Source organism: Bufo bufo, chromosome 3 (assembly GCF_905171765.1).
Source record: "Bufo bufo chromosome 3, aBufBuf1.1, whole genome shotgun sequence".
NCBI lineage: Eukaryota > Metazoa > Chordata > Amphibia > Anura > Bufonidae > Bufo > Bufo bufo.
In genome coordinates this window covers 583,568,511-583,640,599 of record NC_053391.1, presented here as the reverse complement: position 1 = coordinate 583,640,599, position 72,089 = coordinate 583,568,511, and the positions used below count along the sequence as shown (strand labels likewise).

General features: G+C 43.5%; 1 protein-coding gene across 1 annotated transcript; it reads right to left on the bottom strand.

The window, feature by feature from the left end:
• Positions 1-45,705: 45,705 nt before the first annotated feature.
• On the bottom strand, positions 45,706-71,144 carry SP1 (Sp1 transcription factor). The gene is made up of 6 exons (XM_040425803.1): positions 70,941-71,144; positions 70,359-70,435; positions 55,358-56,732; positions 53,118-53,286; positions 51,443-51,642; positions 45,706-46,631 (listed from the first exon to the last, which is right to left on the bottom strand). The coding sequence occupies exons 1-6, from the start codon at positions 70,945-70,947 to the stop codon at positions 46,315-46,317; spliced, it is 2,145 nt and encodes a 714-aa protein (XP_040281737.1). The 5' UTR covers positions 70,948-71,144; the 3' UTR covers positions 45,706-46,314.
• Positions 71,145-72,089: the final 945 nt, after the last annotated feature.

The following is a 72,089-nucleotide window of genomic DNA, read 5'->3' as shown; positions in this document are numbered from 1 at the left end:
AAAAACAAAGGACAGTTTGTAGTACACGGACTCTAAAGCATTTAAAGTAAAAGTCATTTATTGCCTGCATTTATCGCTGTTGTATTTAGAGTGAAAGTCATTTATTTCTGCATTTGTCAGTATTGCATTTAAAGTGAAAGGGCTCTTAATATTCGTATTGATTGTTATAGCATTTAAAGTAAAATGTCTGAACCTAGTATTACCATGCCACTGTTAGAGTATAAAAAGATAGAGGGGGAAGAGCAAGGGAACCTGTCTGAGGTAGAAGTCTGATGCAGCATTAGTCTTGCTTCAAACAAATATAGCCCAAACAGATGAACTAAGACGTTCATCATGTGCCAGAAAACTGACCCCAAAGATGCTGTAAAACTTGGAGCAAGCAGCAGCATTAAAAGGATAAAAGTTCACCAGAATGTATGAGAAGTGGAAATTGTACATTAAAGGCATTTGTGGAAAGTTAAAACAAGAAAGTATAAAAAAGGGAACTTGAGTGATATGGTAGAGACGGTAGAAGAATCTGAATCAGAGTTTATAGCAGCATATGTCAACCTGCGGTCGCTTACGACACCTTCCCAGGACATTGTAAGGAACATGGACACATGAACTCCGGTCACTAATGATTTAGTAAAGCTCATGAGTGAACTATCATCTGCAGAAAACTATGATGAAGTTAAAGCAGGAAGTAGAATGAATGAGCTTTTTATGAGAGACTATGCTAGGTCCTTAGGGGGAACGACAATCTCAAGTGTGACTTCCTTCGCTAGCAGAAGTGCCACCCATATATCAGCGTCCTCAAATACTTCAGCCAAAAGAAAGGAATTAGCTAAACAACTTGCTGTCAAAAAAGCAGAAATTGAGATGGAAGCTGCCATCGAGGCACAGCACCAATGGATAGCTGAAATGGATGCACAACGCCATCAAATGGAGGCACAGTGCCATCAAATGGAAGCTGAAATCGAGGCACAGCGCCAACAGATGAAAAGTCTGGAAAGGCAGAAAGAAGTTAAGATCATAGAAGCCAGACTCAGAGTACACGAAGAGGATATGAATCAGAGTAGTCTTAGGTTCAAATCTATACTAAGTGAAGAAACAGACTCCTACTTTCCTCCATACGCCCAGGAGAATGGAAGGAAATCTCCAGCATGTAGTGAAGAAATAAGTTATTATCCTTCCATCCCTGCTCATAAAAACAAAGAGAGGCCTAGTCCAGTGTTAGGAAAAAGGTGTGTGAATTTACCCTCCATCTCTACCGGAAAAGATGAAGAAAGGGACTCGCCTAATTCAGAACTAAGTGAGAAAATAGAACCGGGTGATTCTATTCCTAGATGTCACGGCAATGCTCAGGAGAGTGTTACAACCATTGTCCCAGCAAGACCACAGAACGGTCCTAGCTAGACTTCCCATTCCGGAACCCACTGTATTTTCAGGAGACGTACTGAAGTTCATAGAGTGGAAGGCAAGCTTTGAAATGATCATTGAGCATCATTGCTTCAGTCCAGTTGACAAGTTATTCTACCTTCAGAGATATGTTGGTGGGGAAGCCAAGGAAGTTTTTGAAAGTGACTTCTATAGAAAAGACGAAGACGCCTAGAAGCAAGCTTGGGGAAAATTGAATGCAAGATATGGTCATCCTTTCTTAGTACAAAGAGCCTTTGGAGAGAAACTGAATAACTGGCCTAAAATAGGTCCTAAAGAACACTTAAAACTCCAAAAATATGCTGACTTCCTGCAAGCATGCAGCAATGCCATCCCACATGTACGAGGACTAGAAGTACTGAACGATCTAGAAAACCACAGGAAGCTAACTAAGCTACCTGAAGAAGTGGCTTCTAGATGGTATCGCTATGTGACTGAACATTTTGATCTAGATAAGGACTTCCCAAGTTGTAAAGAGTTCTCTGAGTTCATCAATAAGGAAGCACGGATAGCATGTAATCCAGTAACATCATCTTACGTCTTAAAATCCTTAGAAGAAAGGCCTGTGAGAGATATAAGATGCGCAAGAGCAACTAGCTTTGCAACCAACACAGTAGCTAAAGGTCCAGATACCTACGAGAGCAAGTCCAAAGTCACTACTGGGATCATTAAGTAGAGAGACAGAACTGACAAATCTTCAGACTACCTTTAATACACAAGTGCCAACAATTGAAGAAGTCCCCAAATGAAAAGAAAAGGTTTGTACTGGAAAACCAACTGTGTTTTGGATGTCTAAGAAAAGGCCATGTTACTAAGGAGTTTAAGAAAAAGGCCACATGCAGCGTTTTCAAAGGACGCCATCCTACACCACTACATGAAGAACGTTCAAAGAAGGATACATCCTCAATACATAAAGATACTGAGAAAGGAAATAAAGTATCGGTATTCTCTTGCAGAGTGAGGGAAGGAGAAAGCAACGGCACATCAATGGTTATACCAGTTTGCATTTCAAATCCTAAAAGGAGGAACAAGAAGGTATACGCCTATGCGCTACTGGATGCCCAGAGTGATGTCACCTTCATTGATCAAGAAATCTGCAAGAAATGACAAGTGGCTACAGAACCAGTGACGCTCAAACTCACCACAATGACAGAGAGAGACACATTAGTGAACAGTAAAAGGGTCAAAGGACTGAGAGTTAGAAGACTTCATTCAAACTTCACATTAGTTCTACCTCCGGCTTATACAAAAGATGATATACCTCTAGATCGAGAACGTATCCTACCCGTGAAACAGCCAATAAATGTGAGCACCTATCTGTCATATCTCATGAAATGTCCCCGCTGAAGGAGTTTGGTGTTGGACCAAAAAGGTAATCACAGGAGGAAAAGGTAATCACAGGAGGAAAGGGTGAACCCTACGCTGTTCAAACTGATCTAGGATGGGGTGTTGTTGGAGGAAAACAGCAGATCGCAAACTTAAGACTGGTGACAGGATTGTTTCATTGAATATTTGTCCAAGAGTTACCAACTGCAAATCCATCAAAAGTAATCAAGATGCTTGAATCCGACTTTGCAGACATAAGTTCTAAAGAAAATAGTGTATCCCAAGAAGACACAAAGTTCGTACACACTCTAGAAGAAAGTATTCAGCAGAATCAACAAGGTCATCTTGAAATGCCCTTACCTTTTAGAGAACGACCTCGTCGGCCAAATCTTGTCCTAGCAAGATTGAAATGTTTGAAGAAAAGGATGGGAAGAGATCCCAAACTCAAGAATGATTATTTGAAATTCATGGAGGCATCCTCAAAGAAGGAAATGCAGAGAAAGTTAATAATCAACCTAAAGAAGGAGAAGTGTGCTACATCCCACATCAAGGTGTTTGCCACTCAAAGAAACCAGATAAGATTAGTATAGTGATGAGCGGTAGGGGTCATATTCGAATTATCGATATTTCACGAATATTTTGTAGCATATTCGTTGAATATTCGCAAATTCGAATATTCGTTATATTATACATATTTTTTTATTTGAAAAATCGGCATGGTAATAATTGCGTAATATGCGAATATTAAGCGATCATTACAGGTGTGGGTCAAAAACAAATATATAGCACTATAGAATTTAGTGCTATATATTTGTTTTTTAGAATATTTGTAATTTTTTTCCATCTGAAGTCATGATTCCTCCCTGCTTAAATTACTTAACCCCTTAAGGACCGGGCTCATTTTCACTTTAAGGACCAGTCCATTTTTTGCTGATACCGCTTTTCTTTGTGAAAAATTAAAAAATTTCATGAAAATTTTGAAGATTTAGCATTTTTCTAACTTTGAAACTCTCTGCTTGTAAGAAAAATGCCAAATAAATTATATATTGATTCGCATATTCAATATGTCTACTTTAAAAAATGTGGGGGGGCGGGCAAGCTGCAGCATCCCTGGGGCGTCGGGGGTCGCACAGCTAAGGGTGCTGTGGACCCCAGACACCCTCAGATCCGGGTGTTGCACACACAAAAAACTTTTTTTTTTTCCACTCTCCCTGCCTAACTAAAGCTCCCCCACTGAGATCGTGAAAACTCAGATCCGATGGTATATTCAAACCCCCAGGCGTTCCCATGGTGACGGGGACGCTTATCGGGGAGGAGTATGCCAAAGAGGAACAACTGTACAGATTGAAAAAAAAAAGACGAATATTCTAAAAAACTAATATATTTGATATAGTGCTATATATTCGTTTTTTAGAATATATACGTCATTTTTCCCATCTAAAGTCATGATTCCTCCCTGCTTAAGTTGCTTGTGGGCCAATGACTCATTGGCCTACAAGCAAGAAGCAGGGAGGAATCATGTTTTCAGAAGTTTAAAAATTTACGAATATTCGATATAGCGAATATATAGCACTATATTCGAAATATTCGCGAATTCTCGAAGTTGCGATATTCGAGATAAATATTTGTAATTCGAATATTCGCGCTCAACACTAGATTAGAGTAGTATTTGATTGCTCAGCAAAATATGATGGTGTTGCATTGAACGATCATTTACTAAAAGGACCAGACATCTCGTCTGCCGAATGCAGGGGCCGCGAAAAATACGCAAATGATTCACAGCGATCCAGCATCTTCTTTCATTCATAGATGCGCACGGTGCCGGGTGGCTGCGCATGGGTTGATCTTTATTCCTTTGTGCCGCGTCCAAAACAGAGCCGCAGCAAAATATGATGGTGTTGCATTGAACGATCATTTACTAAAAGGACCAGACATCTCGTCTGCCGAATGCAGGGGCCGCGAAAAATACGCAAATGATTCACAGCGATCCAGCATCTTCTTTCATTCATAGATGCGCACGGCGCCGGGCGGCCGCGCATGCATGGGTCTTTATTCCTTTGTGCCGTGTCAGGCTACTTCTCAGAGCCTCCTCAGTGCCTTCATCTGCAGGAGCAGAGTGCTAGGAGCAGAGGACAGGAGGCAGGATGGGGTCAAGCTCTGGACAGCAGAATGCCTGATCCGGGGGGGCTCCAGCAATGGAGCTGTGGGGGATTTTTGGCTGCTCCCTTCTGGTTGTGTTCATAGTGGCTGCTGCATTATTGAATGGAGGGACACAGAGGGGATGACATTGAATGGAGGGACACAGAGGGGATGGACTTCAGACTCCAAAAGTATGGTACTTCAAGGACTGGAAGTACTGAACGATTATCTAAAAAACCACAGGATGCTAACTAAGCGACCTGAAGAAGTGGCTTCTAGATAGTGTGCGACTAAACAGTTAGATCTAGGCAAGAACTTCCCAAGTTTTAAGAGTTCTCTGAGTTCGTCAATGAGGAAGCATAGATAGCATGTAATCCAGTAACATCTTATGTCTTAAAATCCTTAGAAGAAAGGCCTGCAAGAGAGCTAAGACGTGCAAGAGCAACTAGCTTTGCAACCAACACAGCAGCTAAAGGTCCAGATACCTACGAGGGCAAGTTCAAAGTCACTACTGGGATCAGTAGAGACAGAACCGACAAATCTTCAGACTACCTTCAAGTGTATGTTCTGTGGAGAGAACCACTCCATACATACAGTACTGCCCATAATTATTCATACCCCAGGCAAATTTTGACTTAGTTACTTTTATTCAACCATCAAGTAATTTTTTGACGGTAAATGACACAGATGTGTCCCAAAAGATAATAAGACTATTATTGAGAAGGGTATGAATAATTTTGGACTGGACACTTTTTGCTCAAATGTAAATAAAAGCTGAGAAATGTTTTGTCCCCCACAATAATGCCTCTTGTACATCGTCTTATTATCTTTTGGGAGACACATATGTCATTTCCCGTCAAAAAATTACTTGCTGATTGAATAAAAGTAACTTTAAGTCACAATTTGCCAGGGGTATGAATAATTATGGGCAGCACTGTAAGTGCCAACAATGAAGGCGAAGTACCCAGAAGAAAAGAAAAAATTTGTGCTGGATAACCAACTGTGTTTCGGATGCCTAAGAAAAGGCCATGTTACTAAGGAGTGTAAGAAAAAGGCCACATGCAGCGTTGGCAAAGGATGCCATCCTACACCACTACATGAAGAACGTCCAAAGAAAGATAAATCCTCTATACCTAAAGATACTGAGGAAGGAAAGAAAGTATCAGTATTCTTTTGCAGAGTGAAGGAAGGAGAAAGCAATGGCACATCAATGGTTGTACCAGTTTGCATATTAAATCCTAAAAGGAGGAACAAGAAGGTATACGCCTATGCGCTACTGGATGCCCAGAGTGATGTCACCTTCATTGATCAAGAAATCTGCAAGAAATTACAAGTGGCTACAGAACAAGTGAAGCTCAAACTCACCACAACGACGGGGAGAGACACATTAGTGAACAGTCAAAGGGTCAAAGGACTGAGAGTTAGAGGACTTCATTTAAACTGCACATTAGATCTACCTCTGGCTTATACATAAGACGCTATACCTCTAGATCGAGATCGCATACCTACCTGTGAAACAGCCAATGAATGGGAGCACCTGTCATATCTCATGAAATGTCCCCGCTGAAGGAGTTTGGTGTTGGACTGTTGATACGATTGTCCCGAAGTCTTGGTACCATGAAAGGTAATCACAGGAGGAAAGGGTGAACCCTATGCTGTTCAAACTGATCTAGGATGGGGTGTTGTTGGAGGAAAACAGCAGATCGCAAACTCAAGACTGGTGACAGGATTGTGTCATTGAATATCTGTCCAAGAGTTACCAACTGTAAGTCCAGCAAAAGTAATCAAGATCCTTGAATCCGACTTTGCAGACATAAGTTCTAAAGAAAAGAATGTATCCCATGAAGACAAAGTTCGTACACACTCTAGAAGAAAGCATTCAGCAGAATCAACAAGGTCATCTTGAAATGCCCTTACCTTTTAGAGAGCGACCTCATCTGCCAAATAACAGAAATCTTGCCCTAGCAAGATTGAAATGTTTGAAGAAAAAGATGGGAAGAGATCCCAAATTCAAGCAGGATTATTTGAAATTCATGGAAGGCATCCTCGAAGAAGGACATGCAGAGAAAGTTAATAACCAACCTAAAGAAGGAGAAGTGTGGTACATCCCACATCAAGGTGTTTACCACTCAAAGAAACCAGATAAGATTAGTGTAGTATTTGATAGCTCAGCAAAGTACAGGGTGGGCCATTTATATGGATACACCTAATAAAATGGGAATGGTTGGTGATATTAACTTCCTGTTTGTGGCACATTAGTATATGTGAGGGGGGAAACTTTTCAAGATGGGTGGTGACCATGGCGGCCATTTTGAAGTTGGCCATTTTGAATCCAACTTTTGTTTTTTCAATAGGAAGAGGGTCATGTGATTGGTTTTAACGTAACTTTATTCTTTCATGAGTTATTTACAAGTTTCTCTTTGTTTACAGCCATTGACATGTCACCGAGGTTAACACGTGAGGAGCGGATAGAAATTGTGTTGATGTCTGGTGAACGCAGTAACCGGGTCATTGCACCAGATTTCAATGCAAGACACACTACGAGACCACCCATCTCCCATGCTACAGTTAGCAAACTGCTTGCTAAGTTTTGTGAAACTGGTTCAGTGTTGGATTTGCCAAAATGTGGACGCATGAAATCTGTCTCTAATGAAGAAACATCAGTGGCGGTCCTAGCTTCATTCAGCAAGAGCCCACAGCGTAGCACTCGCCGCATGTCACTGGAGAGTGGCATTAGTCGAACATCCCTTCGGCGGATATTAGCTACTCACAAATGGCACCCTTACAAACTCCAGCTACTGCAGCATCTCAACGAGAATGACCCAGATCGGCGCACTGAATTTGCAGAATGGACAAAACAAAAATTGGAACAGGACCCTCAGTTTACGCAGAAGATTTTGTTCAGTGATGAGGCAAACTTTTATGTGAATGGTGAAGTTAACAAACAAAACCACCGCTATTGGTCTGACACTAACCCACATTGGATAGATCCCTCCAAGACTGTTGGAACAAAAAAATTGATGGTATGGTGTGGTATATGGGGTACAAAGATAGTGGGGCCATTCTTCATCAATGGAAACCTCAAGGCCACTGGATATGTGAAATTGCTACATGATGATGTGTTTCCCTCTTTATGCACTGAAGCTGGCACGTTCCCGGAGTTTTTCCAGCAAGATGGTGCACCACCACATTATGGGGGTCAGGTCCGAGCATTCCTAGATGAACAGTTTCCTGGAAAGTGGATTGGTCGTCGTGGGCCAGTTGAATGGCCCCCAAGGTCTCCCGATCTGACCCCCTTAGACTTTTATCTTTGGGGTCATCTGAAGGCAATTGTCTATGCTGTGAAGATAAGAGATGTACAGCACCTGAAACTACGGATACTGGAAGCCTGTGCTAGCATTTCTCCTGCGGTGTTGCTATCAGTGTGTGAAGAGTGGGAGAAGAGGGTTGCATTGACAATCCAACACAATGGGCAGCACATTGAACACATTTTATAAGTGGTCAGAAACTTGTAAATAACTCATGAAAGAATAAAGTTACGTTAAAACCAAGCACACCATTGTTTTTCTTGTGAAATTCCCAATAAGTTTCATGTCACATGACCCTCTTCCTATTGAAAAAACTAAAGTTGGATCCAAAATGGCCGACTTCAAAATTGCCGCCATGGTCACCACCCATCTCGAAAAGTTTCCCCCCTCACATATACTAATGTGCCACAAACAGGGAGTTAATATCACCAACCATTCCCATTTTATTAAGGTGTATCCATATAAATGGCCCACCCTGTACAATGGTGTTGCATTAAATAATCATCTACTAAAAGGACCAAATCTTCCAAACACTGTCTGGAGTACTCTGTAGATTCAGAAAGTATCTCTTAGTGGTCATGTGTGACGTTGAAAAGATGTTCCACCAGTTTCATGTGAAAAATTAAAATAGAGACTTCCTGATGTTTCTATGGTGGGAGGACGGAGATACAGATTCAGAGCCAGCAGAATACAGAATGAAAGTACCCTTGTTTGGAGAAGCATCATCTCCAGGTTGCACCAATTATGGTATGAAGTACCTAGCTAATCAGAATGAAAAGGATTGCCCATCAGCAGCATATTTTCTAAAGAAAAACTTTTAAGTAGATGATGGTCTTATAAGTCTAGAGTCCACAGAATCTGCAATCAAACTAGTGAAAGAAAGCCAAGAGTTATGCGCAAGAGGAAACCTGCGCCTTCATAAATTCATCTCAAACAGAGAGGTACTGGAATCCATCAGTGACTCTGAACGTGCAGCAACAATGAAGAATATAGATCTCAATTATGATCATCTTCCAGTTCAGAACGTACTTGGATTGGGATGGAATGTAGAGAACGACAAGTTCTTCTAAGTATCTATTGAAGAGAAAGTTGCAACTAGACGAACCATTCTTTCCACAGTGGCTTCTATATTTGATCCATTGGGATTCTTGGCCCCAATAATCCTCAGAGCAAAAGAAATACTGCAAGAATTGTGCAGACAGAAGTTGGGATGGGATGAGCCCATACCTGAAAATTTGAGGCCAAGGTCAGAGAGTAGGATAAGAGACTTGCAAAACTAGAGAGAAGTTCGGATACCCAGATGTTTTGTACCTCATGATTTCGGAAAGTACAAGAAAATAGAACTTCATCACTTTTCAGATGCCAGTAGTTATGGTTATGGTCAGTGCTCCTACATCAGAGTGATAGGAGAAGAAAAGATACACTGTGCCCTGGTTATGGGGAAGGCCAGAGTTGCACCTACCAGTATTCAGACAATACCAAGACTTGAACTAACAGCAGCCGAAGTTTCAGCATCAGTAAGCAAGTTTCTGAAAGAAGAATTGGAATTGAAAATAGATGAAGAATATTTTTGGACAGACTCACAAGTTGTCCTAGGATACATAAACAACGAAGCTCGAAGATTCCATATTTTTGTCGCCAACAGAGTTGAGAAAATTCGGGAAATAACAAATCCAGAACATTGGCATCACATTGACACAAAGCATAACCCAGCAGATCATGCTTCAAGAGGCCTGAATGTAACTGAATTGAATAATTCAAATTGGTTCACAGGTCCAGAGTTCCTTTGGGAAAAGGAAATCACACCCAGTAAAGGTTACACAAAATTGTCTAAGACTGAAAGCTGAAGAAACAGTCATAAGACTCATTCAACAGAGATTCTACAGTGAAGAGTTGGAGACAGTCAAGTACCTAAAAGGCTTCCAAACAACCACCCATTGTACAAGCTTAATCTTGTTCTGCAGGATGGTATACTGAAGGTGGGAGGGAGACTGGAAAATGCATCATTACCTAGCAGAGTGAAGCATCTAGCAATTCTACCCAAAAACTCTACCTTCACAAGATTGATTATTGATCACTACCACAACATATTCTTGCATCAGGGAAGAAGCTTTACCCAAAGCGTTTTTTTTTTTTAAAGGCTTTATTTTTCCATTTTCACAGAAAAGTAAACAATACATTAAATAGGGGAACAACCCCCTCAACACAATGTAACCTCGAACATCACATTCAATTGACAGGCAAAATGATAGGATTACATATAGATGATGTATCTTCATGTATAGAGGACGTTAACACAATTCACATCCATCATAAAACAGAGTTCTCATTAAAACCTGTCCCCATTCACACCACATTCATACTTGCAGTGAGCTAGACCTCTCAACTCCTCCAGCCCAATTACACTGTAACCGAGTTTGCACTCAACCAAATATCCCAGATCTTCTCAAATTTTTTCCGGTATACCCCTAGCTTCATAAGTTAGCTTATATACTGAAAGTGTAGTGTTAATAAGCTGGATCCAATGAGACAGTGATGGTTTTTTAGGGGGCTTCCAATTCAGCAGAATTGACTTTCTCGCATAAAACATTAGTAATCTATAAAGGATTTTAGCATGCTTAGATGGAACAATATCGTTGACAAGACCCAACAGGCTAACCTCAGGTGCCACAACTGCTGGGATCCCCAGATGAGCATTAAGATACCCATGCAACTCCCCCCAGAATTCAGCAATGACCGGACACTCCCATACCATGTGCAAAAAAGTCCCCTTGTCATTATTACATCTTGTACATATATCTGAAGTAAGTTTATGCATGCGTACCAATCTCACTGGGGTATAGTAGACTCTGTGCAACCATTTAGTCTGAATCAGCTGATCCCGTGCACAAATCACCGTCCCCTTCCAGGAGGCCGACAGCTCTTTCTCATGATAATCTTCCAATGCAGGAATATCAGCCTTCCACTTAAGAAAAGCCCTTGCCATCGGCGAGGGTCCGGAGGATAGAAGGAAACTGTAGAAAGATGACACCATTTTGGTATGGACTGCCCGTCTGGCAATTTGCTCTACTGCACTGTATTCTATCCTCAAAGGACCTGACCCAAACTGGGATTCGCAAGCATGTCTCAGTTGAAAAAATCTAAAAAGAGAGACGCTCGTGGTAAGTTGTATTCCGCCTGTAAGGCTGAGAACGTTTTAAAAACCCCCCCTCATAGACTTGAGTGAGATACTTAATGCCTCTTCGCGGCCAGAACTCAAATTCAAGCAGAGAATTTAGTTTCGCCAGTTTGGGATTACCCCACAAAGGCATCACTGGGGATAATATATTGCTTTCCCCTCCATCCTCCTTCACCTCCGCAAAGGCATTCCATGCATTGATAACCCCCACCATTAGTGTAGTGAGATGCTTCACCGGGTATTTCCCTGCTCTATACACTAAGTTTGTCATAGCCTCATAAGATCCCATGAGGGCCGCCTCCAATACCACCGCCGGGTTATAAGGGTCTGCCTTAATCCACCAGGCCGCATAGTTTAGTTGTGTCGCAACGTAATCTAAATATATATCCGGAAGTGCCAGGCCACCTCTCTCATTCGTAGCTTTCAAAGTATCCCTAGCTATGCGGGGAATGGATTTATTCCATAAAAAGGGCGCTAGTAAGCGATCTAGGGTCTGAAAATGAGATGCCAGCAGAGTCAAGGGGGTCGCCCTATATATGTATAGTAACTTAGGAAGAAGGATCATTTTAAATATATTGATGCGTCCTATCAGAGATATCGGTAACGCCTCCCAAGCTTTCAGTTTTTGCGAGATGTATTTAATTACCGGATCTATATTCAGAGCAACAAATTGAGTTACATCTTTATGTATAACTATCCCCAGGTACGTGAAGTTATTCACCACCTGAAGTGATGACCTGGGTGAAACGCTCTGAGGGGGAAACTCATCAACCAAATATAGTACCGATTTGGCCCAATTGACCCGTAGTCCCGAAAACATGCCATACAGGTCCACTATCTCTAACAAAGCATCCAGGGAATGGCCTACATCTCCTAAGTATATCAGCATGTCGTCAGCATAAAGCGAGATCTTTTCAGTTATACCTGCCACATCCCACCCTTGTATTCTATTATTACCTGCTATATACACCGATAGTGGTTCCATCACTAAAGCAAACAGAAGGGGTGACAGAGGACACCTCTGTCTGGTGCCTCTTTTCAGCGCGAACGACTTGGACAGATACCCACTAACTCTTACCCTAGCCGTCGGTTGTAAATATAACAGATATAACCACTGGATGAAGTTTTTAGGAATCCCAATTTTTTTTAGGACTTCGGACATAAACCCCCACTCCACCAAATCAAATGCCTTCTAGTTGTCCAACGAGGCGATTGCTCTGTTGCCTGCATTGTCATACGTGATTTGTAAGTTTGTAAAAAGACGTCTCAGATTTATGTCCGTCGTTTTCCCGGGCATGAAGCCGGATTGATCCATGCCCACTACAGATGAAATGACGGATGACAATCTGCTAGCTAGCACTTTAGCCAATAACTTAGCATCTGAATTTATCAACGATATGGGCCTATATGAACTACACTGATCCGGAGGCTTCCCCGCTTTGTGCACGACCACTATAGTAGCTTCATAAAAAGATGCAGGCAAGGCCCCACCTTCCAGAGCATACATAAATAGTTTGCTGAGCCTCTAACTCACTTCCTCAATCTGAAAGTTGTACCACTCCACAGGGAAGCCATCCGGACCAGGAGTCTTTCCTTTTGCCATGGACACTATTGCATGCTGAATCTCTTGTGGGACTATGGGGCCATCTAATAATTGCTTCTCCGAATTTGCTAGCTTAGTCACAGGGATAGTATCCAGAAAAAGCGCTATTTCCTCTGCAGACTTGGTAGCTTTAGAAGAATATAAGGAGGAGTAGTAACTAGCAAACTGATCACATCTCTCTTCTGGTACAGTGTAAAGTACACCCTGCTCGTCCCTAATGGCTGGTACTACTGTTTGTGGAGCTTCTGTTTTAGCCAGATACGCCAAAGTTCTCCCACTCCTATCCCCATCAGCAAAGATGTTCTGCTTCTGAACCATGAAACGTTTCTGCATGAATTCTGTCAAATATAGTGTACTGCCTTTGAGCTGCAAGCCAAAAGTAATTGATGCTCCAGCGTGGGATCATCTATATATACTCTTTCCGCAAGATCTAACTTTTCCTCTAATTTCACCCGTGAGGAGAGCAGTTCCGTTCTACAGGGAGTGCATTATTATTAGGCAAGTTGTATTTTTGAGGATTCATTTTATTATTGAACAACAACCATGTTCTCAATGAACCCAAAAAACTCATTAATATCAAAGCTGTATATTTTTGGAAGTAGTTTTTAGTTTGTTTTTAGTTTTAGCTATTTTAGGGGGATATCTGTGTGTGCAGGTGACTATTACTGTGCATAATTATTAGGCAACTTAACAAAAAACAAATATATACCCATTTCAATTATTTATTTTTACCAGTGAAACCAATATAACATCTCAACATTCACAAATATACATTTCTGACATTCAAAAACAAAACAAAAACAAATCAGTGACCAATATAGCCACCTTTCTTTGCAAGGACACTCAAAAGCCTGCCACCCATGGATTCTGTCAGTGTTTTGATCTGTTCACCATCAACATTGCGTGCAGCAGCAACCACAGCCTCCCAGACACTGTTCAGAGAGGTGTACTGTTTTCCCTCCTTGTAAATCTCACATTTGATGATGGACCACAGGTTCTCAATGGGGTTCAGATCAGGTGAACAAGGAGGCCATGTCATTAGATTTTCTTCTTTTATACCCTTTCTTGCCAGCCACGCTGTGGAGTACTTGGACGCGTGTGATGGAGCATTGTCCTGCATGAAAATCATGTTTTTCTTGAAGGATGCAGACTTCTTCCTGTACCACTGCTTGAAGAAGGTGTCTTCCAGAAACTGGCAGTAGGACTGGGAGTTGAGCTTGACTCCATCCTCAACCCAAAAAGGCCCCACAAGCTCATCTTTGATGATACCAGCCCAAACCAGTACTCCACCTCCACCTTGCTGGCGTCTGAGTCGGACTGGAGCTCTCTGCCCTTTACCAATCCAGCCACGGGCCCATCCATCTGGCCCATCAAGACTCACTCTCATTTCATCAGTCCATAAAACCTTAGAAAAATCAGTCTTGAGATATTTCTTGGCCCAGTCTTGACGTTTCAGCTTGTGTGTCTTGTTCAGTGGTGGTCGTCTTTCAGCCTTTCTTACCTTGGCCATGTCTCTGAGTATTGCACACCTTGTGCTTTTGGGCACTCCAGTGATGTTGCAGCTCTGAAATATGGCCAAACTGGTGGCAAGTGGCATCTTGGCAGCTGCACGCTTGACTTTTCTCAGTTCATGGGCAGTTATTTCGCGCATTGGTTTTTCCACACGCTTCTTGCGACCCTGTTGACTATTTTGAATGAAACGCTTGATTGCTCGATGATCATGCTTCAGAAGCTTTGCAATTTTAAGAGTGCTGCATCCCTCTGCAAGATATCTCACTATTTTTGACTTTTCTGAGCCTGTCAAGTCCTTCTTTTGACCCATTTTGCCAAAGGAAAGGAAGTTGCCTAATAATTATGCACACCTAATATAGGGTGTTGATGTCATTAGACCACACCCCTTCTCATTACAGAGATGCACATCACCTAATATGCTTAATTGGTAGTAGGCTTTCGAGCCTATACAGCTTGGAGTAAGACAACATGCATAAAGAGGATGATGTGGTCAAAATACTCATTTGCCTAATAATTCTGCACTCCCTGTATGTGTTGCTATTGCCACTATTAGTACACCTCTTAAGACTGCCTTACTTGCGTCCCATACCACCAGTGGATTGGAGGAGCCCTCATTAACTTCCCAATATGCTGAGGTAGCTTCCTTACACGCCACTCCCACAGGAAGAACATCTAACCATTTTGTGTTCAACCGCCAAGTGGAACGCGGCCTATCACTTGGTAACGTAAGGATTATCTGTAGGGGGGCATGATCTGAGATACCTCTCGGCAGATACTCAGCAGCTTTCACCCACATAAGCCCCGCCTGATTTGTAAAGGCCAAATCAATACGGGACAATGAGTTGACAGAGGCCGAGTGACATGAATATTGCTTTGTATTAGGGTTCAGATCTCTCCATATCTCCGTCAACAGATGTGCATGTGTCCAATTTAATAGTGCGGGATTATGCCTGGGAGAAGGCCTAAGTCTATCAAGAGTACTATCCAGCGTGGCATTAAAATCTCCCAGTATAAACAGGGGAACCACAGGAAGAACAACTACTCTAGCCATGATTTGGTCAACTACCTCCCTCTCAAATGGTGGGGGTACATAAATACCTACTATTAGGACCTCGCAGCCTCTAATATTGGCCTGCAGGAGTACATACTTCCCCGCCGGATCAATGTGCACGGAAATCAGCTGAAAACGGAAGAGTCTTACTGACCAGTATAGATACTCCTCTAGAGTAGTTAGAGTAGGTCACATGATACACATATCCCACCCACGGTCTTCTAACCGCCAGCACCTTTAGGCCCCTAAGATGAGTTTCCTGAAAAATAAGAACATCCGGGTTAAATTTCTTAATGTAATTAAACACCAACGCTCTTTTGACTTTGTCATTCAGCTCCCGGACATTCCAGGAAATTAACTTGCATACAGCCATTGTTGGTCAAGAGATATAACCCTTTCTCCTCCGGCTCCTTCAGCATCACTGCCCCATTCACACACACACACATTCCAACCTGTAATTAGAGTAGAACTTCCCACCCTACACCCACCCTGCCCAGACATCCCCAACTCGTCTAAGCTTCTATATCCCTAACCAACTAATGCTTTTAGTGTAAACTAAGGAAGCTCAGTCTGCCCAATTATACTAGGACATAATACAAGATCTAAGTCCCTCAAAACTCTGAACTGAGATTAACCCCTGTCAGAAATAATACTTTATAGCTTAACTAGCTTATCCTGGTATAGGTATGCAGAGTCATATCTGTCCGGCGGCAACTGCAGTATTCTGCAAGACCAGATAGATATAATCAGAGCCCCACTAGGAGAGTAGGACACTTGCAGCAGTCTTCTGCAATTTCATAGTCCTTCTCTTCATCTCGGATGCTGTCGATCAATCCAGTCAGCCGCTTCCTCCGGAGTTTGGAAAAATCAGGCTCTGTCACCCTCTTGGATTCTCAGCTTGGCCGGGTATATCATTGCGTACTTGATTCCCAGCTCCCGTAGACGGGTCCGGGCATTTGAGAACCGACGCCGTTGTTTCTGGACCTCAGCTGTGAAATCAGGGTAGAAGGATAACTTCGCATTTTCAATTTGAATGTCCTTCTTTTGTCTGGCAGCCGCCAGAATAGCATCCCGATCTCTGTAGTTTAATATCTTCATTATGAAAGGCCTGGGAGCAGCTCCCGATGGTAGTGGTCTCGTAGGAATCCTGTGGGCCCTCTCCACCACAAAACTAGATGACAGTTCAACTGGACATAATATGGTGCGAATCAATTGCTCAGCATATGCCTCTGGAGCGGAACCTTCCACCCTTTCGGGTAATCCCAGGATTCTGACATTATTTCTCCTATTACGGTTTTCCGCATCCTCTACTCTGTCGAGCAAGATCTTCACCTGTTGTTGCAGGTTTCTGGTTGTCTCGGACGTGGTATTTGCAGAGTCCTCTACATCTCCCAGACGGCGTTCCACCTCTTTAGTGCGATCTCTCATTTTATCCATATCATGGCATAAACAATTAATGTCGCTCTGTAAGTGATCAATCTTAGTTGTCAGAGCCGCCTGACATGCAGCAATGGCAGTCATTATCTTGTCAGTTTGAAGCTCAGCACTCGCAGCACCACCCTCGTTCTGATCCATCTCAGTCTGGCTCATGTTATCTACCACTTCTTTTGCTGGTGTAGAGCATGCAGATGCCACGGTTTTGCGGCCCATAAGTGAGGATGATAAGCGACTTCTGAGGTTCGCAATTGCAGGAGAGGGGGTATAGACTAACTCTTAAAGCTTCAGATGGAGTATTGCAGCGTTCACTAGTGATAATCCCACCACAGAAGGGGGTATGGGCAACAATGCAACTCTTTAGCCTTATTTGTGGAGCAGTATCAGGTGGCAGTTTCCCTTAAAAGAGAGTGTCCTCACAGATGGACGACCGCTGCGGCTTCTCAGCCTGTGTCACAGTGCCCAATATGCTGACTGGGCTCTAGGCCCTTTACTGCACCAGCCTCCACCGGAAATTATGTAGAGCCCCCTCGCACATCTTCAGGGGTTAATTTCTGTCCCCTTCCTTGTATGATACCACATGTTGCGCCGCGGTCCAGGGAGAGAGATGTCTTCCCCCACAGGCGATTCTCCTGATCCTCAGCAGAAGCGTCCACCTCTTGCCACCGCCGAGTATCTCCGGCTCCTGTGACTGATCCCACCGCTGATAAGACGTCGGCTCTCCGAGTCAGCGCCGATGGCTGCGCTTCTCAGGCTGCCCTCTCCCTTCCCAAGATGGCCGCCCTCTGCACAAGGTAAGAGGCAGTCCTCCTCCACTCAGGTCACTATACTTCAGGAACACCACCACACGCCCGGATTACCGCACAGGATAGTTCCTCAGTGCCCCACATTACTAATACACCCTTTTGCCGGTGGTCCGAAACTAGTTAAACTGCAGGATTCAATCAGGATGGCAGGGGAGCTCAAGCAGCGTGCGTCTTCACTCCATGCCCGGCAGACCACGCCCCCTCTACCCAAAGCTGTTTGAGAGAAGGTGGTTACCGGATTGTGAAAGGAAGCAAAGTTATAGAAAAGTATATAAGTAAATGTGTAGTCTGCAGAAAGGCACGTAGACCTACAGAAGAACAAAGAATGGCACATTTACCGGCAGATTGTGTAAACCCATCACCACCATTTCTTTATAGCGGAATGGATTGTTTTCGGCCCATTCATCACCAAACAGAACCGCAAGGAGTACAAGAGATATGGACTAATAGTTGCATGTCTGAGCTCCAGAGCAATTCACCTGGAAATGTTAGAGGATATGTCAACTGACACATTCATCAACGCCTTAAGAGGTTTCATAGCCATTAGAGGTACTGTCAGAGAGCTTAGATCTGACCAAGGATCTAATTTGTCGGAGCAAAGAATGAATTGAAGAAAGCTCTAAACGAGATCCATAAAGAAAAAGTAACTGAGTATTTGTTAGAGAAACAGTGTGATTTTCATATGAATGCTCCACATGCAAGCCATACAGGAGGAGTTTGGGAAAGACAAATCGGAACTGTGAGAAATGTGTTAAGTTCAGTGTTGAAAAAGGACGATCCAACAAGTTTGGACCCTTTAATTCCCAACCATCTACTTCACCTTAAGTCGGATTACATACAGCCACCGCCTGGCAAGTTCACCAAAGAGGATATATATGTTAAAAGGAGATGGCGAAGAGTTCAATATCTATCAGAACAGTTTTGGAATAGATGGAGGAAAAAGTACTTAGTCAATCTGATGCTAAGAAGTAAATGGCAAACACCCAGAAGAAATGTCCAAGTTGGTGACATAGTGTTAGTAAAAGAAGAAGATTTACCTAGAAGTCAATGGAAATTGGCCAAAGTTCTAGAAGTTCAAAAGGATGAAGACAGACTAGTAAGAAGAGTGTTGTTACAAATAGGAGACTGAAAACTTGACAAAAAAGGAAAATTCCTCAAATTCATGTTCAACTCCTGGTGGGAGTGTAGCTGGCCAGCTAAGACTTGTCCTAGTTTGCTAATATAGCTTCTATGTCTATACAGCTAAACCTGCTAATAACCTTAATACAGTTCCTATGTTTATGTGTTAAAGACAAAAGCAGAGTTATTTACTGTGACATCATGTTTTGAATGTCGTAGAACTGTTATATATTGTGTTCACAGAAGCAGAAAAAGATAATATGCCTTTAAGATTCATTTTGTAGTGTAAGGTAAGCTCAGTGTACATAGAACAACGCGTTTCGGGGCTCAAAATGTCCCCTACATCAGGTTAATAAGTAATCCTATTAACCTGATGAAAGGGACATTTTGAGCCCCGAAACACGTTGTTCTATGTACATATGTTTGTTATGTAAATAAAGAAGATTCACCTACAGAGACCTGCTTGAACCAGTGATTTTGTGCCTGACCAGAATTTCCTTCACTATATGTCTCAGTGCGACACCATAGCCTATCATTATAAAAATTGTTGAGACAATGTCGTGCAACACATGTCGTGTAGCCCTAGTATTAAAGGAGCAGGGCACTGTGGAGGTCACTGTTAAGGGGGCAGGGGCCACTTTTAAAGGGGCAACTGCTGTGGAGGTCACTGTTAAGGCAGCGGGGTACTGTGGCGGTCACTCTTAAGGGGTGGGCTCCTGAAGAGGTCACTGTCAAGGAAGTGGGGTGTTGTGAAACTCACTGTTAAAGGGGTGGGCTGCTGTGAAGGTCAAAGTTAAGGGGATGGGCTGCTGTGGAGGTCCCATTTTAAAGTGGCAGGGGCACTGTGGAGTTCACTGTTAAAGGGGCGGGGTGCTGTAGAGGTAGAGTATTACACTCCCCGGCCCGGTGAGATTAACTTCCTCTGATAGGACAGGAAAAAACACAGAGGTTTAAAAACCCTACCCCTTCCCCTCATCGCCAGTGTGTTTTAACGGAACCAGGAAAAAGGGGTAGAACATAAATTTAAGTAAAATTATTAACAAAAGGGTGGGAATATATGTGCGTTCATGGAGACTTCCAGGAAACCGGATTACTGGTGAGTGTAACACTCATTTCCCCAGTCGTCTCCATGACAGCACACACTGAGAACTAACAAAGTAAACTTTAGGGGGGGGGGGGGGGGGGGGGGGAGACAACAGCACCTAGGACATTGCGTCCAAAGGCCATGTCCTCATTGGCAAATACATGCTTGGTGAAGGTGTGAGCCCTCTTCTAAGTGGCTGCTCTGCAAATTTGTTCTAAAGACGCAGAGGCTCTCTCGGCCAGGTAGTAGACACATTTTACTGAATGGGCTCTGAGGGATGGAGTAGCTTCTTTACCAGAGGTTCTATAGGCCCCAGAAATTGCACACCTAATCCAGCATGATATAGAGCTTTTTGCCACTTTTTTTTACCTTTATTTGGGTCAGAAAACTGATGTATTTATCTATCCTGCAATCTCTGGTGACATCTAGATAATGAAGTACACTTCTAACATCTAAATTATGAAATTTTGTTTCCTGCTCGTTTTTGGGGTTGGCACAAAACGAGGGAATAACAATGTCTTGAGACCTGTGTAAAGTAGAAACCACCTTAGGGAGAAAATTGGAATCTAATTTGAATATGAGCTTGTCTTCAAACACGGAAGAGCCTGAAGCTCACAAACTCTTCTCGCAGAGGATATTGCCACTAAGAAAATGGTCTTAAAAGTAAGCCATTTAATAGTCAGGCAGTCTAGAGGCTCAAATGGAGAATCTGACAAACTTGTAAGAACAGTATTCAGGTTCCATGGAGCGACCATATTTTTAATTCTGGGTTTCAATCCATCAGCTGCTTTTAAAAACCTAGAAACCCAGGAGACCTCATAAAGACTAGTGTTAGATAGGGCACCTAATGCGGAAACCTGTACCTTAAGGGTATTCGGGGAGAGACCCATATCCAAACCGTCCTGGAGAAATTCCAGGATGAGAGGGATATTGGGGTTAGATTGGTAAAACCTAACACTACACCAGGCTGCAATTTTTTTCCAAACCTTAAGATATGCCTTAGGTGTGTTGGATTTTCTACTGAGCAAAAGGGTATTTACAACCCTCTGTGATAGACCTAAGAGGATAGATTGCTCAGTAACCAGGCTGACCGCTTGAGAAGACTGGGGTTCGGATGAGAGATTGGACCCTGCATTAGAAGATCTTTTTTCGGGGAGAACAGGATCGAATCTAACTGGCTGAGGGATTTTAAGAGACCGAACCAGCCCCTTCTGGGCCAAAAGGGGACAACCAGGATTAGGACACAACTTTCGGATTGGAATTTCTGCAGAACATTTTGGATAATCGGGATTGGTGGAAAGGCATAACCCAGTCCAGACCTCCAGTCCTGAGTAAAGGAGTCTACTGCCATACAGAGATCTCTTGGATTGAACGAGAAGTAACGCGGTACTTTGTGGTTTCTTCTTGAGGCAAACAGATCTAGACTCGGATTGTCCCATTGATTTTGGATCCTCTGAAAGGCCGACTGGGATAGGGACCACTCGCCTGGGTCCAGTCTCTGTCGACTGAGAAAGTCCGCCTGAAGATTGAGAGAACCCTTCAAGTGTACTGCAGCCAGAGATCTTAGGTTCCTTTCTGCCCAAAGATAAATCTGTTTTGAGAGATTCTGAAGGTGATCATGTTGGATGAAGGCTACAGCTGTAGAATTGTCTCAGTGGACTAGTACATGAAGGTGCTTGGATTGTCTCAGAGTTGCTTTGAGGCCTTCCCATAAAGCCCAAAGTTCCTTGTAGTTGGACAACATCCTCCTCTCAGCTTCAGACCAAATCCCCTGAAAGGAACCTGTGGCAGCAAGGGCACCCCAGTCCCAGGAGAAAATTGGAATCTAATTTGAATATGAGCTTGTCTTCAAACACGGAAGAGCCTGAAGCTCACAAACTCTTCTCGCAGAGGATATTGCCACTAAGAAAATGGTCTTAAAAGTAAGCCATTTAACTCTCAACTTGCGGGATTATGGGGAGCTTGTAATCCTCACCCTCCCATAGTGGGTTTAACAAAAGGGTTATACGAAGTATTTAACACCTTATCGAACCAATCGCATCTTATATCAGTACCCTCTGAACTAATGCCTTCCTCACTCAGCCCATTCCTGATATTCCCTAATATCACCAATCCCTCTGACTTCTGGAACTCATTCAAAGATTTAAATATTAGAGAACTATTAACACACACAAAAACAGTTACTGATCTAGAAACATTTCTTTTGCAGCGTAGGAAACAAGCTACCTTTCTAGATGTAAAAAATTTCAAAGATGTTTGCCTCAGACTGCAGGATAAATATGTCACTTTAAACGAACATACCTGGTTCGAGCAACTGTTTCTTAAGCGTACATCACTTAAACATATAACCTCTGATATCTACAAAAATCTAATAGGTTCATTGAAAATAAATAAACCAGATTACATTATCCAGTGGGAAGAAGACTTGGGACTATCTTTTAGTTCAGCAGACATAGACCTCATACATTTAAGATCACACGGCTTCTCTAGATGCGTAAAAATTCAAGAACATTCATACAAAACGATGGTCCGATGGTACAATGACCCCAATAAACTTCATAGAATAGTGGTAGGTTGTGGTGGCTCACTAGCAAGTAGTTAAGGTATGGTGCTGCAAGCTCATATAGAGGGAATCACCCCACCCTCTCTTAAAGGCAAATGTAGTAATAGAGTAATGAGCGAGCACTCATACACTTGGCAACCAAATTGACATGTGCAGAAAATATTTATTATATCCCCATAAAATACAAGTAATAAAATTTATAAGAACAATGTAGCAATAATATACAACATTACAGTCACATATTGTGGTAGATATGATCAACACTATATTCATATGACTCAATAGTGTCGATAAATTCAATAATATATATCACACCAAGAAACTTCAAGTATATGCTGTAATTTGGGAAAGAGGGGGTATTATCTTCTAGCGCTCTATCCCAATTTGGGAAACTGAATGTCACTAAAAATGTTGTAGGTGTATTCACTGGGAGCGCAATATGTTCATAAAGTGTCCACAGGAATCCTGATAATGTGAAAAGTCTCTTATAGCTGATCCTTTTAAGCTCGATATGAGCTTTGGATTGGAGAAAACTTTAAATCGATGTTTGGCTTACCGTCTAGCGTCTGCTGTCTCCCTATTGCTTCAATGGAGCTTTAAATATTTGCCGGCTTATTCAGTCGCTCCATACAGCAAGCTGGTTTAAATTTCGCAGGAGTTCCAAAGATCGCAGGAGTTGCCACTCTGATCCGCAATTTCCTTTGGTGCAGCTTTCGACGATAAGAATAGCTAATCCGTTACTGTAGAGATTTTCTTCTGTATGGCCATACAGTATTATCGGAGGCTTTTCAATGCAGGTACATCACTTGTTTCACCATACGCGTTACGGGTAGATTCACTCTCCCTTCCTCAGTGGTCAAGTGTCTGCCTGCTCTGCCTCCATTTTTATCCATTCCTTTGATTGCTTCCCAAATCTCGGACACCTGTTGTTCATGCTACTCCCAGTTTGCAAGGGAATCCTCCCACATAATCAAGGGATAATTCTATACAGCCTTGATTTAAAAAAAAAAAATTTTTTTTTTTTTTTTTTTTTTCCTCTTGCAGTTTCCATGCGTTTTTTATGCGTTTTTTGGGGACACATGCGTTTTTTGGCCCAGATGTCCCAATTGGTGTGATATATCATTATGTGAAATATAAACTTGATATCTGATTGCCAACACTTATAAAATGACTTTTTATAATAAAATATTATTAAACAAATTTTCAAGATTAAAATATCAATATAAGAATATAAAACAATAAATAATAAATGTGAGGAATCTTGAAAGTTTCATAGGAATCCTAGAGTTTGATACAATTATTCGGATTTGCAAGAGGAAAAAAAAAAAAAAATTTTTTTTTTTTTAAATCAAGGCTGTATAGAATTATCCCTTGATTATGTGGGAGGATTCCCTTGCAAACTGGGAGTAGCATGAACAACAGGTGTCCGAGATTTGGGAAGCAATCAAAGGAATGGATAAAAATGGAGGCAGAGCAGGCAGACACTTGACCACTGAGGAAGGGAGAGTGAATCTACCCGTAACGCGTATGGTGAAACAAGTGATGTACCTGCATTGAAAAGCCTCCGATAATACTGTATGGCCATACAGAAGAAAATCTCTACAGTAACGGATTAGCTATTCTTATCGTCGAAAGCTGCACCAAAGGAAATTGCGGAACAGAGTGGCAACTCCTGCGATCTTTGGAACTCCCGCGAAATTTAAACCAGCTTGCTGTATGGAGCGACTGAATAAGCCGGCAAATATTTAAAGCTCCATTGAAGCAATAGGGAGACAGCAGACGCTAGACGGTAAGCCAAACATCGATTTAAAGTTTTCTCCAATCCAAAGCTCATATCGAGCTTAAAAGGATCAGCTATAAGAGACTTTTCACATTATCAGGATTCCTGTGGACACTTTATGAACATATTGCGCTCCCAGTGAATACACCTACAACATTTTTAGTGACATTCAGTTTCCCAAATTGGGATAGAGCGCTAGAAGATAATACCCCCTCTTCCCAAATAACAGCATATACTTGAAGTTTCTTGGTGTGATATATATTATTGAATTTATCGACACTATTGAGTCATATGAATATAGTGTTGATCATATCTACCACAATATGTGACTGTAATGTTGTATATTATTGCTACATTGTTCTTCTAAATTTTATTACTTGTATTTTATGGGGATATAATAAATATTTTCTGCACATGTCAATTTGGTTGCCAAGTGTATGAGTGCTCGCTCATTACTCTATTACTACATTTGCCTTTAAGAGAGGGTGGGGTGATTCCCTCTATATGAGCTTGCAGCACCATACCTTAACTACTTGCTAGTGAGCCACCACAACCTACCACTATTTTTTGTACGCACTATTCACCCCTGTGTGTGAGCTCCTTTACAGTAGATTATGGACATTTGGCACCACATTGAAAGCAAAAAGGCGAAAGCAGAAAATTTTAAATTTGATGATATGCAGGATGATGTTTTTAGTAGCGATAAAGCTATGGCAGATGTCTTTAGAGAATTAGAGGGACTGCTACAGAAACAACTCAGACAGTATTGGGAGATAAGGTCCCTACAGCAGTATATAGAGCATGGTAAAATTCCTAAGGGGTTAATTTTGAATAAAACCCCAGCACAAGATCTCCTGGATGAGGAGTTTGAGGTGGAATGGAACAGATTATAATTCTCCTGTTCCATTTCACTCATGCAACTCATAATAAAAAGGAGAACAGCACTATTGGAAGTGCTGAATCAAAAAATTGGAAAATTAAAAGACCACCTTGAAAAATTCTCTAGAAATAGTGAATTTGAAATGTGGCAACAAAGACTCTGTAGTGGATTAGATAAAATTGAGAGTGAGATCATTAATAAAAAAACTAAAAAACACCAGAATACACAGAGAAATCACCAGGGTGAAAGATCTGGGGAACAAATTCCCTTATCACAGAATGAGATCCCAAAAGGGAAGAAAAGGGAAGGGGATAGGGATCGGCAGGGCTTATCAGACAGCTACTCAATCTCTGTGACTAACAGATATGAGGAGCTGTCTGATCGGCATTTTTTAGATCATACCCCAGCACATCACAGAGCACGAATACGGCACAGAGAAAGGACACCTCCCAATCACAGTTTAGAATCACCGACACATCACTACAATTTAAGACCCAAGAGCACTTATCAATACCAGAACACAGGGAAGGGACAACATCACATATCACAGAGACAGGATCACCATGCACCCCAAAAGATGAACCACATAGAACAAGTAAGATACCAACACTCAAGACACAGAGGAGGGTCAGAAAGACAAGACGAAGTAAGAGGAAGAGACACATATCACAAAAGACATCACTAGCAACGGATCTCAGCGCAATAATTAACTTAAGTTCAACCACCCTGACTAAAACCCAAAATAATCTGTTAGAGAAAGGTCTGAAGTTTGCCCCCACCAATAAGATGGATAAATTCTCTACGTATATAGGAGTACAAAAACTAATAAGGAATATCTGCCTCAAAAAATATTTTATAAAAAATCCAATTGTGAGGAATGAGAAAGTGATAGTTGAAAAAAACGTAAAAAAGACAAAAAACCCTAACAAAAACCTCCTAAAAAATAAATCAAATATGTTCCCAAGGAGTGAAATCAGTAAAGAAATAGGAGCCTTTCAGAAGTGTGTAGAGGAAGATATTTGCAAACTAAAAGCTAGACCAAGAGCCACAAACAATCTTACCAGAGGAGAGTTTGAGGCATTGAAACTACTACAAAAAAACCACTCCATCACTATACGCCCCGCGGATAAGGGAGGTGCGGTAGTGGTGATGGACACAATTAATTATAATAGGGAATGTCTCCGACAACTCTCAGATGGGGAGACCTATCAAAAATTGGGGGGAGACCCCCTTGAGAGATTTGAGTTGGAGCTCAGGAGATACAGTATGGACGGATTGGATAATGGTACGATATCACAGCAGGAACTGGATTTCATTTTGGGCACACAGAGGAGGCTACCATGCTTCTACTGTCTGCCCAAAGTGCACAAAAATCCGACTGATCCCCCAGGACGCCCTATCGTCTCAGGGATTGGATCTATCACATCCAACCTGTCCAAATATATAGACGTACAGTTACAGCCAATAGTTAAGAAAACCAATTCCTATATTAAAGATACGACCCAAATCATACAGATTCTGGAAAACTTAGATGTCCAGTCTGGATGGATTATGGGTACACTTGATGTTCAGTCACTTTATACTGTGATTGAACATCAGCAAGGAATTGATGCTGTAAAAATGCAATTAATAAGAGATGGCTCGTATGGAGCAATAAAAAAAGAGTTTAACACGAAAGGAATAGAGTATATCCTGAGCCACAACTACTTCTTTTTTGAGGGGGAATTCTTCCTGCAGAAGCGGGGTACCGCCATGGGGACCAGATTCGCCCCCAGCTATGCTAATTTATTCTTGGCCGAGTGGGAATATAACCACATCAAGCCAAGGCTGGGGACGGATCTGGCCCTGTGGCGCCGTTATATAGATGATGTGATCTTCATCTGGAAAAAGAGTAAAGAAGAATTGGAAAAATTCCTAGAAACAATCAATATTAATAATTTAAATCTGGTCTTTACCTCAAACATACAGGAGAGCACCGAATTCTTGGATTTATTAATCACACAATCTGATAATAAATATATATGTGAGACATTTTGTAAATCCACAGCTAGAAATAGTTATATCGATTTTTCTAGCTGTCACCTGCCGAAATGGCTGACAAATGTTCCCTCTGGTCAGTTCCGTAGGATTAAGCGGAACTGCACAGAGGGACATACTTTTGAGATGGAAGCCATTGAGATGAAAAGACAATTTATTGAGAAGGAATATCCTGAAAACTTAGTGGAGGAGTCACTCAACCAAATTAGGAAATTAGATAGAAGAGAGTTCTTTAATAAGGAGGACAATAAAGATAAAAATGAGATGGATAATGAGGAAGATAAAACACTAAATAAAGAAGCCATGAGAGTTGTTCTTCCATTTAATGAGAATTATAGGAAGATTCAGAAAATTATTAAAACCCATTGGCACCATGTGTTGAATGACAAAATTGTGGGACACTTACTCCCGACTGTTCCGACGATTACCTTCACTAGGGCACCCAATCTAGGTATCAAGGTGGCCCCTACCGTAAAACCGTGGAAACAGAATAAGTTGAGTTTTTCAGGAACTTGGCTGAGTTTGAAGGGTTTTTATAAATGTGGAAGGTGTATGGGTTGTAGAATGAATAAAAAACCCCGCCTGACGACTAATGTCCCCTCGACTCAGAACAACTATAATTGGGAGATAGAAGATTGTCTTACATGTGACTCCAGTGGAGTTATCTACCTTCTCCAGTGCCCCTGTAACAGACAATATATAGGACGTACCAAGAGGCCATTCAAAAAAAGAGTGGCCGAACATATTGCCAACATCAGGAAGGGGTACGATAAACATTCCCTATCTAAACATTATAAAGAGATGCATAATCAGGATCCATCAAGTCTGGTGTTTACGGCACTGGAGAAGGTGGAGAAACACTGGAGAGGCGGTGATTTTATCAGACAAATGTCTAGGATAGAATCCAGACGCATTTATGAATTTGGATCTCTACAACCGAAAGGCCTTAATTCGGAGTTGGAAATTTTTGGATTTATGTAGGTTGGATGTCTCGAGGCCGACGGCACGTCGCATGCTAGGCCGTCTATCGGCGCTGCGACGTGTCCTTGGCTCCGAGATACCCACCCTTCTTTCTCTATCAAATCCGAATAATTGTATCAAACTCTAGGATTCCTATGAAACTTTCAAGATTCCTCACATTTATTATTTATTGTTTTATATTCTTATATTGATATTTTAATCTTGAAAATTTGTTTAATAATATTTTATTATAAAAAGTCATTTTATAAGTGTTGGCAATCAGATATCAAGTTTATATTTCACATAATGATATATCACACCAATTGGGACATCTGGGCCAAAAAACGCATGTGTCCCCAAAAAACGCATAAAAAACGCATGGAAACTGCAAGAGGAAAAAAAAAAAAAAATAATAATTTTTTTTTTTTAAATCAAGGCTGTATAGAATTATCCCTTGATTATGTGGGAGGATTCCCTTGCAAACTGGGAGTAGCATGAACAACAGGTGTCCGAGATTTGGGAAGCAATCAAAGGAATGGATAAAAATGGAGGCAGAGCAGGCAGACACTTGACCACTGAGGAAGGGAGAGTGAATCTACCCGTAACGCGTATGGTGAAACAAGTGATGTACCTGCATTGAAAAGCCTCCGATAATACTGTATGGCCATACAGAAGAAAATCTCTACAGTAACGGATTAGCTATTCTTATCGTCGAAAGCTGCACCAAAGGAAATTGCGGAACAGAGTGGCAACTCCTGCGATCTTTGGAACTCCTGCGAAATTTAAACCAGCTTGCTGTATGGAGCGACTGAATAAGCCGGCAAATATTTAAAGCTCCATTGAAGCAATAGGGAGACAGCAGACGCTAGACGGTAAGCCAAACATCGATTTAAAGTTTTCTCCAATCCAAAGCTCATATCGAGCTTAAAAGGATCAGCTATAAGAGACTTTTCACATTATCAGGATTCCTGTGGACACTTTATGAACATATTGCGCTCCCAGTGAATACACCTACAACATTTTTAGTGACATTCAGTTTCCCAAATTGGGATAGAGCGCTAGAAGATAATACCCCCTCTTCCCAAATAACAGCATATACTTGAAGTTTCTTGGTGTGATATATATTATTGAATTTATCGACACTATTGAGTCATATGAATATAGTGTTGATCATATCTACCACAATATGTGACTGTAATGTTGTATATTATTGCTACATTGTTCTTATAAATTTTATTACTTGTATTTTATGGGGATATAATAAATATTTTCTGCACATGTCAATTTGGTTGCCAAGTGTATGAGTGCTCGCTCATTACTCTATTACTTCATAGAATAGGTTTATCAAACTCGGATAGATGTTGGCGTTGTACCCAGGGTAAAGGCACGCTTGGCCATATATTCTGGTCCTGCCCATCAATTACCAGCTATTGGTCCCAAATTGAGAAAAAGATCAACAAGATATGCAATTCCTCCCTCCAGCTCTCAGCAACATCTGTTTTATTGTGGATGCCCTCTAAAGGTTGGTCCCCTAAAGCATACGATCTACCCACATGGCTAGTCCAAGCAGCTAGATCACTAATACCGTTATTATGGCTTAGCCCAGATCCTCCCTCCATTCCCCAATGGAAAGCTAAAGTGGACCAGCTTTACCTTATGGAAGAACTCAGCAGCTGGGCTAATAGATCCCATTCCAAGTTTCTAAAATTATGGCACCCCTGGAAATTGAATAGAGATAAGTAAAATACCCTAATCACGCTGCAAACTTTTTCCAACCTAGCTTACCTCACTACACATAGCAGAATAACTTACCAACTCATTTACTCCTCTGACTACATATTCGTACATATTGAACACTGGAGTCAACAAGAAAGCGACACATGCCTATTTAGCTCAATTTCATAGCATTTTCGTACAATTTAGAGTTGATGTTGGAGGGGTGCATGATATTTATATCTGACCCACATGATATGACGGCTGCCATGACGGTGAAATTCCCTATTCCCTACTCTACCTATGTGACTTATCTTCAAATTTATTCAATTATCATCCCGCCTATATGAGATAGAAATCATAATAAAGACTTGCGAACTAAGTATTGTTCGGAGGATGTTTTAACCTCCGCTGGTTTGTTTAAATATCTGTGATCTAAAACATTTTACCAAAGACAACTAGATTAAGCCTTAATGGGTGTTTTCACACCGCCTTAACTAGGCAACAAGATAAAAGCCAATATAGAGAATTTGTTTTAACTTGTTTTATTAAATTGCTTTTCGCTATGTAAAATGTATAAAGAGGTGCCTAGTAGAGCAAATACCTGCTTTACGTTCTTTAATTATTGGCTAATGTACTCCGTATTCACTGTAACAGTATCTCATATTTTTCACAAATGTGATGTAATTTGTTGCATATAACTACATTGAAAAACCAATAAACAGATATTTGTTAAAAAAAAAAGTAAGCCATTTAATAGTCAGGCAGTCTAGAGGCTCAAATGGAGAATCTGACAAACTTGTAAGAACAGTATTCAGGTTCCATGGAGCGACCATATTTTTAATTCTGGGTTTCAATCCATCAGCCGCTTTTAAAAACCTAGAAACCCAGGAGACCTCATAAAGACTAGTGTTAGATAGGGCATCTAATGCGGAAACCTGTACCTTAAGGGTATTCGGGGAGAGACCCATATCCAAACCGTCCTGGAGAAATTCCAGGATGAGAGGGATATTGGGGTTAGATTGGTAAAACTAGGGGTGCACCGAAATGAAAATTCTGGTCCGAAACCGAAACTTCAGGATGCCCTTGACCGAAAACGAAACTGCCTTTTTGCCCAAATACTTTTAAAATACTTTTTTTTTAATGATTTTATTAATAATTCTTTTTCATGAATGAAATTCATCTGTGGGTGGCGCTGTTATGGAGAGGGGGATCTGTGGGTGGCGCTGTTATGGGGAGGGGGATCTGTGGGTGGCGCTGTTATGGAGAGGGGGATCTGTGGGTGGCGCTGTTATGGAGAGGGGGATCTGTGGGTGGCGCTGTCATGGAGAGGGGGATCTGTGGGTGGCGCTGTCATGGAGAGGGGGATCTGTGGGTGGCGCTGTTATGGAGAGGGGGATCTGTGCACTGTTATGGAGAGGGGGATCTGTGGGTGGCGCTGTTATGGAGAGGGGGATCTGTGGGTGGCTCTGTTATGGAGGGGGGGATATGTGCACTGTTATGGGCATAACAGTGCACAGATCCCTTTCCCCATAACAGTGCACAGATCCCTTTCCCCATAACAGTGCACAGATCCCTTTCCCCATAACAGTGCACAGATCCCCCCTCCCCATAGCAGTGCCATAGACCGATCCCCCTACCCATAACAGCCCCGGCCCTGCTGCTCACAGCATCACTCACTGCATCTTTATTTTACCTTACAATCGTGAGGCTCCAGTAACTAACAACTCTGCAGGCAGAGCGGAGGGCGGCGTAACGTCACTTACTCACGTGACGCACCTGCTCCGCCCACTTTATGAATGAAGGAGGCGGAGCAGGCGCGTCACGTGAGTAAGTGACGTTACGCCGCCCTCCGCTCTGCCTGCAGAGTTGTTAGTTACTGGAGCCTCACGATTGTAAGGTAAAATTAAGATGCAGTGACAAAGTAAACCGCCCGCAGATGGTGGGTGACAAATCCCACACCCCATATTTTCGGCCGATATGTAACAATATCGGCCGAAGTGGATTAGGTGCATTTTCGGCCGATATTTTCGGCTGCCGAAATTTCGGTGCACCCCTAGGTAAAACCTAACACTACACCAGGCTGCAAATTTCTCAACGATAGCACTTCATCCTGGCTCCAAGAGACTCCTGATTCTTGTCTCTGAGCAACCACTGTAAGGAAACATAGAAACATAGAATGTGTCGGCAGATAAGAACCATTTGGCCCATCTAGTCTGCCCAATATACTGAATACTATGGATAGCCCCCGGCCCTATCTTATATGAAGGATGGCCTTATGCCTATCCCATGCATGCTTAAACCCCTTCACTGTATTTGCAGCTACCACTTCTGCAGGAAGGATATTCCATGCATCCACTACTCTCTCAGTAAAGTAATACTTCCTTATATTACTTTTAAACCTTTGCCCCTCTAATTTAAAACTGTGTCCTCTTGTGGTAGTTTTTCTTCTTTTAAATATGCTCTCTTCCTTTACCGAGTTGATTCCCTTTATGTATTTAAAAGTTTCTATCATATCCCCTCTGTCTCTTCTTTCTTCCAAGCTATACATATTAAGGTCCTTTAACCTTTCCTGGTAAGTTTTATCCTGCAATCCATGTACTAGTTTAGTAGCTCTTCTCTGAACTCTCTCTAGAGTATCTATATCCTTCTGGAGATATGGCCTCCAGTACTGCGCACAATACTCCAAGTGAGGTCTCACCAGTGTTCTGTACAGCGGCATAAGCACTTCACTCTTTCTACTGCTTATACCTCTCCCTATACATCCAAGCATTCTGCTGGCATTTCGTGCTGCTCTATTACATTGTCTTCCCACCTTTAAGTCTTCTGAAATAATTACTCCTAAATCCCTTTCCTCAGATACTGAGGTCAGGACTGTGTCAAATATTCTATATTCTGCCCTTGGGTTTTTACGCCCCAGGTGCATTATCTTGCACTTATCCACATTAAATTTCAGTTTCCAGAGTTCTGACCATTCTTCTAGTTTTCCTAAATCCTTTTCCATTTGGCGTTTCCCTCCAGGAACATCAACCCTGTTACATATCTTTGTGTCATCAGCAAAAAGACAAACCTTACCAGCGAGGCCTTTTGCAATATCACTTATGAAGATATTAAACAAAATCGGTCCCAGTACAGATCCCTGTGGAACCCCACTGGTAACATGACCTTGTTTTGAATGTTCTCCATTCACTACAACCCTCTGTTGTCTGTCACTCAGCCACTGCCTAATCCACTCAACAATATGGGAGTCCATGCTCAATGACTGCAGTTTATTGATAAGTCTTCTATGTGGGACAGTGTCAAAAGCCTTACTAAAATCTAGATATGCGATGTCTACTGCACCTCCACCGTCTATTATTTTATTCACCCAGTCAAAAAAATCTATAAGATTTGTTTGACATGATCTCCCTGAAGTAAACCCATGTTGTTTTTCATCTTGCAATCCATGGGATTTTAGATGTTCCACAATCCTATCCTTTAATAGGGTTTCCATTAATTTGCCTACTATTGATGTCAGACTCACTGGTCTATAGTTGCTCGATTCCTCCCTACTACCTTTCTTGTGAATGGGCACGACATTTGCCAATTTCCAATCTTCCGGGACGACTCCTGTTACTAATGATTGGTTAAATAAACGGTTTTGCCAGCTCACCACTAAGCTCTTTTAATAATTTTGGGTGTATCTCATCAGGCCCCTGTGACTTATCTGTCTTCACCTTAGACAGCAAACTTAGAACATCTTCCTCTGTAAAGACACATGCATCAAACGATTTAATAGTCATTCTTTCTAGTGGAGGTCCTTCTCCTTTTTCTTTTGTAAAAACTGAACAGAAGTATTCATTAAGGCAGTCGGCTAGCCCTTTATTCTCTTCTACATACCTTCCGTCATTTGTTTTTAATTTAGTTATTCCTTGTTTTAATTTCCTTTACTGCTTTGGTTACGGACATCCTCTGGTCTAGGGTTAACTAAGATCTGTTCCATTTCCTTAGAATGAGGTCCTGCAGAGGCCTCATGTGGAACTGGGCCCAGGCGACAGCTGGAATACAAGAAGATAGGCGACCTAAAATCTTCATGGCCTGTCTGATTGAACAGACATTGTTGGATCCCTAACTTTAGATCCTGGACCTTCGGGGAAGGATTTTTGGAGGACAGAATCCAGGAGGGTGCCTAAAAAATATCATTGATGGTTTAGGATAAGATTGGATTTCTCCGAGTTGACTATCCAGCCCAGGTTCTGAATGTGAGAGGGGACCACCTGAAGATGAGCCTGTAGGAGATCCGACATTTCTGCTATAACTAACAGATAGTCCAGATATGGAATAATTAATATTCCCTTTTGGCTTAGGGAGGCCACTACTTCTGGCATAATCTTGGCGAAGATGCGAGGAGCAAAAGATATTCCGAAAGGTAGACAGTTGAATTAAAAGTGATAAATCTTCTCTTTCAGCTTTACTGCAAACCTCAGATATTTTCTGGATAGGGGAGGGATTGGAACATGAAAATGGGCGTCCTTGAGATCTATTGTAGCCATCATAGCCCCCTTTTTCATGACAGATCTGACAGTCTCCATTTTGAACTTGCGATATGTTATGTGTCTGCTTCCTTTTTCCCTGTTGGGAACACTCTATTGCCCCAAGGCATAATAATTCCTTTATGCCTTCGGACAGAGAGGAACTCTGAGGCCAGGGAAGTTGGGTTATCATGAATTTGTGGGGGAAGAGAATCCAACTCTATAGCATAACCGTTTTTTTACTATACTGATTATATACGGGTCTGCGATTACTGCTCCCATGAATTTATGAAGGAGCCGAGTCTTCCCCCAACACGAATGGTGTCATTGCTTGGAAGAGGAGGAAGGATCTCCCTTATTGGGTTTAAAAAGAAAATTCCTTCCTACGCCCTTGGCATAGCTCCACCTTCCTGATTACCCCCATCTGATCTGGTATACTGCTGTTTATGAAAAAACTGCCTTCCATTTTTGGATCTGTCTTCAGGAAAACCTTTTTTGTGGTCTGTAGCATTTTCTAAGATCTTATACAGATTGGGGCTGAACACATACTGCCCATGGAACAGTAAGGATATCAATTTGTTTTTAAATGTCATATCACCGGACCAGGCCTTCAACCACAGGACTCTTCTGATGGCGTTATAGAGAGTACTGCTGTACGGGCAGAAAGTTTTACAGACTCAGCAGAGGAGTCTGCCAGGAAATTAGTGGCCTTTCTAAGTAGGGGAAGGCTGTCCAAGATTTGCTCTCTTGTTAATTAAGTGGAGCTCTAATTGCTCCAGCCACACTGATAAGGTACGAGCTACACCTGTCGCCGCCACTTTGGGTTTTAAAAGAGCAGCCGTAGCTTCCCACGTTTTTTTTAAGGAGGTTTTCTGCCTTTCTGTCCATAGGGTCTTTTAGCTACACAGCGTCCTCAAAAGGAAGGACCCTGCGCTTTGCGACTTTGGCCACTGGGGCATCGACTCTGGGAATGGACTCGGAGTCTGTGCAATCTGCCTCAAAGGGGTACCAGCTTTTTATGCCACGGGGAATAAAGCAGCCTTTTTCAGGTTTATCCCATTCCGCTTTTATGATCTTCTGTATGTTATCCGGAACTGGGAATACAGATCCCTGCCTCTCCCCCCTGAACAGATCTGGGTTTCTTGGGAATCTCCATTCTGATTGTGGCTCTTATGGCTTTGATTAGCTCCTCAATATCCTAAGGATTAAAAAGAAATCTTTTATATTTGTTACACATAACAAGAGGTACTGAGAGCACCGTCCTCCCACCTGGGAATTTGAGGAACACAATCCTGGCCTGATCCGACCATTCAAGAAATCGGGGTGCAAGGCTTGAACAGAATGAAGTAGAGAACAAAATGCAAAGATAAGCCGCACTCACCATTCGTGTTCACGCTTCTTTATTGTAGGGCATGTTGCGGGGGCAGACTCACATGGAGTATCAATCCACAGCGACGGCCGTTTCGCGGTGCGACCGCTTCCTCCGGCTGTTTGATCCACTCTGGGAATCAAGTGTGTGCTAGTTTATAGCGTCATATGGGGGAGGGTCAGCTGACCCATCACTCAATCACCCTTGACGCTCCACCACCTGCGCACACCTGAAACACAGGTGCATCGATACATTGGTGCAAGTTTAAATTTAAAAACAATACTGACATAAATGAATCAATAGTTACAAGGAGTGACAGTCTGCGAATAGTATCTATACACATGGAAGGGTACATAAATATATATGAAAGGGATGCAACAGTTGATGCGGTAGTATATAAATACAAGAACGTATAGATATATATACAGTGGCTAAAGATAATCTAAGGTGTATTCATAAGAGAATCATATTTGCATAGCGTCCTATTCAATGAATGCTGCCAAATCATTGCGTTCATTTAAGCCTAAACAACCGGTGGCATCAGTTTTAATAATATACCGAGCTTCCTTTTGGAGCAGGGTACAGTGTCTATCACCTCCCTGAATTGGTGGGGGGACATGTTCTAGGCCCGCAAATCGCAAGACACTTGCGTCTCCCCCATGTTGGCATCGTACATGCTCAATTAGGCGAGTACGTCCCTTGCCTGTTTTAATTGAGTTACGATGTTCTCGTACCCGCTCCATTAAGGATCTCTTGGTTTTTCCTATATAAAAGGATCCACATACACAAATTAATACATAGACTACGTGCGTCGTTCTACAGTTGATGAATTGATGCACACAGTGTTCCAGACCTCCAGAGAAAAAATGGCGGCCTCTAAACATGTATCTGCACAGGGAGCAGTCACCACAGCGATGGTTGCCAACCGGCTTACCGAGTGACAACCAATCGCGCGGTTTCTGCTCGCTGTAGCGGCTACGCACCAAAATGTCCCTAAACGTGCGACATTGTTTGAAGGCTAATATGGGTTTCTGATCTGTGAATTCACCCAGATCATCCTCTGCCTTTAAGATCTCCCAATTATTTAATATTGTTTTCTTTATATAGTCTGCCATAGGACTGTACTTAAACACGAACACAAATCTGTCCTTTTTCTCTGCACCACTGTCCATCCCACTTTTTCTTTTCCTGCGTTTCATTAGTGACCGTTGTGTGGGTTTTAGCCCTCTCTAGGGCTGTGTCTAAACTGCTCTGGTGGATATCCACGCTGGATCAATCTGTTCCTCAGTTCGTCCGCCTGTCTCAGGCATATTGTATCCTGACTATTAATACGTCTAAGTCTTAAAAACTGTCCATAAGGGACTGATTTAGTTACGCTACGTGGATGATAGCTCTCAGTGCAGCAGGGTATTTGTGGCAGTGGGTTTGCGATACCCTTCGGTATATAAGGCACCATCTTCTACAACAACACGAACTAAAACCCACACACAACGGTCACTAATGAAACGCAGGAACAGAAAAAGTGGGATGGATAGTGGTGCAGAGAAAAAGGACAGATTTGTGTTCGTGTTTAAGTACAGTCCTATGGCAGACTATATAAAGAAAACAATATTAAATAATTGGGAGATCTTAAAGGCAGAGGATGATCTGGGTGAATTCACAGATCAGAAACCCATATTAGCCTTCAAACAATGTCGCACGTTTAGGGACATTTTGGTGTGTAGCCGCTACAGCGAGCAGAAACCGCGCGATTGGTTGTCACTCGGTAAGCCGGTTGGCAACCATCGCTGTGGTGACTGCTCCCTGTGCGGATACATGTTTAGAGGCCGCCATTTTTTCTCTGGAGGTCTGGAACACTGTGCATCAATTCATCAACTGTAGAACGACGTATGTAGTCTATGTATTAATTTGTGTATGTGGATCCTTTTATATAGGAAAAACCAAGAGATCCTTAATGGAGCGGGTACGAGAACATCGTAACTCAATTAAAACAGGCAAGGGACGTACTCGCCTAATTGAGCATGTACGATGCCAACATACGGGGGACGCAAGTGTCTTGCGATTTGCGGGCCTAGAACATGTCCCCCCACCAATTCAGGGAGGTGATAGACACCGCACCCTGCTCCAAAAGGAAGCTCGGTATATTATTAAAACTGATGCCACAGGTTGTTTAGGCTTAAATGAACGCAATGATTTGGCAGCATTCATTGAATAGGACGCTATGCAAATATGATTCTCTTATGAATACACCTTAGATTATCTTTAGCCACTGTATATATATCTATACGTTCTTGTATTTATATACTACCGCATCAACTGTTGCATCCCTTTCATATATATTTATGTACCCTTCCATGTGTATAGATACTATTCGCAGACTGTCACTCCTTGTAACTATTGATTCATTTATTTCAGTATTGTTTTTAAATTTAAACTTGCACCAATGTATCGATGCACCTGTGTTTCAGGTGTGCGCAGGTGGTGGAGCGTCAAGGGTGATTGAGTGATGGGTCAGCTGACCCTCCCCCATATGACGCTATAAACTAGCGCACACTTGATTCCCAGAGTGGATCAAACAGCCGGAGGAAGCGGTCGCACCGCGAAACGGCCATCGCTGTGGATTGATACTCCATGTGAGTCTGCCCCCGCAACATGCCCTACAATAAAGCGTGAACACGAATGGTGAGTGCGGCTTATCTTTGCATCTTTCTCTCCATTTTATATTTGTTATCTTCATCGGATTCTTGAGATCTTTCCAAGATCTCAGGATTCACTTCCCACATACATAACCACTCTAGAGGAACCCGGTCTATGTGGGGGGGTGGGGGGGGAGATCCCAGGCGGCCAGGGCAGATTGAACCTCCACTCTAACCATGCATTTAATCTCCTCCAGCAGACTAGATGATTCAGACTTGACAGATGCGGTACACTCCTTGCATAAGGTTTAGACCCAAAGGAAGGTAGACGTTTTGAACAAAGACCACACTTCCTGGGTTTAACCTTGGCAGAAGAGGAAGACTCCTTTTCTCCCTGCAACATACAAGGGAGAGAAGGGTCAACCACTACAGGGCAAGAAAAACATAAGGAGGGTGCCTGAGACAGGCTACTCACAGTACCCAGGGTAGTGGGGGGGCTCAGATCCAGAGACAATGGTGGAGGGGGCACTCATGACCCCAGTTTCCGTCCACAGAAATGCCAGCTGCCGACAGGGTGAGAACGCTGGGCGCCATGTTGGGACCGGCGTTGCCGCCTTTAAACACTGGGCAAGCGCCGGCAAGACCATAAGCCACGCCCCCTCTGCATCTGACATCACCACCCTGTGGCTGAAGGGAAGCGCGTCCTAGCGTCGCTCCAGCCTCCTTTCCACTCTGCATAAATCCCTCTCCAGGACCGCTGGAGGAGGTAGCTTTGCCGGGGCCACCCTACCATAAAGGGGCCCGGGCACAGATCACATAGCCGCCGGAATCGACCTCCGGTCTGCAGAGTAAAAAAAAATGATCCAGGTAAAATAAAATAGGCTAGGAACCCAGAAGAGCTCCCAGCACCTCTCTGGTCTCCTTCCTTGACAGGACAGGAAAAAACACTGGCGATGAGAGGAAGGGGTGGGGTTTTTAAACCTCTGTTTTTTCATGTCCTATCAGAGGAAGTCAATCTCAGTGTGTGCTGTCATGGAGACGACTGGGGAAATATATATACACACTTATATATCTGCAACCTAGGGAGATCAGATCTACGACTCCCTGACCTAAGCTAACAGTGAACCCATTATGGATAGTGAACATATAGATATAAAAGTAAATCACCCCACAGGGAAATTATGGAGGGCTGCGCAGTAGCATCCTGCTCTCTAGGTGAATGCGGCTCCGGACCAGACATGCTGATCATCAGACCTCAGATCAGTCATGACTCGTGGTTCCCAGCTATATGCAGTCATCCGGAACGCCACCTCCTGGGTCACAAAACCAGAAGTGATGGAACAGTGAAGCGCAAGATGCGCCGGGTGTTCACTCCCAGATTAACCCACCAGGGTCAAGGAGGACGACGCCACCCTGGATCAACCAGAGCAAGCCCTCCCGATATCCCCCTGCTCAGCATTAGTACAAGACAGCTGGCGAGCAGGGGGACCTCTGGAATCAGATAAGTGCCACAACTAACACACACACAGCGCAATAAAAGTTCTTCTTTCTTCATCTCCCTGCATGCAGGGAGACCTTTCTCTGCCCTGGCCTCTGTAGGGACAGGAAAACACTAGGGTTTGTGGTGGAAGGGATTTAACCTCTCTGTTCCTGTCCCTACAGAGGTCAGGGGTCAATCTCGTTGTCATGACGTCGTGGTAATGATATGGAAAGTAAGATATTCAGTGTACATACTGTATAGTTTTCTTAACACAGATGGTGACCGAAATCTGGATTTGTGTGTAAATGGTCAAAAAGTGACAAATGCTTCAAATTAAACAATGGAAGATCACTAAAGAAAGCACAATAAAAACACACCAGATCATCCTGGTGACCAGGTACGAGGATATAGTTGGGACATTTAACGCTCACTTTAAGGATGTCTATAGGTCTAGGTTGACAGTTACCTCAAAAGACAGGGATTGTTATCTGAATGAAATAGTAATGCCTACCCTCTCTGTGGAACAAAGGGAACTTCTCGATTGAATATCTCTATTAGAAGAACTCGAGTTAGCACTGAGCTCTTTCCCAAATGAAAAAGGCGCCGGGTGGGGATGGTCTTCCCGGGGAATTTTACAAGAAACATCAAGATTTATTACTCCCACATCTCTTGAATGTATATCAGGATTCCTATAACACATGTACTCGATGAGAGAAGCAGTGGTTGTTGTAATCCCAAAGCCGGGTAAAGATCCTACATTAGTTGACTCTTATAGGCCCATTTCACTACTGACCGTGGATATTAAAATACTTGCCAAAAGTCTTAGCTAACAGATTGCTAGGAGTTATATCCGCTATTGTACATGAGGATCAATGTGGTTTTATGCCAGACAGATCCACCTCCCTTCATCTTCAGCTGGGAATGGAGGGGGGAGATTGTAGTGCTGTGGTCTCTCTTGATGCTGCCAAAGCTTTTGATAGCGTCGAGTGGGACTATCTGTGGGCTGTATTGTCAAAGGTGGGATTTGGTCCTTGTTTCATTAAGTGGGTTAAACTACTGTATGTCCAGCCTAGAGCAGGCTCAGAATAAATGGGTGGAGTGTCCCAGGTGCTGGAATTGGAGAGAGGTACGAGGCAAGGCTGTCCTCTATCCCGTCTGCTCTTTGCACTGGCAATTGAGCTGCTAGCAAGTCTAAGCCGATCTACTCCATTAATACAAGGTATTGTAAGAGGGAGGATGGAAGAAAGAGTATCGCTATATGCGGATGACATGTTATATGTGGGAAACCTAACCTCCTCCATTAACCCCATAATATATCACTTATTTCGGATTTTGGTAACCAGTCTGGTCTGCTTATTAACTGGGATAAATCTGTGATTCTCCCATTATCCCCTCTCCCGCAATCTCTTGCCCACACTAACCTTAAAGTAGTATCGTCTTTTAGATATTTAGGAATTGAAGATTCAGCCACCCCTCAGATATATCCCTGACAATATAATACCTATACTTGCCAAATTTAAACTTAAAGCGACATCATGGCATAAACTCCCCTCAGCTCTAATTGGTAGGGGTAATCTGCTGAAAATGGTTTTGATGCCACAACTTTTATATATATACACACTGCACAATGCACCTGTTTGGGTTCCCATGTGCTACTTTTACAAGATTGAAAAAAATTTCAGGTTTGTGTTGTGGAAAAAAGATAGAAGTAGGATCAAATATGAAACTCTGCAGAGATGTAAGGAAATGGGTGGCCTAGCTTTACCTAATCCTTTTCTATACTTTGTATCCGCTCAAGCGCAGCATTTTAAGAGCTGGAGTGTAGTTGGAGGAGGTGGAAGGAGTGGTAAGCTTATAGAGTGGGCATCTGGGTGTTCTCCTTTTACGTTTTTGGAGAGAAAGGTAGCTGTAAAATTGAAAGCGATCCCGATTATTGGGCTCATAAGGAAAATATGGGATAAGATCAAAGAAGTGTTGAGAATCACAGGATTACTGGACATTTCATCTATATGGCGTAATAAGGCCTTGTCAGAAATATCTTGCCTAGGTTTTTCCCAATGGGAAAGAAATGGCATATGGAATATTAGTCAGCTATACACTCAGGGTAATTTGAAACTGTTCCAGCAATTAAGCTCAGAGTTTAATCTACCTAGCGTGCATTTTTACAAATATTTGCAACTAAGACAATATTGACTCCACATGTCCGAAATGCCAGGAGGAGGAGGAGGCTGGATTATTCCATATGTTGTGGAACTGCAGTGCCCTGAAACGGTACTGGAGTGAAGTAATAACTCTAGTTAACAAAATATATAGTGCAAAATATGTGCCAAATCCTGGACTGTGTATACTTGGTATCTTTGAAAATGATAACTTACAAGAATACATTGTCACTGGAATTAATAGAATATTATATCAAGCGTGTAAAACACTGGCCGCCAAATGGATACAGCCTCTTCCTCCTACCATCGCTGAATTTATTGCAAGATTGAACATTGTAATAAGAATGGAGAGAGGGTTATACATTAAACGTAATTGCCTGTCTAAATTTGAAAGCCTATGGTATGTAGTCCTTGGCTAGCTCTCTCTAGAGGGATAGGAGTCACGTAAGGGGATGTGTATTGTGTGTATCATCAAATTTGAGTGAATTTTTGTGATTGCTATGGATAGAATTTGCTCTAAATATCTGGATATGTATGATATTTATCAGCTATTGGAGTCATATTACTATTTGACAATCCTTTGTAATACTCTAAATCTGTCTCGGGGGGGGGGGGGGGGGGGGGGGGGGGGTCAGGGGTGTTGTGTTTAAGTGTATTTAACTTTTATATTATAGTAGCTATGTTATGTCATGATTTTGTATTATGACATTTGACGCTGCTTGATTGTAAACTTCTGATCTGCATTTTGTATGGTCATTTTACTTGAATGAAACTAAATAAAAATTATCTGATTAAAAAAAAACCAAAAAAAACACACACCAGATCTGACAGAGCTCTTAAGAGACTTTATTAAAAACAAAAATGTAATTAAGTTTACAAATGAGTTATAAACTACAGTAATTGTCACCTTTGTACAAAAGGATGGTTTTAAAATGCTTCCCCTATAACACCAGGATTTAAAAAAAACAAAAAACATTACAAAAGTTTTATTATAGTCTAGCCTTTAGTTTATTGCCAGTGTTAAAGTTTTAGGCACGGTTTATACATTCCCAGAGGTTTTAGAAAAGTTAATGGCTTGACAAATACTGTCCAGAGAAAAGACTTGGAAGTCAGATTGGACAAAAAAATTTGCAACGTACAAAAATAAAACATAAGGAAACCAAAACTATCTACAATTCCTGCCATTGGTTGATCTCCCTAGGTGCCAAAGATAACCAACAACCCTTACATATAAATAATCTTACCGAAGCATCTCATCTTATAAGTTGGGATGAACATATTCAATGACCACCCCACCTGCAAAGAGCCAAGTCAACACCTGCACATAATATTACTGGAAGCCATGTCATCCTACTTACACCACAAGTAAATCTTGCTTTTCATCATCGATGGCATAAGTAATGCTTGAAACCCTGATTATCTTCCACATTTTCAGAGAACCTGCTCCATAGAAATCGTGCAGGTGCTATATCAAAATGTAGACCTGTATTCACCCATGGAGCACTCATCTTCCAGACAATATTCATTAGTGGACTGCAATGACGGTACTGTCGTTTCTCCAGTGGCCAAGCATCTTTCCAGCAACGTCTACAAACAGTAAATCACGTCACATAGAAAGTTATCCGTATTAACAGCTATATAGTCCACTTATAACATACTTGTCATATCAATCATTACATTTGATGGGCACATGGCCTCCCAAATAGCATGGCATTGGGCCCCTACATATGGGCTTGTCCATCATATGACAAAAGGCTTATCCATTCATTAGGACTCAATGTTACATGGGATGTCCTCCGCTTTCTTTCCCTCTGGAAAACCTATGACTGCAGTGGTTCAAATTTATGGAGCCAAAAAGGTAATATAGCCCATGAACAGGTTTGGGACTAGACCTGTTTTTGATAATCCTGCCTTTCCAGTACCTTATGACAGGTCTCGAACAATTAGACATTGGGTTATTATGGGATGAGCAGAGACACTTGACTTGTGAATATCAGCGAAGTCAGACAAAAAGCAAGGTGCAAAAGAGAGCCTGTTCACGAAACGTCATGACCTGGAGAGACAATGGGAACTCCACTGGTTTTCCTGAATACTCCGCTTACTGCACGGTAAATTGAAACAAACTTGGAGCCTTTTTGACAGAAATAGAAAGAAGTCATTTATTTACAAGAAATAATAGAGAGGTCACAGAATTTATAGGTTTTAAAAAATAAAACTACTAGTTAGTACATAGGTAACGATGCAGGAAATCAAGTACAATGCATGAGACATGACAACATTGGAATTGGGAGGAGGGGGGGGCAATTTTAAAAATAATTGCGTGACATACGGTAATGCATAGCTTGTAACTGATTGAGTGGGTTTCCTTATAAAGTAATCATTTATGGTCTAGCCACATAATGATAGATTAAGGCACAGTCATTGAGAAAACACATCTTCTCCATCAAATGTAACCAGCTCTCCCCTCACATCCAACCTGAACAGAAACCTCAACAAAGCCTAGTATCTAACGTGACGTCCTCCACTGAAAGCAAGATGCGCGGATTTCATCTACACCCCAGTAAGATGATAAATCTCTACCTTATACTTCTATGAGCAGAATACAAGACGCCCTGAGGGGACAAACCACTGTATAAAAATACATTTTAGTTTTGTGTAGGCTGCATGAATATAGCTCTATAAAATATGCCGGTGGAAGCCCCCCCAAATACAATTTTCAAAAAAAATAAAAAAGGTGATGTGTAAGTATACAAGTACCTAAAAAAACAAAAACAAACCTCTCCACTAATATTTGCAAAAGGTGCCAGAAGATGAGTGAAGGGGACACGACATAACACCGAAGAGAAGAGTCCATGTCAGGAAGCTAAGATTCCTCTCCACATTCAGAGACACTGCGCCCAGTAGACGGCATGACTCATCTTCATCCGGCCAGAAAAGGAACATAAATGAACACTTAAAACCCCACAACTAAGACGAGTCAGAATGTGGCAACAAGAACTCACTAGTCTGGTGCGTTATCACCCAGGGGATTTCATTGCTCCATAGGAGGTCTTCAGTTCCGACTGGACCAAATGATGCCAGGAAACCAAATATGCAGAACAGAATGAATAGATTAGCAGCTCCATTTCATGTTTAGCCTCCAAATTCTTCATACAGCACTGATACATCTACAATACATGACTGGATACAAAACACTTATTGCTTGCACCACTTGGTATTTCCACTTTTTATGCCAGAATCATGACCAACCCACTACAGTTAACGATAGCTTCTACATATGGCAGACTGCTTCCATTGTGGCGTGCATGCCAGATAAAGACAAGATGATCGCCATTATTTCTGCTGCTCAATGGCAATGTGACAGTTAATGAAGAAAAGGGTATGAGAGAGAAAATGTATACAGAAGCCCACAAAATGCCTGAAAATTCAACAAACAACTCAATCCATTCATATTACAGATTAGCCCAAAAAATAATAATAATAAAGTAAATGACAAGATAAGGCTATGCAGAGCGACCAGAGCACATTTTGGTCTAAGCACTTGTTATAACGTCACAATTTTTGGCATTTTTGTCTTTCATGTTTTAATATCCTCTATATATATATATATATATATATATATATATATATATATATATATATATGTGTGTGTGTCTTGTTAAAAATGTATTGCTTTGACAATAATTATAAAGGTTCAACGTTTACTGGTGTACCTTAGGTTCTCCTCTGTTTCTGAAAATATAAGAAAATAGAAATATTTATTATATATATATATATTTATAATAAAAAAGGAAGAATAGATAAGTCCTGGCAAACACCTTCACCCTAACAGAGTCAGAGGCTTTACAGTGGCTAGCTGCTGGCTCTCCTTCAGAAGGCGGCTATCATTAACCTTTATATCAAGCGGGTTAAAGCTCAAATCCACTCTGCCTCAACCAGGTCAAGGTTTAATAACTGGAGGTTCGTTTCCCATTTCAACACATACATGGTTACCTTCCGTCCAAACAGGAAGCCCTGTAGAGATCTGTAATATATTGTTAACGAATGAGAATGGAAGGGGGGGACGGGGACTGAAAATTGCTACAGAGGGAGAGTCTCCCCGCATCAAAGCTGGGAGGAGAAGTTGGCACAAACTTCCAAGTCACAACAAACGTTCGACACTTTTGGACCCATCATTCTTTTACAGCCCAGACTCCAATAACTAAACACATTTTTACCAATTATTTACAGTCCTGCCCAAACAAGGCCCCTCAGAAGCCATTGCCGCTGATATTGATTGACTGAAGATCTGCCACTTGCATGACGTTTATGCCGCTGCTGGCGAGACGGGCAATGCCTTCGGGCGATATTGCCTCCATGGCTACCATATTGGTGGTGATGAGGGCCTGAGGGGTGGGAGTGGAGGCAGCACTTCCATCAGAGCCTGTCCCTGTTTCCATTGGAACTGTAGTCAGGGCTATTGGTCCGGCCTGGCTCTTCTTGTTTTGATGTGTCTTTATGTGCTTTGACAAATGATCACTTCTCATGAAGCGCTTTGGACACTCCGGACACACAAATTTCTTCTCACCTACAAAGCACATAGAAGTGTATGATATTAATATTACACTTAAAATAAATATTTTAATACTATTGGCTCCAAAATCCAGTATAAAAAAAAAATTAGATATATATAATATATAACAATCACTGTGTTAAAATGATAAGGAGGTCTCAGAGTGCCCTGCTGTATACAGCAACAAATGTGAAACTCTGCAGTTAATCTGTATTCGTTTTTAGGGAATTGAACACTTCCTAATTAAATGGGCTGCAATGTAATGGAGTAATTTGCTGATACCTCAAGATCCTTTGTAATATATCTCTCAAAATCATTTATGCACAGGGCCCTGAACAGAGGAGCAAGTTCCTTCTTAAAGTGTAATGGAATTTTTTTTAAAACACAAGAATCCCTCATGTGGGCTCTGTAATTCAATCTTTAGTAAGTTTCCCTAGTGGCTGCTGCAGACAGCCATACATTTGTCCTGTATGGGTGTTCAGAGAGGTTTTTTTCTCCCAGGCTGTGAGCTGTGCGCTGCGATTGGCCAGCGCTGCAGCCTAGGAGAAGGAGACGCCCACAGGACAAGGGCAGACACCGCCTACTATAACTTAAGGCGCAAAGGAACCGGAGGGCATAACGGGAGAACGGAGCGGCGCCCGGGGATAATAGTAAGTGCAGCGAGATCCCCGGGCGCCGCTCTCCATGTCTGTATACTTAGTTCACTTAGTTTTTACAAGTGAAAGGTCCTCTTTAACATTCCACATGTGTCTACTTTACGTTTGCATCATTTTGTAAATGTCATTTTATTTTTGGGGGACGTTAGATGGCTTAGAATATTAGAAGCAATTCTTAAAATCTTTAAGAAAATTTCCAAATCCCACTTTTTAAAAGGACCAGTTCAGGTCTGAAGTCACTTTGTGGGGCTTACATAGTGGAAACCCCCCATAAATGACCCTATTGTAGAAACTACACCCCTCAAGTTACTCAAAACGGACTTTACAAACTTTGCTCACCCTTTAGGTGTTCCACAAGAATTAAAGTATTTTCCATTTTAATTCCTTTCTTTAACACAGAGGGTTAACAGCCAAACAAAACTCAATATTACCCCGATTCTGCGGTTTACAGAAACACCCCACATGGTCTTAAACTGATGTAAGGGCACACGGCAGGGCGCAATAGAAAGGGAGCGCCGCATGGTTTTTGGAAGGCAGATTTTGCTGGACTGTTTTTTAGACAATGTCCCATTTGAAGCCCCCCTTCAAGTAGAAACTCCCAAAAGTGACCCCATTTTGGAAACTAGAGGATAAGGTGACAGTTTTATTGGTACTATTTTGGGGTACATATGATTTTTAATCGCTCTATAGTATGTTTTTTTGTGAGGCAAGGTAACCAAAAAAAAAAAAAAAAAAAAAAGTTTTGGCAGTTATTTTTATTTTTTTACAACATTCATCTGACAGGGTAGATCATGCGCTATTTTTATAGAGCAGGTTGTTACGGATGCAATGATATCAAATATGTTTATTTTCTTTGTTTTACATAATAAAGCATTTTTGAAAAAAAAAAAAAAGTTTTTGGTCTTCATTTTCTGAACGCCATTTTATTTTTCTGCCAATCGTATTGTGCATGGGGTCATTTTTTGCAGGAAGAGTTGATGTTTTTTATTGGTATCATTTTTGGGTACATATGATTTTTTGATCATTCATTATTACACTTTATGAGGCAAGGTGACCAAAAAAAAGTTGTTTTGGCCCAGTTTTTATTTATTTATTTATTTCTACAGTGTTCACCTGAGGGGTTAAGTCATGTGACATTTTTATAGAGCAGGTCGTTCCGAACGTGGAAATGCCTAATATGTATATTTTCTTATTTAAGTTTTACACAATAATAGCATTTTTTAAACAAAAAAATTGTTTTAGTGTCTCCATAGTCAGCCATTTTTTTTTTAACCGATTTTCTTGGGGGCTCATTTTTTGCGGGATGAGGTGATGGTTTGATTGGTTCTATTTTGGGGGGCATACGCCTTTTTGATTGCTTGGTGTTGCACTTTAAATGATGGTGACAAAAAAAATTGCTTTTTTGGCACTTTTTTACGGCGTTCACCTGAGGAGTTAGGTCATGTGATTTTTTTTATTTATTTCACTAAGGCTACTTTCACACCTGCGCTAGGTGCGGATCCGTCTGGTATCTGCACAGACGGATACACACCTATAAATGCAAACGATGGTATCCGTTCAGTACGGATCCGTCTGCATATATTTAGTCAAAAAAAGTTTAAGTCTAAGTCAAACGGATCCGTCCTGACTTTACATTGAAAGTCAATGGAGGACGGATCAGTTTACAATTGCACCAATATTGTGTCAATGTAGACGGATCCGTCCCCATTGACTTAAATTTTAAGTCAGGACGGAACCGTGTGGCTCCGCACCGCCAGGCGGACACCAAAACGCTGCAAGCAGCGTTTTGGTGTCCGTCTCCAGAGCGGCATGGAGGCGGAACGGAGCCAAACTGATGCATTCTGAATGGATCCGCATCTATTCAGAATGCATTGGGGCTAAACTAATCCGTTTGGGGCCGCTTGTGAGAGCCTTGAAACGGATCTCACAGGCGGACCCTGAAACGGCAGTGTGAAAGTAGCCTAACACAATAATAGTTTTTTTTTTTGCTTCAAAAATGCTTTTTAGTGTCTCCATTGTCTGAGAGTCAAATATTTTTATTTTTTGTGGGATGAGGTGACTTATTGGCACCAGCTTGGGGGCATACACCTTTTTGATCGCTTGGTGTTGCAATTTTGTGATTAAAGTGACCAAAAAAAAAAAAAAAAGGCATTTTTTGGCACTGTCTTATTTTATTTACAGTGTTTATCAGATGGGGTGTATCATGTGATATAGAGCCGGTCGTTACGGACGTGGCGATACCCAATATGTGGGTTGTTTTTTTTTTACTCTTTTTTTCCAACTTTATTTCGACCCACTCTGGGACTTTACTTTTGGGTGTCTGATCCCCTCTGCAATGCATTACAATATATCTGTATTGTAATGCATTGCCTGTTCGTGTACTACAGTGAGTAGTACACAAACAGGTTGCCTTTATTATTGATGGCCTCTCCTCAGGATAGGCCATCAATATCTGATCAGCAGGGGTGCCACACTCACTGACCAGCTAGCTGTTTCAGAGTAGCTCCGGTGCTGGAACCACACAGCCCCGTCCACTACTGCAGTGCTACAGTTACAAGCTCCATCCACTGCACAAGGGACGAAGTTGTGTGGTTCCGGCGCTGACACTACTCTGAAACAGCTGGGTGTCAGAACCCTGCAGATCACATATTGATTGCCTATTCTGAGGATAGGCAAGCAATAACAAAGGCGTGGACCACCCTTTAAGCTTCATAATTATTAGGGATCGACCGATATAGATTTTTTAGGGCCGATACCGATAATTTGTGAACTTTCAGGCCGATAGCCGATAACTTATACCGATATTCTGAAAATTTTCATTTTTGAGAAAAAAAAAAAATTTCCTACACAAATCTGCTGAAAATTAATATGTTTATTGTTAATGTGTATTTTTTTTTAAAATCTTTTTCATTTATACTTAATATTTTTGTGTTTTGTTTTTTTTACTAACTTTTAGCCCCCTTAGGGACTAGAACCCTTGTCCCATTCACCCTGATAGATCTCTATCAGGGTGAATAGGACCTCACACTGTCCCTGCTGCTCTGTGCTTTGAGCACACAGCAGCAGGGAGCTGAACATGGCAGCCAGGGCTTCAATAGCGTCCTGGCTGCCATGGTAAACGATCGGAGCACCAGGATTACACAGCTGGGGCTCCGATCGGAGGAGCAGGGGAGAGGGGATCCTGTGGCCACTGCCACCAATGATTAATATGGGGGGGCGCACTGCGCCACCAATGTTTTTACTATTGAGATTGGGATGGGGGTGCACTGCGCCACCAATGATTAATACTGGGGGGCGCACTGCGCCACCAATGTTTTTACTATTGGGATGGGGGGCGCACTGCGCCACCAATGATTAATACTGGGGGGCTTGGGGGGGGCGCACTGCGCCACCAATGAAGATAAGTCTCTCAATCATTCATATACAGGAAGCGGGAGCTGGCTGCAGAATCACATAGCCGGCTCCCGACCTCTATGAGCGGTAGCTGCGATCCGCTGCACCTGAGGGGTTAACTACCGCGGATCGCAGCTACAGTTCATAGAGGTCGGGAGCCGGCTATGTGATTCTGCAGCCAGCTCCCGCCTCCTGTATATGAATTAATGAAAGGCTTATCTTCATTGGTGGAGCGGTGGCCACAGCCCCTCCCCTCTTATCTTCTCTCATTGGCGGCAGCGGCATCACAGGGGGAGGGAGACACTGCTTCCTTCTCCCCTGTGCTGCTGAGGGAACACGGAGAGCGCTGAGAGCAGCGCGTTCTGTGTTCCCAATACGTTATCGGTATATCGGCAAAATAGATGCCGATAACGTTCAAAATCCTGAATATCGGCCGATAATATCGGCCAAACCGATAATCGGTCGATCCCTAATTATAATAAAAAGTGGTTCCATTTATACAGTGTTCCACAATATGTTATACCATGAAATGTCGCAGTAATACATGCTGTCAGTTTTAACAGAAATGTCTGCTCAAAACAATATGAATACCTGTACTATCTGCAACTTTGGCTACATAAAAAATACCGAAAAGTAGGCGATAACTTTTTTACAAATTATTTTGTAATCACCAGATTAACATGTCAGGAGAAAAAAAAAAATATATAAAGATTTGTGCAGCTGCCCTCACACTGGTCAGTATGAGCATGGCTGGCACAACTGGTACAGATAACTCACCAGTGTGGGTACGCTTGTGCCTCTGTAGTTCATCACTCCGGGTAAATCGTTTTCCGCAGAATACCCAGGTGCAGACAAAAGGTCTTTCCCCTGTATGCCAACGTAAATGAGCCCTCAGGTGGGATGTCTTTCCATAGACTTTGCCACAGCCTGGGATATGACAGATATGTTGCTTTTTCTTCCCTGGGTCACTTGAACTCCTGAAAAAGAGAAGATATGTTTGAAGATGGTGAAATTAAAAGGGAACCTGTCACCGGGATTTTGTGTATAGAGCTGAGGACATGGGTTGCTAGATGGCCGCTAGCACATCCGCAATACCCAGTCCCCATAGCTCTGTGTGCTTTTATTGTGTAAAAAAACCCGATTTGATACATATGCTAATTAACCTGAGATGAGTCAGGAACAGGACTCATCTCAGGTTAATTTGCATATGTATCGAATCTGTTTTTTTACACAATAAAAGCACCCAGAGCTATGGGGACTGGGTATTGCAGATGTGCTAGCAGCCATCTAGCAACCCATGTCCTCAGCTCTATACACAAAATCCTGGTGACAGGTTCCCTTTAAAACTTAAGCATTCTGTAATATAACAAACCAGGGCATTTTCTAAATACAAGACGCATGGTAGAGGATGCAAGAAATCCTTTAGTAACTCATGAGCACTGGAGGAATAGACTCAATCTACCAATATCTTACACTGACAGCAGCTCATTCACCTCTGCTGCCAAGTTATGGTGATATAAGCCCATGACAAGGGATCTGTGGTCAATGACTTACTTTTATAAGTTTTTATGTTAATGTTTATGTGGCACCCTCACAAAAGTCTGACCTTTCCTGTTTGGTAGAAATTACTTTTCAGCTTGTGCTGTGAGCAGTGCCACCAGGGGCAGCCGTCATCTGTCATCACAGGCAGCATTAAAATTAGATAAAACTACACTAAAACCCTTTAAATAGTTTTTTTTTTTTTTTTTCCTTTAAGAGAGCAACAGCAAAGAACTTGCTTTGGGTGCAAACTGCTCATCTATGTATTAAGGCTCATTCAGATTAGCTTAACTTATGAATGAGTTCGCATCCACGGACTGTTTCATTCCGTGGCCCCGCAAAAAAGATTGAGCATGTCCTATTCTTGTCCACAACTGCAGACAATAGGCATTTTTATCATAGTGCCAGCCATCTGTGGTCCACAAAATGCAGAACGCACATGGGCCTGTACCCGTGCTTCGCGGACCCGCAATTTGCGGACCACAAAACACTACGGCCGCTTGAATGAGTCCTTAGGCTACCTTCACATTAGATCCGTCATGGATCTGCAAAAATGCTTCCGTTACAATAATACAACCACATGCATCATGAACGGATCCGGTTGTATTGTCTTCTATAGCCATGACGGATCAGTCTTGAACACCATTGAAAGTCAATGGGGGAGGGATCAGTTTTCTATTGTGTGAGAGAAAATGGATCCATCCCCATTGACTTACATTGTGTGTCAGGACGAATCGGTCTTGCTCTGCACCACATCGCGGACAGAAAAACGTTGCTTGCAGCGTTTTTCTGTCTGTGATGGGGACGCAACCAAACGGAACGCAGATGTGAAAGTAGCCTTACTTTGAATGATCCAATCATTTTAAAGGTATCCTGTCACACAACACTGTCCTGCTATGTTTCTTATTCATACCTTCCCTCACTGTCTTTACAGTAAGGACAAGTACAGGCCTCTCTGCGCATTCTCCGTCCAGGTTGGGGTTGAGGATCTGGGCTTGTTTCACCCTCTTCCATGGCAGAATGATCCTCGTGTAGCCCATCAGCACCAGCAGTATGAATGCTTAGGTGGCCACTTCCATCTCCTGTTTATGGAGTAAATAATAAAAATCAGACACGGGCCAATAAGCGGATTACAAGCATGGCTTGTCAGGTGAGGAGACAGAATTATAGTCAGGGATAATAAAATAAAAAACTAGCAATATGACGACAATACAACCTGTCTTCACATAGTTCAATATAAGGGGGAGGGACACACAAACATACAGCAAGTAAACCGAACTTAGATATGTTCTGATCACAAGCAACTTTTGATTCAGGGATAAAAAAAAATCCTTGAAAACAAGCAATACACAGCGCCCACTTGTGGAGAATATTTTCCCTGATTGAGCCACATCTACAAAGCTATTCTCCCATTGAAGCCCTCTCTTCATATTTACAGAATCCTTTTAAACACACCGATCCACACAAAATGAAGCTGTAATAGTTTTATCAGGGTCACAGGCATTATAATAACTTATAATGCTGTGTGTCTCTGCATAACATTACGTCTACAGAATTCTACTGACATAATGCTGTGTCCATTCAAACTGTAAGGGCTCAGTGTCCGTATTGCAGACTGCAGATGGCGGGTCCTGCAATAAACAGGCACCAGTCGTGTGAACTCTGTGGTGTGGATTCGGATCCACTGACTTGAATGGGTCCGATTGTAAAATGCAGCAAAAGATAGGACATGCCCTATCTTTTGCGGAGCAGAGGCACGGATCAGAAGCGCTTTGTCGGCTTTCAGGTCCGTGCCACCGCACCTTAAAAGACAGGATGTCCCATCTTTTGCAGACCCATTCAACTCAATGCATCTGCACAGCAATACGGGATTCACACGGTCCGCGGCACAGACCCCTTACTGTTGTGTGAATGGGCCTTAACCCTTAGAATTCTGGCATGTACTGTATTAGGCCTCTTTCATACGACCGTTTTTTTTTTCTCCCGTTTACGGGCCGTTTTTTGCGTTCCATATAGGGAACCAGTCATTTCAACGGTTCTGCAAAAAAATTAAAAAATGTCCAATTTTGCCCGCAAAACACGTTCCGTGGCTCCATTCAAGTCAATGTATCCGGGGGAAAAAACGGAGCACATACGGAAATGCATCCGTAAGTCTTCCGTATCTGTTCCGATTTCGCGGAACCATCTATTGAAAAATTTTATGCCCAGTCCAATTTTTTCTATGTGATTACTGTATATGCCATACGGAAAAACGGAGCAGAAACGCAACGGAAACAAAAAACACAGAACGGATCTGTGAAAAACGGACTGCAAAACACTGAAAAAGCCATAGTCGTGTGAAAGAGGCCTTACACAGACAGGGCCCTGTTCTTCAGGAGCAGGTCCCAGACATGGGTCGATCCTATGGATATACCATAAACGTCCAAATGGGAATACCACTTTAACACCGTTACTTTAGTGCTGTAAAAGTCCGGTATCTGCATTATGCAATGTCACTTCAGTAGACAGAACTAGAAAAACTGGTGCTGCAGCAACAAAACGTAAGGATCTGACAACAAAGACATAAACCACATGCATTCACCAGTGCATCACAGCAGCGAGGATCACTAGATAGGATGCACTACTGGGGACAGGCTGACTACTGGGGTGGTGAGAAACCTTGAACGACTTGCAAGATCAGACTCTCACATTGCTGAGCGCAGGGCATTTACGGATTTTTAAAAAAATTTTATTTGTATATAAGACTTTTTTTCTTTTCTTTTTCCCTGGACAGCAAAATGGTATTAACTTGTACACACGCTATAAAAATGAAAACACTTATACAATGGATGTACTCGGGTTGGCCAGCGGAGATTTTTGCCAGCCGCATACACCCAATAGCTAAAACCTAGGACTCAGAGGTTTTGATCATTTCACTTTACTTGTTTGTTCCTTCTCCAATTGCAAAAGGACTGCAGAATATTCTGGTGCTATAGGACTAAATATCATTACTGTGTACCATAGTAGCCTATTTGCATTGGGGGGGGGGGGGGGGGGGCAACACGTTTCCAGCTACATTGGCTACCTGTTACTTCTGATAATGATCACACGCATAATGTTCCTATTAACAGTAGTCAAGTATTACAAGTCAAGCTCCATGTGTAACAGACTCACCAGATGCATTAGTTATGGTCAGAGGAACCCCCTGAAGCTGGTGTACTTGTATTCCAGAGGCTCCTAAGGCACCTAGGTTAATGGTCTGTAGGCCAGACATTGATGAAAGTTGAGCAGCATTGAGGGTCACTGTTCCAGCATTGCCAGACTGCCCCAGGGATACACCTTGCATGGGAGCAAGAGTGATTGTCTGAGTTTGAGGATTTTGAACCTGTAGGTTTTGAAGTTGGATAGTTTGCCAAGTAACCTGCCCGTTGGGACCCACTGTAGGAGTACGGATTATGATTGGGCCAGTGTTGGGCAGAGTTTGGAACTGAAGGTTCTGTAGGGCGTCTTGTGAGATGGCTTGTGCACTGAAGGATTGACCAGAGAGCTGTGCAGCTTGTAAAGTCTGGATAGTCTGTCCACCCTGAACAATCTGTGGTTGAATGAGAATTTGCTGCTGTTGTTGCTGCTGCTGCTGCTGAGACTGGTCACCATCTTTTTGTTGGCCCTGTTGCATGTTGGCACTGGTCTGCTGGATAGAGTCAGTGACCAAGGTGAGCTGACCGCTGGACCTCTGGACGGGGGTGCTGCTTCCACTGCTACAGTTCAAGAGATTCATACCGCTGGCAGTGGTGCTGGTGGAGAAACTATTGGCATTTGTAAAATAAGCATTGGCTTGTGAGGTGACCAGCTGTGAAGAGCTAACACATGAAGTAACAGGCTGGGAGTTATCCTGAGTGCCACTGCTCAGTGTGACTGACTGAGACGTGGGTGTCAGAGAAGCTGCATTCACAGGGAGAAGGGTGATATTGCCATTAAGAGAAACTGGAACATTGGTCAAGTACTGGGTCTGCCCTGAAAGGACATTGTTGGCTAGACCCATCCCCTGAATGGGGACCGCTTGCTGAAGAAGGTTGGGCATTGCAGCCAGTATGTTTCCTGAACCGGTGCGGTTGGTAGTTATTATTTGCTGATTGCTGGCTGGGATGATCTGCAGCTGTCCAGAGGCGTCTTGCTGGACACTGACCTGAGGGGCGGTGGTGAACTGCAGCTGTTGCCCATCCATTGTCTGGAACTGGGGGATAACTTGGTACTGAATATTAGGCATCATACCCTGAAGACTGGCCAGTACCTGCTGATTCTGCATATTTGGGGCAGCTGCTACCACATATTGTCCAGGAGCTATTGGACGGTTCTTTGAAGAGCCATCTCCAGCTTGGTCCTTGGATGGAGTTGTAGATATGATCTGCCAGCCATTGGCTGTCTGTGTTAATTGGGCTGTGCTCAAATCCAGTTCTGTTGCACCTTGTTGCTGACCCGCACCATTTTCAGGAGGCTCAATTCTACTACACGTGGCTGCCAACAAAGCCAAGGGAGAAGGCTGGGAGTCCTATCGAAAGTGAAACAAAAGAAAGCAGCAAAGTAAAACATCATTATGACTACATGGTCATAGGGGTCACACAGAAGCCAGCATTAACATTGCACGAGTCTAGCAGATGGGCTTAGGTGGGTAAGTACTTACTGTATACTGTACTGACATTTCAGCAAACCAGCATTAAGATTATTATTCCTGACACGAGAAGCCTAAATTTTAGATCAAGGAAATGGCAGCAGGTTTCAGTTACTTCAGCTTCAAAAGACTGGGTGCAACATAAAGAATTAGTGCACAAGCTGGAATCGCAAGCACAACATTGACAAGCCTGCATTCAGACAAGACCATCAGCATATGCAAGCGATTTCAGCTGGCTGCTGAAAACCTTGGTATTCATGGTTGCTCTGTGCGGTTGTCCATTTGCACAAGATCTTAAAAGGGGTTGTGTCACTTCAGCAAATGGCATTTATCATGTAGAGGAAGCTAATCCATATTGCTTCTTTTGCTGGTTTTATTCATTTTTTCCATCACATTATACACTGCTCATTTCCATGGTTACGACCACCCTGCATTCCAACAGCGCTAGTCATGCTTGCACACTATACGAAAAAAGCACCAGCCTATGCGTGGTCCCACGGTCCTGTGTAATGTAAATCCCAAAAGAAATTAAAAAAAATCCCATTCCAGCTGAGGCCAGTGACTGGATGCAGCAGTCTTGTGACCAAGAACAGGTTCCAGTCTGCTCAGGCCCGGCAGTGGAAAGGGGGAGTTTTAAAGGGAAATGGGAATTTTTAACACAGTTCTGCACACAGTTGGAATTTAAAAAGTGGCATTGTACTTCGGAAAAAAAATTGATAAGCCATAGCGACGTGTCACAAGTTTTGAGGGGAATGCGAGTGCAGAAATCCCTGCCAACCACTAGAATGAGGAGAGAGAAGCACTCCTATAGCACACACTCTTCTCGCTGCAGGAGACTGAATCGAGTCTCAGCGCTCGGACCCCCACTGATCAAAAGTTTTGATTTGTCCCCATGTCATACCCAAAGTACAGCACCACTATATACTGCACAATCCCTTTAAAACGACAAATCAAACAATTAGTCTCATCCGAGCTTCTATAAATGGAATGCAGAGCCATCATTTGGCATTAAGAATTCACCAACTACAATGCAGAACAACTCTTCGGCCTCTTTCACACGGTCGTTGCGGGAAAATGTGCGGGTGCGTTGCGGGAACACCCGCGATTTTTCCGCGCGAGTGCAAAACATTGTAATGCGTTTTGCACGCGCGTGAGAAAAATCGCGCATGTTTGGTACCCAAACCCGAACTTCTTCACAGAAGTTCGGGCTTGGAATCGGTGTTCTGTAGATTGTATTATTTTCCCTTATAACATGGTTATAAGAGAAAATAATAGCATTCTGAATACAGAATGCATAGTAAAACAGCGCTGGAGGAGTTAAATAAAAAAGAACTCACCTTAGTCCACTTGATAGCGCAGCCGGCATCTGCTTCTGTATTCTTTTCTTTAGGACCTGGGTAAAGGGCCTTTGATGACGTCACTCCGGTCATCACATGGTACGTCACATGATCTTTTACCATGGTGATTCACCATGGTAAAAGATCATGTGACGTACCATGTGATGACCGGAGTGACGTCATCAAAGGTCCTGTAACTGTATTTAATGCTCACCATAGGTCCTTCAACAAAGGAGACACAAGGAGATGCCGGGCTCCGCGATCAAGTGGATTAAGGCGAGTTAAATTATTATTTTTTTTTTTAACCCCTCCAGTGCTGTTTTACTATGCATTCTGTATTCAGAATACTATTATTTTCCCTTATAACCATGTTAGAAGGGAAAATAATAATGATCGGGTCTCCATCTCGATCGTCTCCTAGCAACCGTGCGTGAAAAATCGCACCGCATCCGCACTTGCATGCGGATGCTTGCGATTTTCACGCAACCCCATTCACTTCTATGGGGCCTGCGTTGCGTGAAAAAACGCACAAAGAGGAGCATGCTGCGATTTTCACGCAACGCACAAGTGATGCGCGAAAATCACCGCTCGTGTGCACAGCCCCATAGAAATGAATGGGTCAGTATTCAGTGCGGGTGCAATGCGTTCACCTCCCGCATCGCATCCGCGCGGAATACTCGCCCGTGTGAAAGGGGCCTTCCAAAGACATCCACATTGCTTAATAGTATCTATTAAGTATTAAAAGGTGTTGCCCCATCTCAATTATGGCATATCACTAAGGCTACTTTCACACTTGCGTTCGGAGCGGATCTGTCTGGTGTCTGCACAGAAGGATCCGCTCCTATAATGCAAACGATGGTATCCGTTCAGAACGGATCCGTCTGCATTACATTTCATAAAAAATAAGTGTGAAAGTTAGTCAGACGGATCCGTCCAGACTTTGCATTGAAAGTCAATGGGGGACGGATCCGTTTGAAAATTGCACCATATTGTGTCAACTTCAAACGGATCCGTCCCCATTGACTTACATTGTAAGTCTGGACGGATCCGTTTGGCTCCGCACGGCCAGGCAGACACCCGAACGCTGCAAGCTGTGTTCGGGTGTCTGCCTGCTGAGCGGAACGGAGGCCAAGCGGAGCCAGACAGGCATTCTGAACGGATCCGCATGCACTCAGAATGCATTGGGGCTGGACGGATGCGTTCGGGGCCGCTTGTGAGACCCTTCAAACGGAGCTCACAAGCGGAACCCCGAAAGCAAGTGTGAAGTAGCCTAAGATATGCCAGAAATGTCAGACTGGAGCGGCTCCCAGAGGTGGGACACACACCTATCTCCAGAATGGGACCCCTAAAGTAAAGAAAAGAATGCCACGCACGCGTGGAGACTGCTCCATTCCGTTATGTATGTTCTGTAAACTGCAGAGCGAGTCCTGCACCTATAGGACATTTATGGCATATTCGAGCATTAACCACTTCACATCCACCCATAATATATAAACTTCCTATGGGTGGATGTTTATCTCTGAATGCACGTTCTGGAACATCCATTCAGAGATCACAACTGCACGCTAATCGTGTAGCTGCCGAGCGGGGGGCCCGCTGTCAGTGACAACAGGGCAACCCAGAGGGAAGGCAGGGACAGTTCCCAGGTGTCCCTGCCTTCTAGATCGCTGTATACACGGCGCTCACGGAGTGCTGTGTATACAGATCAGGAAGCGCATCGCTATGCGCTTCCTGTCCCGGTGGTCATGTGACCGCCGGGGCAGTGCAGGAGCTGTCGGGTCTTCCACAGACCTCGATCAGCCCTGCACTGAGGCTGTACAGCGTTGTATAGTGCTATACAGCCTCTCTGGGGGGTGTATTTCCCCTGTAATTCGGGCTACTTATGACAGCTCCAGTTACAGGAGAAATCAATAGTGGGGGGGAGGGGGAGTGAAGGTAAATGTCCCCCAGAGGTCTTGTATGACCTTATGGGGGACGCAAAGTGTCAAATTTAAAATAAGTGTTTAAAAGGTAAAAAGGTTTCACATCAAAATAAAATAGACATATTTGGTATCGCCGCGTCTGTAACGGCTGGCTCTATAGATATATCACATGATCCACATCAAAAATAAAAAAAAATAAAAAAAAGCAATTTTTGTCCCCTTATATCACAAAAAGTGCAACACCATCAAAAAGGCGTATGTCCCACAAAGTGGTACCAATAAAACAGTCACCTCATCCCGCAAAAAATGAGCTCCTACATAAGAGTCGCTCAAAAAAAAAAAAAGCTATAGCTCTCAGAACATGGAGACATTAAAACATTTTTTTTGATTCTAAAATATTAGTGTTAGGCCTCATGCACACGACCGTATTTTTTTGCGGTCCGCAAAAACGGGTTCCGTTTTTCCGTGATCCGTGAGTCTTCCTTGATTTTTGGAGGATCCACGGACATGGAAAAAAAAAGTAGTTTTGGTGTCCGCCTGGCCGTGCGGAGCCAAACGGATCCGTCCTGAATTACAATGCAAAGTCAATGGGGACGGATCCGTTTGACGTTGACACAATATGGTGCAATTTCAAACGGATCCGTCCCCCATTGACTTTCAATGTAAAGTCAGGAGTTAATAAACCATAGGATCAGAGTTTTCTCCAATCCGATGGTATATTCTAACCTGAAGCGTCCCCATCACCATGGGAACGCCTCTATGTTAGAATATACTGTCGGATATGAGTTAGATCGTGAAACTCAAATCCGACAGTATATTCTAACAGAGGCGTTCCCATGGTGATGGGGACGCTTCAGGTTAGAATATACTAAAAGAACTGTGTACATGACTGCCCCCTGCTGCCAGGCAGCAGCAGCCCCCCCCCCCCCTGTAGTTAACACATTGGTGGCCAGTGCGGCCGGCCCCCCCCTCCCTCCCCTGTAGTTAACTCGTTGGTGGCCAGTGCGGCCGCCCCCCCCCCCCCTCCCCTGTAGTTAACTCGTTGGTGGCCAGTGCGGCCCCCCCCCCCCCCCCCCCTGTAGTTAACTCGTTGGTGGCCAGTGGGCCCCCCCTCCCTCCCCTGTAGTTAACTCGTTGGTGGCCAGTGCGGCCGCCCCCCCCCCCTCCCTCCCCTGTAGTTAACTCGTTGGAGGCCAGTGCGGCCGCCCCCCCCCTCCCTCCCCTGTAGTTAACTCGTTGGTGGCCAGTGCGGCCGCCCCCCCCTCCCTCCCCTGTAGTTAACTCGTTGGTGGCCAGTGCGGCCGCCCCCCCCCCCCCCCCCCCTGTAGTTAACTCGTTGGTGGCCAGTGCGGCCGCCCCCCCCCCCCTCCCCTGTAGTTAACTCGTTGGTGGCCAGGGCGGCCGGCCCCCCCCCTCCCTCCCCTGTAGTTAACTCGTTGGTGGCCAGTGCGGCCGGCCCCCCCCCCCTCCCTCCCCTGTAGTTAACTCATTGGTGGCCAGTGCGGCCTGCCCCCCCTTCTCCCTCCCCTGTAGTTAACTCGTTGGTGGCCAGTGGGCCCTCTCCCCTCCCTCCTAATTAAAATCTCCCCCCCTATCATTGGTGGCAGCGGAGAGTACCGATCGGAGTCCCAGTTTAATCGCTGGGGCTCCGATCGGTAACCATGGCAACCAGGACGCTACTGCAGTCCCGGTTGCCATGGTTACTTAGCAATTTGTAGAAGCATTATACTTACCTGCGAGCTGCGATGTCTGCGTCCGGCCGGGAGCTCCTCCTACTGGTAAGTGACAGGTCATTAAGCAATGCGCCGCACAGAGCTGTCACTTACCAGTAGGAGGAGCTCCCGGCCGGACGCAGACATCGCAGCTCGCAGGTAAGTATAATGCTTCTACAAATTGCTAAATAACCATGGCAACCGGGACTGCAGTAGCGTCCTTGTTGCCATGGTTACCGATCGGAGCCCCAGCGATTAAACTGGGACTCCGATAGGTACTCTCCGCTGCCATCAATGATAGGGGGGGAGATTTTAATTAGGAGGGGGAGGGAGGCGAGAGGGCCCACTGGCCACCAACGAGTTAACTACAGGGGGGGAGGGAGGGGGGGCCCACTGGCCACCAACGAGTTAACTACAGGGGAGGGAGGGGGGCCCCACTGGCCACCAATGAGTTAACTACAGGGGAGGGAGGGGGGCCCCACTGGCCACCGAGTTAACTACAGGGGGGGGGGGGGCCTGCCCCCTGCTGGCCGGTAGCACCTGCCAGGCAGCAGTCATGTACACAGTTCTTTTAGTATATTCTAACCTGAAGCGTCCCCATCACCATGGGAACGCCTCTGTGTTAGAATATACTGTCGGATCTGAGTTTTCACGAAGTGAAAACTCAGCTCTGAAAAAGCTTTTATGTAGACGGATCTTCGGATCAGTCTGTATTAAAGTAACCTACGGCCACGGATCACGGATGCCAATCTTGTGTGCATCCGTGTTCTTTCACGGACCCATTGACTTGAATGGGTCCGTGAACCGTTGTCCGTCAAAAAAATAGGACAGGTCATATTTTTTTGACGGACAGGATACACGGATCACGGTCTCGGCTGCAAAACGGTGCATTTGCCGATTTTTCCACGGACCCAATAAAAGTCAATGGGTCCGCGCAAAAAAACTGAAAACGGCCACGGATGCACACAACGGTCGTGTGCATGAGGCCTTAAAGTGAAAAAAATAAATAAAAGTAGACATTAGGTATCACCGCATCCGTAAAAACCAGCTCTATAAAATATCACGTGACCTAACCCCTCAGGTGAACACCGTAAAAAATAAAAACCGTGCCAAAAAAATAAAAAATTGTCACCTATCATATTATAAAGTGCAAAACGAAGCGATTAAAAAGGCGTATGCCCCCCAGAATAGCACCAAACTGTCACCTCATCCCACAAAAAATTAGACCCTAAAGGCTGTTTCACACGAGCGAGTCCATTGCGGGAATCACGCTCCATGTGCGAGTGTGATCCTCTGCTCTGGACTTGCCGGAGCGCACAGCATTATCATGATTTATAATGCTATGTGCCTCTGCTTGACCTTATTTCTACAGAATCATACTGACAGCTTTATGTCACTGATTCTGTGGAAAAAAGGCCATGCAGAGACACATAGCATTATAAATCATGATAATGCCGTGCGCTCCTGCAATCCACAGCGGAGGATCACACTCGCACCGGAGCGTGATTCCCGCAATGGACTCGCTCGTGTGAAACAGCCCTAAGACAAAATCGGTCCAAAAAATAAAAAAAAGCTATGACTCTTAAACTATGGAGACACTAAAAAAAATTTTTGGGGTTTAAAAAAAATGCTGTTATTGTGTAAAACTTAAAGAAAAATTATACATATTAGGTATTGCCACGTCACTAACGATCTGCTCTATAAAAATGTCACATGACCTAACCCCTCGGGTGAACGCTGTAAAAATAAATAAAAACTGTGCTAAAACCACCAATTTTTTGTCACCTTGCCCCATAAAGTGAAATAATGAATGATCAAAAAAAAAAAAAACATATGTACCCAAAAATGGTACCAATAAAAACGTCAACCTGCAAAAAAACAAGACACTGCACCAGACAATCGGCAGAAAAATGTAAAAAAAAATATGGCGTTCAGAAAATGGAGACAAAAACTTTTTTTTTTTTTTTCAAAAATGCTTTATTATGTAAAACTGAAACAAGGAAGACATATTTGATATCATTGCGTCCGTAACTACTTGGCCTATAAATAGCACATGATCTACCCTGTCAGATGAATGTTATAAAAAATAAAAACTGTGCCAAAACAGCCATTTTTTGGTTACCTTGCCTCACAAAAAATGTAATATAGAGCAGTTAAAAATGATATGTACCTCAAAATAGTACCAATAAAACTGGCACCTTATCCCCTAGTTTCCAAAATGGGGTCACTTTTTGGGATTTTCTATTGTAAGGGTGAATCAGGGGGGCTTCAAATGGGACATGGCATCTAAAAACCAGTTCAGGTAAATCTGCCTTCCAAAAACAATACGGCGTTCCTTTTCTTCTGCTCCCTGCCGTGTGCCCTTACATCAGTTTACGACCACATATGGGATGTTTCTGTAAACTGCAGAATTAGGGTAATAAATAGAGTTTTGTTTGGCTTTTAACCCTCAATGTGTTAAAGAAATGGATTAAAATGGAATATCTGCCAAAAAAGTGAAATTTAGAAATGTCATCTCCATTTTCCTTTAATTCTTGTGGAACACCTAAAGGGTTAACAATGTTTGTAAAATCAGTTTTGAGTAACTTGAGGGGTGTAGTTTCTACAATGGGGTCATTTATGGGGGGTTTCCACTATGTAAGCCCCACAAAGTGACTTCAGACCTGAACAGGTCCTTAAAAAGTGGTGTTTGGAAATTCTTAAAAATTTTAAGAATTGCTTCTAAAATTCTAAGCCTTCTAACATCTTAACAAAATAAAATGACATTCACAAAATGATGCAAACAAAGTAGACATATAGGGAATGATTGTTAAGTAATAAATATTTTATGAGGTATCACTTTCTGTTTTAAAATCAGAGAAATTGAAATCTTGAAAATTGCAAATTTTTCTAAATGTTTGGTAAGTTTTGGATTATTTTATAACTAAAGGTGAAATATATTAAACCAAATTTATGACCATCATTAAGTACAATGTGTCACGAGAAAATCTCTGAATGGCTTGGATAAGTAAAAGCGTTCCAAAGTTATTACTACATAGCGTGACACGTCAGATTTGCTAAATTAAGCCTGGTCAGGAAGCGGGAAATGGCCCGGATGTAAAGTGGTTAGGGCTTGTTCACACGAATGTATTTTGTGTTCTGTATACAGGCAGTCTTCTGCGTTCTGCATACAGTCCGTATACGGAACCATTCATTTCAATGGGTCCGCAAAAGATGTCTGCTGTCCGCATCCATTGCTCTGTTCCGTGGCCCTGCAAAAATTATGAGTCCTGTCCTATTCTTGTCCGTTTTGCGGACAAGAATAGGCATTTCTATAATTGGCCTCCCGTTCCGTAAATTGCGGAAGGCACACGGGCGCCATCCGTGTTTTGCGGACCGCAAAAAACGACACGGTTGTGTGAACAAGCCCTTAAAGAGGTTTTCCCCATCTCAGACTAGGGTTGCACCGGGTATCGAAGTATTAACTGCCTATCCTAGTCTGCAAAATGGACAAGAATAGGACATGTTCTATCTTTTTTTGCGGAACGGACTTGCAGACATACAGAAACAATGCATAAGGAGCAATTTCCATTTTTTCGGCAGACTCAGTGAAGTGTATGGTTCAGCAAAAAAAAAAAAAATATATATATATATATATATATATATATATATTTAAAATTAAAAAAAAAATAACGGACACAGAAAAAAAAATCGTTTGTGCATGAGCCCTTAGAATGGAGGAATTATCAGTGGTGCTAATAAGCTGCTCGCTTTCAGGAAACTCCAGTGGAATACTAAAATCGTGGGCAGCAGGTCTGGTAACTATTATTTTAAAAGAGCCATTCATTCCATGGCACTGTACATATGAAACTGATTTATGCACATAGGACAAGTCCAAAAATCACAAGCTAAATTAGTGACAGACTTGTACAGAGAGGGAACACTGCTGTCCTCTGGGGCTTACAATCTACAAGGGAAGGGGGGGCGAAGAGACAGAAGGTGAGGGTAGAAGCTTCTCGCATGGCCGTGCAGTGGCAGAAGGTTGTTTTTAAAGGTACATGATGTCTGGGCAAGGCAACATTTCCCATGATGCTTTGCCCATACATCACAAAAACGAAACAGAAGCTATGGTTAGGCCGCATACACATGACCAAGGGGCGGCTGTGCCCGTGTTCCGGACGTGTGCACTCCGCATTGGGGGGCGGGCACACTGACGTCAATGTGTCCACCATCCGCAAGATGCAGCTGAAGCTAGGACATGACCTATCTTTTGTGGCACTAGGGATCGACCAATATTGATTTTTTTTTAGAGCCGATACCAATAACCTATGAACTTTCAGGCCGATGGCTTATACCGATATACTGTGCATTTTCATTTTTGAAAAAATATATAAACAATAAATAAACATAGGTAAAATTGGGAAAGGGGGTTATTTATACTTCATATTTAGTTTTTTTATAAACTTTATTTTTTGTACTTTTTATTTAATAAACTGGGGTCTTTTCATCCCTTGTCCTATTCACCCTGATATAGAGCTCTATTAGGGTAAATAGGACCTCACACTCTCCCTGCTGCCCTGTAGCTAGTACACACAGCAGCAGGGAGATTACCATGGCAGCCAGGGCTTCAGTAGCGTCCTGGCTGCCATGGTAACCGATCGGAGCCCCTGTGACCACTGCCACCAATAATTTTAATAGGGGGGGGGGGCACACTGCGCCACCAATGCTAATTAACATTCAACACAGGAGGCGGGTGTGTCGGCAGCAGAATCACACAGCCGACACCCTGCCTCTGACAGCTGCGATCAGCGGCAGCAGTTAACCCCTCAGGTGTGGCACCTGAGAGATTAACTGCCGCTGATCGCAGCTTCCTGTCATATAGGCTGGCCACTGCCTCCTGTATTTGTATTAGACGTTAACTTTCATCGGTGGCGCAGTGCGCCCGCCCCTCCTCCTCCCATCTCTCCTCATTGGCAGCGCGGCACAGGGAGAGAGTGACTCCTTCTCCCCTGTGCTGCCGAGGAAACATGAGCATGCTGACAGCAGCGCGCTCATGTTCTGTGATAACGCGCTGGACGCATTATCGGCAAGGTTAGATGCGGATAACTTAGAAAATCATGAATATCGGCCGATAATATCAGTAAATCCGATAATCTGTTGATCCCTAGCACGGGCCCAGAAGCACACAGAAGCCCTGTGGTAAGAAACATGGGCATGGCAGTCCCACAGTTGTGTGAATGCGCCCTAGGGCCTCTTTTACATGACCGTTTTTTCCCCCCCCGTTTATGAGCCTTTTTTGCGTTCCGTATACGGAACCATTTATTTCAATGGTTCCGCAACAAAAACGGAATGTACTCCGTATGCATTCTGTTTCCGCATTTCCGTTCAAAGACAGAACATGTCCTATTATTACTCGCAAATCACGTTCTGTGGCTCCATTCAAGTCAATGGGTCCGTAAAAAAAAAACGGAACACAGGGAAATGCATCCATATGCCTTCCTTATCCGTTCCTGTGGAATCATCTATTGAAAATTTTAGGCCCAGCCCATGTAATTACTGTATATGGGTCTCTTACATTAAAGGCGTCATCAGGGAATTTATATTGATGACTTTGAATAGGTCATCAACACCAGATCGTGGGGGGCTCGACATGTGGGACCGCTGGCCATCAGCTGTGGCATCTTCCTAGGCCAGTGATGGAGAACCTTTTGCAGACAGAGTGCCAAAACTGCAATCCAAAACCCACTTGCCTGCCTGCATTCAGTGTAGTGTTGGGCGCGAATATTTGAATCGCGAATATCGGCCACTTCGAGATTTCGCAAAGATTTAGAATATAGTGCTATATATTCGTATTCGTGAATATTCTAGATTATTTTTCATCTGAACCCATGATCCCTTCCTGCTTCTTGCTGTGGGCCAATGAGAAGGCTACAATGTCTTTGTCTGAGTTTAGCAACATCCCTAGCAACCAATAGGAAAGTTGCCTACCCCTTACTATATAAGAACCTCCCCAGCAGAGTTCTGAGAGAGAGCAGTGTCATTGCTGTGCTCTGAGCTTTACTGTGTCATTACATTAGATAGATAGTTAGTATATATATATATATATATATATATATATATATATATATATATATATATATATAATATACAGATAGTTAGTGGGAGATAGTCAGTGTAGGTTAGATGGTGATATAGTGTACCTGATTCTGCTGTCCATACATACATGCTACAGACATAGTGCTGTGATGTCACAACAATACTTAGTGCACCAATCAGTAATATGTAGTCAGACCGACTAAAATGTGAAGTTGCGCGTATTGCACATCATTCATTGCCTATTTGCGCAATCGCAAATATATTGGAGCACTCCATCTGCATATAAAGCTATTGTGATGTTCTGCCGTGCCAACCATTTTCTCCAGTCTCAGGAAACTTCTAGCAGCTTGAAAAATGTAGCAACAGTGACCCACGCCTGTATTGCGCCCGCAATATGTGCATATTACATTGCCGATTTTCACAATCTAGAAAATAGCAAATTCTCGAATTTGCGAATTAATGACCAATATTTGCCCAAATATTCACGAAAAATCACAAATTCAAATATTGCCCCTACCGCTCATCACTAATTCAGTGCGCTGCCTGTGCCGTTTATAGTGCGCCCTGTACTGATGAATGGCATGAAAAGTCTAAGGCATATTGGTACGCCATAGACGTTTTCCAGGGGGTGGGTGCCCACAGAGAGGGCTCTGAGTGCCTCCTCTGGCACCCATGCCATAGATTCGCCACCACTGTCCTAGGACATGTGACTTCCCTGTCCATCAGTCACATGAGCTAGTCAATGGGGCTGCGGTGCAGTACCAGGCAGTGCCACTATGCAATGTACGATGCTGTGCTCCGGTGAGCGCAGTGGCCCCCGCCTATGTGATAATTAGGGATGAGCGAATAGACTTCGGATGAAACATCTGAAGTCGATTCGCATAAAACTTTGTTCTAATACTATACGGAGCAGGAGCTTCGCAAAGCAATAACTTCGGCTCATCAGAGGCAATACATTCTAATGTACAGGGCTCCTGCTCCGTACAGCAGTAGAACGAAGTTTTATGCGAATTGACTTCCGATGTTTCATACGAAGCCGCTTTGCTCACTCCTAGTGATAATGATGGCATGACTACTTCTTCAGCGCCTTCCCCTCAGAGGTGGTTACCGCTCCCGTACCCTGCAGTATGGCTGTGGGAAAAGACCAGTAGGTCTGGGGACAGTTTTCATGTCACCATGTCCACGTGTATCTTAGGGTGGGCTCACATCTCGTTTTGGACATCTGTTTAATGTATAGATTGGGAAGAAAGGATACAAAAGCGCAGCAGGCCACGCTTTTCTATCCTGCAGAGTCCAGTACTGTCCGAGGCATCAGTAATGTGCACATTTTTCTATACATTAAATGCACGCCACAAATGTGATGTAAACCCGTCCGTACTGTGTGATACCCAGTGTGATCCCCATGAAACCTTTTAAAGGGCTTCAATAAAACGTCTGGATTTCAATCTATTGGTGTGAAGCCAACGAGTCCGCAAAGCGGAGCGCGCATGACTGGTGTCCGTGTTTGGCAGACCCGTGGTTTCAGGTCCACAACGCAGACACAGTGGCCCCATGAGAAATGTGTAGGTGCAGGGACAGAGATGGGGAACCTTTTTCTAGTATAGTTTTAGAGCGCTTGTACATTAATAGTAGAAACTTAGCCCTGAAAGGCCCCATAGCAGCGCTGTGTAAAGAGCCTTACTAAGGTCTTCCTAGCCCAGTATATATACATTCACCTCCCTGCCGCCAGTCGATACATCAGCACTGCAGGGAGAAGCTATTCTGCAGTATATATTACAGCAGCCGCTTACACGTTATCACATACATGTACTGACAATGTGTGAAGGGTTGGCCACGCTTTGGAGTTTCTTTTGGCAAACCCCCCTCCCCCCCAGACAAACCAGTTACTTGCTCCTGACCCCTTGGTGAGCCAGCTGCCTCGCTTGGGTCCCCTGCTTTCAACATCCAGCGGTTTCCTGCCCCCCCCCCCCCCTTGCATCACGTGCTGGAGGAGCAAGTAACCACAGCAACCATCTATTGGCTGCAGCAGCGTCCAGATGGATGTTACCAGCAGGAGACATAAGTGTAACAACCAGGCCGGGGAGCGAAAAAATAAAGATGGCCAACCCTCTCAAGTCTGAGGTCAAACATCTTTGCCAGGGATGGCTAACCTCCGGCACTCCAGCTGTGGTGAAACTACAACTCCCAGCAGGCTCCCTTCATTTCTGAGAGCAGCCAACATGTAAACAAACCAGCATGTCAGGAGGATCACAGAACAGGAGGGACAGGGCAAGGAGGATGGGTTTTTGGAGCCAGCCCCAAGTGGGCAGTCAGAGCAGAGGGGTGGGTGGCAGCCAAAGGGTGGGAGCCCGGCTGCAGAGCCCAGGCTAACCAACTCCCCGCACCCTCCTCCTCCTCCCGGCCGGCGCTGTGTGAATGAGGGGGAGTGGGGGAAGGGCTGCCCGGGGTGGCTGCACATACCTGCCCCTTCTGTACGAATCCGCCTCCTCCTCCTCCTGACTTTCCAGAAGTAATGTCCTCGGCGGTGGGCTCCTGATCTGCAGGGCAGAGAAGCGGCCGTCAGTGTGAACAGTACAATAAACCAGGCACATCGTCAGCTGCGTACGAGACAACATGGCGGGCAGGACGGGGAGCCCGCCACTTCCGGGACAGGCGGGCGCGAGGCGGCAGCTCAGGTGCGAGCCCGGGGGACGTAACAGGGGTCAGCAGAGGGGGCAATCGTCTACCTCTACCCCACCCACGCTGGGGGACAGCGAAAAGGGCGGGAGAGGTGGAGAGACAGGAGGGAGGGGATCCTCGCCACCACCTCCGATTGTGGGGCAAGAAGAAAAGGGGGCGAGGTAGCAAAGGGACAGCGAGGGTGAGGGCGGATATCAGCGTGTATGCAGCCCCCTCCGGTAACCGGCCTCACCCGCCGCTCTGGAACGCCTCACCATTCCCAAAGCCTTAACCCCTCCGATCCCCCCTCCTCCTGATTCCCTGACCGCTCTAACGGCTAGGGAGGGACCCCCGCCGCCTCCGGTAAAGTCCGCCATTTCTTACCGCTCATCTTGTCTGAGGGGCGCAGGCACTTCACACAAACCTCGGCTGACGATGGCAACCTAACCTGCCTGCCGCGCGGCGGAGACGGGGAGCAGGCGTGGCTACGGGCGGAGATCGACAGCCTGCCTAACCACTCCCGCTGAGGGGCGGCTCCACCCGCCCAATGGGTTGGCGCGGTGGGCGGGACGAAGCCTAAGACTGACAGCAGGAGAAGGCCAATGACAGATCGCGCGGCCCCGCCCACCGCCACGGAGTGACGGAGAGGGGGAAATGGGGGAGGGGGGAAGAAGGAATGTGGCATGGGCGGGAAGAAGGGCGTCGCTCTCTTCCTCTTCTCCTGCTGAGTTCCCCTCCGAAAAAAAAAAAGAATAACTGACGCGCCGTGCGACCAATGACCGGCCGAGTTGAGGGAGCGCCCTCTCTCGCGGGAGCCAATAAGCGGAGGAGGACGCGAGTTGTAGTGACCGGTGACTTGGGAGTATGGTTCATATTGCATAATTTTGGGCGCCATTTAGTAAAATTCAAAGTTCCGCCTTGTAAAAGGGGCTTCGGTTCTTCAGCCGTCATATTCTGTGTGTGGCACCTCAGGAATAGAGTCAGTAACGCCCTATAGGCCTGCGTTACTATACAGTGCGCCCCCAGGCGGCGAGGGCTGGCGTGGCCCGAGCACACGTGACTGCGGCGATGAGGCTAGGTAGTAGTAGGAGGCCTGCATCGCTTCATGTGCGGTATTTCCCTCAGCCGTTAGTCAGTGTATCCCTGAGGAGTGTGTTCACACTGGAGGATTTTGAAGGGATGGTTTTTAGTGTCCCATTTGAACTTCATAAAGCACAGATCCACCGCATCAAAAACCGCCACGCTTTCTGCCTCATTTCTTTCAATTTCACGGATTACCGTGACCAGACTCGCACCGCGGTTTCCCCTGGTAACCGAATAGAATCCGCACTAGGAATGGATGTGAAAACCACACAGAAATAATGGCGCAGACTCCCATTGAAAACAGTCGGAGGCGGCTCTGCACAGATTTTGGTGCAGAACCTGCGCTAAAGTCTGTGGCAAAAATCTGCCGTGTGTGCACAGGTTCCTGCGGCGGATTATGCCGACTGAGGAAATCTCTGGGTTGGTTTCAAAGTATGCGGGTTCCTCACA

Coding starts and splice junctions, on each gene's coding strand:
- SP1 (XM_040425803.1), bottom strand. Junction 56,733..70,358: donor GATTCGTACAGAAGGGGCAG/GTATGTGCAGCC, acceptor CACTTTCGATAG/GACTCCCAGCCTTCTCCCTT. Junction 53,287..55,357: donor GACCATAACTAATGCATCTG/GTGAGTCTGTTA, acceptor CTCCATAAACAG/GAGATGGAAGTGGCCACCTA.